Below are 72,089 nucleotides of genomic sequence, written 5' to 3' on the forward strand. Positions count from 1 at the left end.
TAGGCTGAAAGTAAAGATAAATCATGCAAAGAGCAGAGAGGGTGGGACAAATTAAGAGAGTAGCATTGATATATATACATTACCATGTGTAAAATAGATAAGTAGTAGGAAGCTGCTATATAACACAGTGAACACAGTTCAGTGCTGTGATGACCTAGAGAGGAGGGATGGGGGTGGGGTGGGAAGGAGGCTCAGCAGGGGTTAATATATGTATACACATGGCTGATTCACATTGTTGTATGGCAAAAACCTACACAACATTGTAAAGCAATTATCCTCCAATTAAAACAACAGAGTATGGGAAAATAGGAGTATTTGTTCCTTGAGAGATCAACTTGTGTCATTAAGTGGTGAGTGGGAACAGACTCAGAGAAAAAAAATTATATCTGTCCATATTGTATGCATTAATTTGTATGATAAACTAATAAAGATGTATTTTTAAAATATGCAGAAAAAAGAATAAAGTCAAACACTTTCCTTACAATATACATGTAAATCAACTGAAAATTGACTATATATGATTGCATTTACATCAAATGTTCAGCATCAGTTCAGTTCAGTCCCTCAGTCATGTCCGACTCTTTGCGACCCCATGAATCACAGCACACCAGGCCTCCCATCACCAACTCCCGGAGTTCACCCAAACTCGTGTTCATCGAGTCGGTGATCCCATCCAGCCATCTCATCCTCTGTCGTCCCCTTCTCCTCCTGCCCCCAATCCCTCCCAGAATCAGGGTCTTTTCCAATGAGTCAACTCTTCGCATCAGGTGGCCAAAGTATTGGAGTTTCAGCTTTAGCATCAGTCCTTCCAGTGAACACCCAGGACTGATCTCCTTTAGAATGGACTGGTTGGATCTCCTTGCAGTCCAAGGGACTCTCAAGAGTCTTCTCCAACACCACAGTTCAAAAGCATCAATTCTTCAGCACTCAGCTTTCTTCACAGTCCAACTTTCACATCCATACATGACCACTGGAAAAATCATAGCCTTGACTAGACGGACCTTTGTTGGCCAAGTAATGTCTCTGCTTTTCAATATGCTATCTAGGTTGGTCATAACTTTGCTTCTAAGGAGTAGGCGTCTTTTAATTTCATGGCTGAAATGTTCAGCATAGGCCAATCCAAAAAAGTGAGAAGTAGTTTAGTGGTTTCTAAGGACTGGTGGAAAGAAAATAGAGTGACTACTAATAAACACAGGATTTCATATTAGGTTGATGAAAATGTTCTGGCATTACATTGTGGTGGTTGCTCAATTTTATGAATATACAAAAAACCATTGAATTGAATGTTCTAAGGTTTATTTCACTGTATGTGAATTATTTCTCAATAAAAAGTTGGCAGAAGACAAAGGCATGAAATCTTACGTACATTTATGAATGTGTGCTCATGTGCCAACATGAAGGCAACCAAAGAATTGCTCCCCGCTAGACTCCTCTACTTTTGTAGGGAATCTATGGACGTAAGAGTAGGGAGGATACTGTATAACTATACAGCCCTTCCCCACATCACTTCAACTTTCCTTTTTCCTACTTGATCCAGTGATTCCAGGACCAGGACTACAATAGTACTTGCCAGAACCATGATGATCCCTAAGCAAAAAACTCTGTTTATACCTTCAAAACTTTATGCCAGAATTTATCAGGTCCTTTTGGGATGGATTATACTTTTGAGAGAGTCAATTCCTGGGCAGGTTGATAAGAAGTCTGAAGGTCCCCACGGAGAGAGGGGTCTGGAATTCTCAAGGAGGAGGAAAGGACAAACTTTTTTCTTTTCTCACTCTACATTCCTTAGTCTTAGTCACATAAAATGGTTTTTTTCTTTAAGCCTGGAACTGATGATTACGCAACAACTCAGTTTAAACTCTGTACTAGGGATTAGATAACAACAATGTATCCTACTTGAGGACAGTTTCCTTTCTGAAAACCTTCTGACTAATCCTATCTTAGAATGTGTATTACCTTGGGTCTGAGAATGGGTCTGGTAGGATCTTTCTATTGTTAAATTCTAATCCTATTATCCTAAAATGTAAATTGTGGGAGTGGGTCTGGTAAAATTTTTAAAACCTTGAGACATTCTTTTGATTAATTGTAATAACCAATTTTAAAAAGTATATAACCCCCTTGCCAACACTAGCAAAGGAGGCACTCTCCATCCCCCTTGTGATGTCTATGTCAGAAGCTTTCTCTGTCCCTTTTCTTACTTTAATAAAACTCTGCTACACAAAAGCTCTTAAGTGATCAAGCCTGGTCTCTGGTCTGGAAGCTAAATCTTCTTCAGAGATCACAAATCCAACACCATTCACCTTAAGCTATCACTTTCAATCCCCTACTGCAAAACTGGAATTGACAATGACTGGAGCCGTATTGCCTAGTGGCCAAGATAGCCCACTAGTTCTTTATCTGTGTAACCCTACTCTGTATGAATGGAAATGGACTGAAAGGAAAGCATTTGCTAGACTTACTGTTGTTACTAGCAATTTGAACCAACACTATCACTGAATCTAACCTTCCTTCCAAAGATGGGAAGGTTTGGGTTAAAATCAATAACAAATACAACGAAGGAAAAATAGCAACTGAAGGTAAAAGAATGAATAAATGGCTTAATGGAACAAGAGGGGTCCAACATTACACTGGTTCTTCAAGAGAGTTTCAGAGGAAGAGAAAAATATTTATGCACACAGACTGGTATAATTATACAGATGCCCGACACACGGTGAAGCTGTATGTGTGCCCAGACCAGTTCCATTTTGGACCTTAACAAAGTTAAATAGAAACCTGCAAGTCTGAATGGTATTACTCTGAGAGACATTCTGGTCGTGTGCTATGATGATGAACAGGATCAACTGCTAATGGCTGAATGGAACTCTATTAATGTACCAGTATCTTTTGATTTATAAACAATATCATTTTAGAAGAAACTTCTAATAATTATGCTCTACTAAACTATCAAATCATGCACCATACAGCTACTGGAAAACTGATCACTGTGTTGACTGTAAGCTTTGGTCATGTAATACTTATGTTCCTGGCTATTATGGACAGAATATAGCAGCTGCAAGCCTATGATGCTAAAATGTGCTGTGCATATCCTAGTTTCTGTGGGCGTAAAGTGATTAAATAAAATAGAAACAATGGGTTTCTGATAGGAATAAGGTAGTAGGAATCACAGGGTTAGCTTGTGTCCCCACAGGAAATGACCCTACCTTGAGGCAAGGAGGGCTTGGGGAAGCCTTTATGGCATACTTGGAGAAGGAAATGGCAACCCACTCCAGTACTCTTGCCAAGAAATTCCCTTAAATGGAGGAGCCTGGTAGGCTACAGTCCACGGGGTTGCGAAGAATCAGACACTACTGAGCGACTTCACTTTCACTTTTCACTTTCATGCATTGGAGAAGGAAATGGCAACCCACTCCAGTATTCTTGCCTGGAGAATCCCAGGGATGGAGGAGCTGGTAGGCTGCTGTCTATGGGGTCACACAGAGTCAGACATGACTGAAGTGACTTAGCAGCAGCAAAGCAAATTACATCTAGGTGTAACTACTATCCATATAACCTTAGAAAGAAGGACTCAACACTTCTGGGTACAAAATATGTATCCTAGTCACACTCAGGCAATTAGTATACAATGGCAACAATATGCCTGGTAGACTGTTCCATAAGATAGAAGACATTGGTCGTGATATAGAAGAGAGTTGTAGGAGAGACAAGTGCCAGTTTAAGCATCAAAAGACAAACTCATTTCACTTTTAATGAGTGGCACACAGAAGAAAAGTTGTATTAATGAGAACAGACCAATCAGCAGGGATACTCTTTCAGAAGAAAAGAATGGGAATCAGCCTGGGGAGATGATGGAGCTTTAGTGAACTAGAGCAGGCAGGTTCAATGAATAATGCAGAGCAATGCTAGGCCTCAAGGCTGGGAAAAGCCTTGCACTCTAATCCTCAACAGGGTCTCTTGACAATTTTAAAACAGACTGAGCCTGAATTAGCAATGGATCATTGACTCCAGCTAGGGCACATTTCTGGAAACATTATAGACCTTCAGACTTATGGAAGTTCTCTGGGGGCAAAGAGTTATTTGCACTGATGTAACTCTGCTACCCTTCATCCCAAGAATGGATCAAAATAAGATACACCCTGTAGTGTAGTTAGCAGGAATCAGAACCATACTGAATCACACTCTTCTACTTGCTGTAAGAAAGAGATAGGCCCTGCTACACAACAGCACACAATGGAAACAGTCTCAGTAAAATCATGGGAACTACAAAGAGATGACTAGCTTTGTTTCCATATTAGGGACAAAATCCATATGTTGATCCTAACCTCCAGTAACTCAGAATGTGACTGTTATAGGAGACAGGGCCTCTAAAGAGGTGATTAAGTTAAAATGAGGCCATTAGTGTAGCCCTTCCTAAGCGGTGTTAGTGGTAAAGATGTAAGAGATGCAAGTTCGATCCCTGGGTCAGGAAGGTCCTCTGGAGGTGGGCATGGCAACCCACTCCAGTATTCTTGCCTGGAGAATCCTATAAACAGAGGAGTCTGGTGGGCTACAGTCCATAGGGTCACAAAGTGTCAGACATGACTGAAGCAACTTAGCACATATATATGTATTATGACTGGCATCCTTATAAGAAAGGGGGCACACAAGTGGAGACATGGGATGTGTACACACAAAGATCATGTGAGGACAGAGGAGGCAGCTATCTGCAAGCCAAGAAGAGTCCTCAGAAGGAACTAAACCTGCCAACACCTTTATCTTGGACTTCTAGACTACAGAACTAAGAAAATAAATTTCTACTGTTTAAGTCACTCAGTCTATGGTATTTTGTTATGGAAACACTAGCAAATTAATACACATGTAACTTAGAATCTGGAAATTACCAAAATCCTGGCCAGTTGCAACAATAGCCACCCATAATAACATCTTGTAAATGGATAAAGGCCAGTTATGCTGGAAAGTATAATAGATATCCCTCTGATTTTTACTGGCATGTGGAAAGAAACAAAACTGGACTATAACTGTGAAAGAGTTTAATATTGGCATTGCTGGTAAGATTCTATTACCTCATATAAATATTGATAAGTTTATATATTGGGAAATTAAATTAAAGACTCCTTAGAATGTGGTATCAATGGAAACTGGTTGGCATTAAAAGGAACTAGATGTAGTTAACATCAGTTAATTAATGTGATTCAATGAAGTTAATTAATGTGACTCTATACAAGTTTATCATAAGGTATAAATAACTATCAGCCAAAGACAAAGTAATACAAAAAAAATGGAGATTTATATAATGGTTTTATCAGTTCAGTTCAGTTCAGTTGCTCAGTCGTGTCTGACTCTTTGTGACCCCATGAATTGCAGCACGCCAGGCCTCCCTGTCCATCACCATCTCCTGGAGTTCACTCAGACTCACGTCCATCGAGTCAGTGATGCCATCCAGCCATCTCATCCTCGGTCGTCCCCTTCTCCTCCTGCCCCCAATCCCTCCCAGCATCAGAGTCTTTTCCAATGAGTCAACTCTTCGCATGAGGTGGCCAAAGTACTGGAGCTTCAGCTTTAGCATCATTCCTTCCAAAGAAATCCCAGGGTTGATCTCCTTCAGAATGGACTGGTTGGATCTCCTTGCAGTCCAAGGGACTCTCAAGAGTCTTCTCCAACACCACACTTCAAAAGCATCAATTCTGGACTAATTGTTTCTTCATGTCTATCAGTACCTCCATGCTGGGCATATTCATGTTAATATATTACTGTATATTTTATATAAATGCTATACTAAATACAGGTACTAAGAAAAATACCATCATTTTCCTGTAAGTGAGCCAAAGATCAAGAGTGCAAATTTTGCAGGAGAGTTAACTTAGCAGGTCTTAGCTGCTCAAAATTTGCACACTCCCTAAAGGGAATTGAGTTCTTAGAATGTTTTAACTCATAGAACTGTTTCTGTACACTCAGAGCTTTGAAACACACTGTACCAATTCGTCTAGGTGGTCTGTGTAAGTAATGTGATTTTTGATGAACATTTGCTTTCCTTAGGTGATCTGTTTTGCAAACTGATCAATTATGCAGGCACTGGGTACCTATGTGACCAGATCCCAATAAAAACTCTAGAGTCTTAAGCAAATGAACTTCCCTGGTAGACTACACTTTGCACACATTATTCCATCTATAGATAGAGGAATTAAGTGTATCCTGTGCAGTTCTACCAGAAGAGGACTCTTGGAAGCCTGTACCTGATTTTCTTCAGACTTTATCCTATCACCTTGCTGATTGTGCTTCATATTCTTTTGCTATAATAACATAATGAATTCTGATTCCTAATGAGTTCTGTGAGTGGTCTGCGGGATCCTTGACATAAGCACACATCAGTTCAGTTCAACATAGAAATACCCAATTAACATAAAAGAAAGCAGTAATGGAGGAATAGAGAAACAAAATAAGATAATATAAGATATATAGAAAACAAGTAGCAAAATGGCAGATGTAAACCCTACTCTATTACTAATTACATTAAATATAAATGGAAGAATAACAACAGATATATCAATAACATGCAAGAAAGATGGTGAAGCAACATCTTTATGCTACTGAAAGAAAAAAAAAACTGCCAACCTAAAATTCCACACTGGCAAAATATCTTTCAAAGCAGAGGTGAAGGAACTTCCCTTGGCCATCCAATGGTTAAAATGCCACACTTCCACTGCAGCAGGGCATAGATTAGATCCCTAGTTGGGGAAGTAAGATCCTGCATCCTGCATGGCACAACCAAAGAGTGGGGAAAAAAAGGCAGAGGTGAAATGAAGACTTTCTCAAACACACAAAAGCTGAAAGACTCTCTTACTAGGAGACCTGCACTATAAGAAATATTAAAGGAAGTCTTTTGTGTAGAAAGAAAAATAATATGTGAAACCTGAATCTACACAAATAAATGGAAAGCACCCAATATGGATAAATTAAAATGACTTTTCCCCTTATTTCTTCTTACATAGTTTTAAAAGGTAACTGTTGAGAGCAAAAAATAATAATAACACATTGCAGAGTTGAACATGTGTAGAAGCAAAATGTATGACAATAACAGCACAAAGGCTGGGGAAGGGGGAATGGAAGCATTTTAAGTTCTGAAATGTGAAATAGATTATGATAAGTTAAAGGTGTATATAGTATAAACCCTAAAGAAACCACTAAAAAAGCATTATATCTAATAAACCATTAAAAAGACAAAATAGAATCATAAATATTCAATTAATCCAAAGAAGGTCAAAAAGAAGACAAAGAAAATAAAGAACAAATGAGACTTAACAGAAGGCAAATAGCCAAATGGCAGATTAAAACCAAGTATATCAATAATCATGTTAATTAAAATGATCTAAACACACCAATTTAAAAAGAGATTGTTGAACTGGATTACAAAAAGAAAGATCTAACTCCAGGCTTCCTGAGGCTCCAACTCTCCTGGGTTAAATATAAAAACACAATAAGTTAAAAGTAAAAGAATGAGAAAAAATATACCATATACTATCAAAAGAAAGCTGGAATGTTTATATTAGTAACAGCCAAAGTAGATTTCAGAACAAAGAATATTACCATGGATAAAAGGAGACATTTCATAATGACAAAATGTCAACCCATCAAGAGGACATAACAATCTCAAAAGTTCATGCACTTAACAACATAGCTTCAAAACGTATGAAGGAAAAACTGATAGAATTGAAAAGAGAAACAGATGAATCCAAAATTTGTCAGAGATTTCAACACCACCTCTCAATAACTGATGGAAAGAATAGACAGAAAATTTGTAAATAAATCAAAGACCTGAGCAACACTATCAATCAACATAACCTAATTGACATTTATAGAACACTCCATGCGACAAAAGTAGTTATACACATACTTCTAAAGCACACAGGGAAGATTTACCAAGAGAGACTATATTATGAGCCATAAAACAAATAATTTAAAATTGAAAAGGGTTAAAATCATATGAAATGTATTCTCTGAATTAAATTAGGAGTCAATATTGAAAAGGAATCTAGAAAATCCAATAAATATTTGAAAATTATATAGCACATTTCAAAACAGCCTTAGGTCAAAGAAGAAATCAAAAGGGAAATGAAAACGTATTTTGACTCAAATGAAATGAAAACACATTTCAAAATTTGTTGGGTATAACTAAACCAGTATGTATAGGGAAATTTGTACCATTAACTGCTTACATAAGAAGAAATGTCTGAAAAAAAAAGAATGTCTGAAATCAAGTTGTGGCCACCAGACCAGCAACATGGGTATCACCAAGGAATTCACATATGCAAGTCCTTGGGCCCTACTTCAGACCTACTGAACCAGAAACTCCAGGTGTGAGGCCCAGCCATCTGTGGCCCTCCAAGTGATTCTGTAATACGTTCAACTTTTGAGAAACACTGATGTATACTGTTTCTTGTTTTTATTGTGTTAGGATTTCTTCAACACGGAGTCTACAGTTTATACTGTGGTGAAGTTCATTTCATTATAAACAATATAGTTTTGGATAGTCTGCTAATTTTTTGTCATTTAGAAAACTTCCTGGGCTCAAAGAGTCCTGGCAAGTGATTGTGCTGTGCTTAGTCATTCAGTTGTGTCCAACTCTTTGTAACCCCAGGACTTCTCTATCATGGGGATTCTGCAGGCAAGAATACTGGGGTGGGTTGCCATGCCTTCTCAACCCAGGGATTGAACCCGGGTCTCCCACATTGCAGGTGGATTCTTTACCATCAAGCCACCAGGGAAGCCACCAGGCAAGTGATTAATCCTACAAATAATGCTTCATTTGTTAAAAAGATCCAAACTTCAGAAAACATAGTTAAAACTGTTTTTGAAATCTCCAGGGGAAATGTAGCACCACTGAATAATTCCTACTGCCTATAGTAGGAATTCTCTTCATGTGGGAACCAAATATAATCAAAAGGAACAGAGACATATTAAATTTAAATAGCTGATAATATAAAATTAATTTGCTTGAAATATGGTTTTATAACTATACTCAAAAACGAACTTGTCTCATGTTCTAGAAAGTCACTTCTAACAAAATATTGAAACCCTAATATAAGCACTAACTCAGAAGCAATGATGCCTACAGTGGTAGACATCATCTTTCCAACTAATTCAATGCATCAACCTAAAGAAGATCTGGTCTCTATCTAAATTTGCTGATTCACATCTTTCCTGGGATAAGGAGAGAAAGATTTTGGTTTTAACGCGCTTCAGTTACAGCTTCTGCTAATCAGGAAAAAAGGAAATCCACATTGTATCAAAATACTTAACTGACAAGTATAGATGATAAGAATATGAAGGCAACATTTGCCTTGGAAGAATTGTAATACGGGTAATCTATTAATCTTGGTTTGTTATGACAGTATTCAAAAATAAAGGAAAAATATAGTGAAGTGCTTCTAGACTCCAAAGGGAAACTGTAATCCATTCTATAACAGTTTTTCTTCCTTTTCCCAAATCTTTGCTGACTTCTATCAGCTTTGGTTCTTTCTAAGAAACTGCCTGCTGCTCTTTTCCATTTTTATTTGTTTGTTTGTTTTAAACAGAAGCCACAACAGCTGTCTATGGGGCTATGGGAGTATAAATAATCAAGTAATCAACCAGCCACCACTGTTAAAATGTTTTAATATCAATGTAAAATGAGATCAGGGTTTTACAAGCAAGTTTCAGAATGTGAACGTCGACTTCTAAGATGATTTCTCTTCTTTTCAGGAACCTGAATATGAACACACATAAATCTTAGGTTTTTTTTAATATCAAGGTATTTTTCCCATTTTAATACAACTGCAATTGACAAACATGCAAAATAACTAAGCTCCAAATCAAAGACTTTTAGTAGAAACATCCAAGTGAAAAATGAAGCATTTTAATTTACTTATTGGCCATAAACTCAGCAAGAAACCATCTTTTCTCCCATATCTCAGAAAAACCACCACCAACTAATTTATTTCTAGTGCATCAATACCATTAACACTATTTAGCCCTCCTTTGTCAGCATCCAGATATCCCTGGTTCAAACTAAGTAAATTAATGTCACAGTTCCAGTGCTGGAAATGCCCCACCATCCTCCTCACTGCATTACACTAACAAGGCACCTACCAACAATGCACAGGGTAGGAAACGAGCCACGAAGAACATAATGGCTTGACTGAAGAGTGCCAATTGAGTGGCAATTGAGTGAGGATATTAGTGGAAATGCAAAATTCTAGGAGGTATTCTTTTTTCATTCTCTCCAAGTTACCAACATGTATAGTACCACAAAGTAAAGAGTAGGGGAAGGTAACAACAGTCACATACATGAAATCTCCCTAGAACTAAAAGCAAACTAAACAAAATCCAAACTATAGTGGGCCAATGAACTGACTTCCATTTGGGTTTTGTTTGTGGCTGCAAGCAATCTCTAACCTGAGATTCATAAATTAGGGAACAGTTTCAATGCACTGAGGGATCAGCAATTTGTATAAGAGCATTATTAAATCATTTTCAGAGTTGTATGTGCTTCATTGTTGAATTTGGTACCAACAGTCAAGAAACAACTAAATAATAATAATAAAAAAAAAAACTCAAGTATTTCCTTTTTACTATACCTGCTTCCAAACATTACAAAGTATCTTTAACACAATTTTCTATGTTATCCCTTAAGTGAATTAGCCAAACATAACTGTAATATTACACATAACTCAAAACATAACTGTAATATTACATATAAGAATAATTTTCCTTCAATAACTTAGTCTGTTCCAAAGTATTTCTGTCCAAAATGTGTAGGTGCAACAGGATGAACTTCAGTAGTTAAAATTGTGATCTCTGGAAACTCTTGAATGATTGATTTGGCACCTTCAAAAATAAAAGAAAAATTGTCATTATGGTGGGATTTTTTTTTATAACATTACCTGGAATTCAGTAATTTTATGGTCAGTCAGCAGGTCTACTACTGACAGAAGACAGAGAACAATTACCTTTGGACAAATAGACTTGGTTAATCTCTTATTTATATAATTTCTGATACCTGAAAAGTTTTTATAGTAGTCAGACTATGTTTCCACCCATTCACTAATAAATTCTAAGAATCAAACTATTTTGTATTCAATACATGAAAAATATATTCAGTTATAGCAACTTTTCCCCTAATGAGTCTTATTTGTTTTATTTTAAAGGCAGCTGATAGAGAGAATATAGTCCTTCTGGAAACAGGATCATACATTAGATGATGGTTTCTCAATTGGAACACTGTTGAAACAAGTGCAAATACTTTTTTGTTATATCACAGAAAGCTACTTTTTGAGAATTTATAACTCTAGCCTGGGCAGGGAGGAGGTGGAGGAGGAAAGGACAGGGACTAGCTTGGATCACAGTCAAACTAAAAAGCCATAACAAGGATGCTACAGAATAAGATTTTTTCATCTATAATGTCAAAGAATGAATATCCTATTCTACTAACACATATATATATAAATATATGAATATATATATATGTGTTAGTTTGGAATTTAGAAAAATGGTAACAATAATCCTGTATGCGAGACAGCAAAAGAGACACAGATGTATAAAACAGTCTTTTGGACTCTGTGGGAGAGGGCGAGGGTGGGATGATTTGGGAGAGTGGCATTGAAACATATAAATTATCATATGTGAAATGAATCGCCAGTCCAGGTTCGTTGCATGATACAGGGTGCTCGGGGCTGGTGTACTGGGATGACCCAGAGGGATGGGACGGAGAGGGAGGTGGGAGGGGGTTCAGGATGAGGAACACATGTACACCCATGGTGGATTCATGTCAGTGGATTCATGTCAATGTAGGGCAAAACCAATACAATATTGTAAAGTAAAAAATAAAAATAAATAAAAAATAAAAGAACTAACACAGTTACTTTTCTACTCCCAAAGACAGAAAACCCAATAATTATTTGGTGATCTCAAAATTTACAATGCTACCTCTGTTATATAGACAGATGACCAAGCAAAACAGCCTTTGTAACCATCAACATTTGAACTATAGGTAATTTTTCATTATGAAACAGCAAAATAATCAATGGCCTACTAAGTGTGACTCTCTCAAGTGGTTTCTCTGTAGCCTCTTCATGGCTGACTGAGATACGGAACCTTTGGAAATGAGGAAATGCTCTAACTAGAAGCAACACATTTCTCTTTCTTATGAAACAAATACAAATTCATTGTAGAACATTTGGAAAATACAAAAAAAAAAAGTTTAAAAACTAACATAAGTCACTTAGAATTCCATCACCCTAAGATAACCACTATTAATTTAAAACAAAAATTGAATTAATATTGTGCATCTGTCTAGCCTCTCATGTTGAGGAAAGACTTATTAGGTTAAACCCAAGTCTGATTTTGGTAGTCATAATAATTTGTATTCAGTTCAGTTCAGTCGCCCAGTCATGTCCGACTCTTTGCGACCCCATGAATCAGAGCACGCCAGGCCTCCCTGTCCGTCACCAACTCCCAGAGTTCACTCAGACTCACATCCATCGAGTCCGTGATGCCATCCAGCCATCTCATCCTCTGTCGTCCCCTTCTTCTCCTGCCCCCAATCCCTCCCAGCATTAGAGTCTTTTCCAATGAGTCAACTTTTCGCATGAGGTGGCCAAAGTACTGGATTAGTCATCTCTAAAATTGGTGATGACATTTTATCCTATTCTAATGCTGTTGTGTTTCTGTTATTTTGATTGACCAAAATTTTTATTGTTGCAATGATGTCAAAACATATCAAATTTTACATTTTAAATATGTGATATATTGTATGTCTATTATATCTCAATAAAGTTGCTAAAAATAGATTGATCAAACGTGACAAAAACTGTAAGCAGGTCCTGGATATGATCTTCCTATATATATATAAAGCTAAAGTCAGTCTTTTTCTGACTCTTAAAAAAGTCTGCAGCCTAACTCATAGTTCTGAAAGTCAAAAGAAAACTGTGGTGATGCCTGAGTGGTCAGTCTCACTAAAGCTATTGTTCATTCTGCTCTTACATTTAGATTTTCTGACATCATTAAATATTTTTTTCAAAAACATGACTTAACAGTTTTTAATATTACATACAGTTGATCCTTGAACAACATTGGAGGCTAATCCACATATAACTTATAGTCAGCCTTCTGTATCTGTAGTTCCTCTACATACATGAATTCAACCAACCATGGATTATGTTGTACTATAGTATTTACTACTGAAAAATATCCACATATAAGTTGATCCACACAGTTCAAACTCACATTGTTCAAGGGTCAACTGTATATTTAACTATTTCTAAGTAAGTCACTTATATACTTTCAAATTTTTTCTTACATGAAAATGATAGTCTCTCCAACGACTATCCTAAACACTAAATTTCTACATGCCTTTATGATTATTTTTTTAGGATACTTTCATAATTGTCTTAGTTTATATGGCAAAGAAACCCAGTGTCTTAAATTAGGCTTACCTCTCTCAGGAAATGGAGAACACAAATTCTTTCATCATGCCCTTTGAGCAGAAGTCTAAGTTTAAAAACTTCTGCTCTTTGCTTCATACTACAAAGCTTACTTCAGAAAGACCACAGGGCTAGCTAGAACCTTGATTTTCTTGTTGTTTGAGAGCATTTCTCAGGCTCAGGTGGGGAGCCAGGAGAAATAGGGACCTTTCAGCCACCGGCAAGCTCTACTCAAACAGGGTAACTATGAAAACAATTGCAAATCCCTTCAGTGTGGTTAATTCATACTTTTCCATTTGAATTTGAACATTAGAATGGTTGAATGGTGTAAAGTATTACAACTAAGCTTAGAGATGACAAACACAGGTTATAATTATCAAAATTCAGTTAGGAATTAATGTGAAAGCAAATGAACTTTTCTTCAGGATGAATGGTTGGACAGATGCACACTTAACCACTCCATGACTATCCAGAGCCCCAGTTGCTGCCTCTTGTTAAACTCACCATGAGGAGTGGAGAACAGACTGAGTAGGATAATAACACTAGGTTGAACTCCATGTTCTATGAGAACTTTTACAGCTTCAATTACAGTATTTCCAGTACCTGAAATCAAATGAAAATCAAATGCATTGGCAACTTTAACAATCATCTCAAAATATCTTTGAAGTTGTTTCAAAGAAAAAGCAGTTTAGTAATCTAACATAAGATACTCCTAGATAAAGCTTCATTTGAAGATGCCCGTTTTTTATAAATGATGTTATTTTCAACAACAGACATAACCCATGTACTTTTCAGCTTTCAAATGCACAAGCCCTAAATTCATTCAGTATTTGAGATATCAAATGTAATACCCACCTGCTACCCCCAACTCTAGGATCTGAGCAAGCATAGGAAAAGACTAGAATAGGAGAAAAAAATATTACCTCCAAAGAGAATAAATCCTTGAGAAAATCATTGCTATACTCTGAGCTAGCAAAGGGACATATTTCAATATATATTCTGTGTTCTATATATTTTGCCTCATTAAATCTTTTGCTTCAATCTGTTATCTTAAAATAGAAGCTTTTTGGAGCTAATAAAGTTTGACTAATGCATATTTTCTTATTACACAATAAAAATTCCCCAGAGAACTGCCCAGGGCAACTCCAAATCCAACTGAGAAAAACAAAAAAAGAACACATTTAGAAACAGTTTCATTTTTAAAGAAGGGTACCTAGGAGGTAGGCACTAAACTGAATTTTAACCCTAATCAAAGGTTACAAATTAAATGCAAGCAACTCACTGAGAATTGGATACATCAGAAGGACTTTTCTTCTGTAAATGTCTGGGGGGAACTTGGCATAATATACTTTGGCTCTTTGTGTCTCCTCATCACTCTGAATCAGGATCTTTCCAATTCGTATGGATCGACAGCAGTCTCGTAAACCTTGTTCCATCGCCTCACCTTGAAGTAGGAAATAAAAAAGAAACAGTGATTAATAGTAGATAGAGTGAAAGTCTGAGAATAAGCCAAAGTAGAGCTTGTGATTATTATTAACACAATAAAGACACTATCAAAATGGAAGCAATTCTTCTTAAGCTAACAGCTTTCACTTCTGATAAAATATGATTTTATACTTAGTTCAGGTCAATGAAACTAGATTAAGGGCTGGTCAATGAAACTAGGATAAGCTAATTTTACTGCTGGCTTACAAGTTTTAGAGTTGTCATGCTTCCATGATTACAGGTAATAAAGCATTTAAGCTGTTCTCTGAACTTTTCTATATCAGGAACATTTTAATTCTATTATTTTAAGGACACTGTATTAATAAAATACAATAAAATAAAATATTTTAATATCCATAAAATATTATGGAAGAATGAGGGCTGTAGACCAAAGGCTCTCCATTTAGATCAAGCTGACATCAAGAGATATCATGTAGCCCCAGCAATGACTTCAGTGGCAGAGGCTTGGCTAGCAAACAGTGAAAAAGTAATATGCTGTTCCCTCTTCCCCCTAGATCCAGACCAAAACCACCATCATCCCCTTGGTTTCTGAAGGTAAAGGTAATTTTTGAGTCTGAATTCATTTAAGGAAGTGTTTGCTAAAAGTCAATCATTCTCACATCATCTTCAAGATTTTAGGCCACATCAAAATTCTTCTTATACAGTTATTTACTTAATATTTTTCTTTAAAATTATTTTTGTTTATATTTAAGAGGAAACTGTACATCACTAGTGAAAATATAGAAAGTTTCTTTCTAATAGATATGGAAATAAACCAAGAGCTACTAAAGTTAAAAACATCCTCTCTATGCATCACTCCGAGGTCATCTGGTATACACTAGCGGTGCGAGGACCATGCTGTTGCCTTTAGGGCAGAAGCTGGACTAAAACAGAAGAAATTGTGCCTTAAAAGTCCATCTCCATTGTCTTTACCAGTTTTAAAAGGTTGAAGAGCATTGTTCTGAAAATCCTATCATTACTTAAGAGCTACTTTCTATTTTTTAAAAAAAAAAGGAGCATAAAGCTCCTATTTTATTTGAAATACCCAGTTGTTCACAAACAGAACTTCATAGCCAGAGGAGCAATGGAAATGTTTATATGTGAAAAAAAAATCCAGGGACTTTCTTGGTGGTCCAGAGATTAAGACTCCACACTCCCAGTGCAGGGGGCATGGGTTCAGTCCCTGGCAGGGCAACTAAGATCCCACATGCACAAGGTTCAGCCAAAGGGAAAAAAATCCATCTGTTTCCAATGCAAGCAAGTGGGGATTCTACCATACCCTGGATCTTGTACAAAGAATAATTAATGAATTAACTTGCTGAATGGAAATAATCATCCCCATGTAACAGGTAGTTACAGGCATGTGATTTTGCTGCACAAAGGTTAATTTACAAGGGCAATTGGTTGGACTCAAACACAAACACATTAGACTAGCAATTGGAAATACCTAGAGTTAATCACAGTTAAGTTCTTTTGCCTACATAATCACATACTCATCAAACATAAAACTAAAAATATTAAACAAGCCATTCAGTCCAGCTCCTGACAGGGTACGACTGTTCCTCACAAAAGAAATTTAAAAATCAGAACAAAGATTTTCTCTAGTTGAGTGCTCAAAGTTCTACAGGTCTGAATTTGTGCTATTACATACTCCATCCATCTTCAAGCTTCCCTATTCTCTCCAAGATAGTATCATTACATCCTCCTATTCTTCCACTCTCCTCTGAATTTTTCAAAGCTGGCTTGCCCATAGGGACACACCACTAGGGAAGATAAAACTCAGCAACACATGGGCCATGATTCAAAGGCACTATGAGGATAGACAACACAGGTTGTGAGACGTAAGCTCAGGAGACAAGCCTGCCTCTCAGAAAACAGCAACTGTATCTAAGTATGCAAAGAGACAAAGTCACACATACACAAACCTACCGCTTCTCATTATGCTGACCCCACAATTTCCCTTTTCAAATTTCACTCCTTCATACTTGTACCCTGTTGGGGAATAAAACCAAATAATTTATCTTTCATCATTGGAGCAACTATTTATTTAATAAAGTATCTATGGTTTAAAGCAGATGGGCACAGAATAACTCTCGTCCAAACATACTGTATAACATCTTAGGTTCCCTGTGAAAGCAATAGGAAGGGTCATGATTTTTCATAGTTAATTCTTCATAAGAAGCCTGTGGGAATAATTGGGTGAGGTAGACTTCATCGAGCAGGAATAAGCCTTATGATAGCATGATATTCACATACACGTTTCTTAAATTGAATTCAGAGGAGAATTGTTGCATTCCAAGAATGCTAGAAACCCCATAAATTCAAACTAAGAGCCCACTGCGAGCCACAGCAGAGAGCCTCCTTATTCCTGTCCACTTTTATTAACCTGCATTCTGTGTTTAAAAGCAGAAGAGAAAGACCTAAGTAATTATCAAGACACATTCATGCCTTGGTCTCAGACCGAATTTGTATCAATTTTGATGCAGCAAGATTAGTCCCTGATTTTCACAAAATCAACCTTTGGATATAACAGTTTCCATTATTTAATAAAGAACCATATCAGAATTTTAAATCCCTAAAATAGGGATCCTTGACTGCTCTCTGTTAGAGCAGAACAAATCTAAATCCTCTTCTCCAATCCTCATCGTTTTTCTTTTTTACTTTTCTTTCTTTTACCTGGAGTTTCTATTGCTAAACCACCCCACTCATTTGTTAACACATGCATCTTCCTCACAAAGGTGAAGTTAAGTTGACAGCAATTCTTAGCTCTGGTCCCAATGTGCCATCATCAAAGGTAACATCCGAATGCTGAAGAATATTTATTAACCTTTAACTTAAACTGACAAGCAAACTATTAACAAAAGTCATTCACATAAATTTCTTTACTAAATGTCCCCAAATTTAATAAGTTGTTTAGAAGAACAGCTCCCTGCAGATGCCTCATTTTGCATACTGATTTACTCAGACTGCTTTCTTCTCATTTTCCCCCAATTCCACCCCAGAATTTTTATGAGAATATGTGAGTAACAGCCCTGATTACCTGTTGGAGTGGTCACCATGCATTCTTTATACGGCAGCTGATTCAATCCCTCTTCCACAACAAGTCTGATCTAGAGAGTCAAAGGAAGAATAATTTGAAAACTTGTTAAGAATCTCCTATTATCTGTTAGCCTCAGGAGTTAAACACCAGGCAAAAAGTCAGCAACATACTAGGCAAGGATTTAACTTATAGTAGTAGGAAGGGAGACCCTATCATGTGTTAGATTCAGTTCAGTTCAGTTCAGTCTCTCAGTCGTGTCCTACTCTTCATGACCCCATGGACTGCAGCACACCAGTCCTCTCTGTCTATCACCAACTCCCGGAGTTTACTCAAACTCATGTCCATTGAGTTGGTGATGCCATCCAACCATCTCATCCTCTGTTCCCTTCTTCAATCTTTCCCAGCATCAGGGTCTTTTCAAATGAGTCAGCTCTTCGCATCAGGTGGCCAAAGTATTAGAATTTTTGCTTCAGCATCAGTCCTTCCAATGAATATTCAGGACTGATTTCCTGTAGGATGGACTGGTTAGATCTCCTTGCCGTCCAGGGGACTCTCAAGAGTCTTCTCCAACACCACAGTTCAAAAGCATCAATTCTTCGGCACTCAGCCTTCTTTATAGTCCAACTCTTACATCCACACATGACTACTAGAAAAACCATAGCTTTGACTAGACGGAGCTTTGTTGGCAAAGTAATGTCTCTGCTTTCTAATATGCTGTCTAGGTTGGTCATAACTTTCCTTTCAAGGAGTAAGCGTCTCTTAATTTCATGGCTGCAGTCGCCATCTGCAGTGATTTTGGAGCCCAAAAAATTAAAGTCTGTCACTGTTTCCAGTTTCCCTATCTATTTGCCATGAAGTGATGGGACCGGATGCCATGATCTTAGCTTTCTGAATGCTATTTTAAGTCAACTTTTTCACTCTCCTCTTTCACTTTCATCAAGAGGCTCTTTAGTTTCTCTTTGCTTTCTACCATAAAGGCGGTGTCATCTGCATATCTGAGGTTATTGATATTTCTCCCAGCAATCTTGATTCCCGCTTATGCTTCATCCAGCACAGAATTTTGCATGATGTACTCTGCATATAAGTTAAATAAGCAGGGTGACAATATATAGCCCTGACATATTCCTTTCTCAATTTGGAACCAGTCTGTTGTTCCATGTCCAGTTCTAATTGTTGCTTCTTGATTTGGATACAGATTTCTCAGGAAGCAGGTCAAGTGGTCTGGTATTCCCATCTCTTGAAGAATTTTTCACATTTTTTTGTGATCCACACAGTCAAAGGCTTTGGCATAGTCAATAAAGCAGAAGTAGATGTTTTCCTGGAACTGTTAGATTTTCTGTTAGATTCAGAGATAGAACCAAATGTCAAGCTGCTTGCTGCTAGGTATCTAACCTTGGTGAGGCATGTGATTGTCACTAAAAGGCTCAAGTATGCCTTTTGATTCTCATTCAGTTAGTCCAGGCTATATTGTGAGAAATGCAAAACCACAGCAAGTGCAAGAATCATGGCAGGAACACTTGGACATAATACACTTCTGGTAACTCTGGAAATAGTGCCCACCGGGAACTGCTTTGCCTTGTTTAGTACTTTGAAATTATTAAGTTGGATGCTTTTTAGCAAAGGCCCACCATGATGCAAAATAAATCCTGAATTTCTTAGGAGGAAATAAATGAGTGGATGGAACTGAACCAATTTACTGAGCTTGAAGTAGGATACAGTTGAATGTATTAGGACTTCCCAGCTTAAAAAAAAATAAGCTCCTAATGATCTTAATGTGCACAGAGCAAAGAATCCATCAGAACTACAAGGAATATCCTCCAAAACCCATCAGATATTCCTATGAACATCCAGAGGCCACTACAAAAAGGCAGTGCTGAGTCTGTAGAGCACATTTTCTCCAATCAGTATTACATTACTGATTAAGAACAGCAGGGAGAAATGTCATGCCCTATGCTCTGTTTTCACAACAAAACACCCTGCTGCCATTAAAATGATAAATGTTAAATGGGCTGCATTGTGTCAACCTGGAGTACCAGAGGGTCCAGGAACCTCATGAATACTGTGTGTGTGTGTGTGTGCATACTCACCTCTAGCCACCATCATCTGTGGAGATTAATGTTTCTTATGAGCAAAGTACAAAGAAAGAAGAAGATCATTTTATTTGAAGAGCCTTGTTTTCCTTCTAGTAATACTCCTCTAAAGAGTCTTACCACCTGCCCATCTCCTTCAACTTTGGGACAAGAATTAGTGTGTCCAAGTTTTACAGGAGAACATAAACCCGAAGAAGGGTATAACCTCTTATCAAGAGTTAAAATTCAAAACCTGAGTGCCAGGAAGCCAATCCTGACAAATTCAGGACAGAATCAATGTCAACTATAACAGGACCCCTGTGCTAGAAGAGACAGTATACTAGAAATTCCCATCATCAGAAACCTCAACAGCTCCAGTCCCTACTACAACCACAACTGACCTTCCACACTTCGCACCCCCAATATCAGGACCTTCAAACCAACTGCAGAGAACAGAGAGGTCCAAAATTACCATCCACTCAGGTGAATTTTGCCCTGGGTCTTTATTATCTCATTTGACTAAGACATAATGCCTGCCCTTTCAAGCAAGCATTTTATAATAACCATGATCTTAATTCCTATGTTCTATAGGAAAATGGCACATGGAGAGCAAAAGAAAGAAAGAGAGAGAAATCATTTTCTACAGTGAACACCAAGATCTCTGTTTTCCCCACAGCAGCCACTGACACAACTGTCTTGAACCCTTTGGTTTGATAAAAGCAAAAAGAATAACCTATCACTCCAAGAATGTCAACTACATTTATCTTGATGCAATCCAAGGATTTTTACTGCCCCTGGAAGCTCAAATAGAAGTGGCCTTTGAACCAAGAATACATAAAAGTCAAAAGTAGAATATGTGCTGTCTACACTCTTTTGGAATAAAGATTTCCCTAGGAAAAATGCAAATGAAGAGTTTCATACCTCCCCCCACCCAACATCATCACATTTCTTTTAATAATCTATCTTCTACTATCTGGTTATAACTATAAGCTTAATAAGTCACTTTTCTTTCTTTCCCAGACTAAACAATGAGAACAGTATTTATACTGTAAACTACACAAGATCAGGGACCATGTCTTTATGCTTTACCACTGAATCTCCTCCCACCTACAACACAGTCTGACACAGTGTCTGACTCACATGAGTTCAATGTATATTTCACAAAGTGATGAATACTAGGAACCACAGTAGAACATGTGTCAACCTCATTCCAAGCACTAAACAAACTTAGATACACACACAAGAAATAAACAGGGCTTACCTAAGACAGCCCAATTTGGCCTGAGATCCTCTCAGATGACACTAGCTAAACAGAATTGGGCTTGGTCAATTGTTAACAGGAATTTCCTAAGTGTAGACAGTATCCACAGGTGAAGGTACTACAGAAAATAAGAGGCAAAATAGATATCCATCCCCATGTAAACTATAAGATAGCTATTAGCTTTTGTGCATTCTATGGACACTACAAGGGTAACTACTAGCTCTCTTTACATCTTTGGTTTCCTTTTAATTTACATCACTTCACTGACCTAAGAAGAGGTATTTAAGACTCAGGATCAAGTTACCAAGATCCACTTGAAAAGCAGTGGTACATCAGAACTATAGACAGTGAGTTTGTAGACAATGATTTGAGGTGAATGGGATTGAGGCAGAGTTTTAATGCACAAGTAGAAACAACACTTGCAAAGTCTAGCAAGATGTTACTTGGTACCATCTCTCTCAACCCCAGAATGTTCTCAAACAAAAAGCCCCTTGGGCTACTATGATTATAACACTAGGAACAACAATGAAATGAAGATTGAAAGCTTCCATCCACCTACCAAACGATCCGCAGAAAACATGAAGTCCCCTCTACTGGCTGTCCTAAAAAAAAAAAGTACAAGTTTTAGTCTAGATTAGAGCTTTAAAGTGAAATATTACTTAACATATATACAGTAACATGGATATTAAAATCTATTACATGATAAAAGCTTACCTGTAACAGACTATTATTGAGACATTATATTTTTCACTAGGATACAGGAACTTAAATGGAATGACTTCATAAATATTATTGAAAATGCTCATATGATATCATTAGAGACAGAAATTGAAAAGATCATGTAGTCTCCCACTGAACTGCTCAAGTATATACTTTTCAACCAGGAGATGAACAAGTTTCTCCTGGAAAATGGCAGCATATCCAGAGCTCAAGTTAAGAAAAAACAAATTGCAGTAAGAAAACCAGGTTCTCCCCATTCTCATGCACCACTCACCCCAATTTAAAATCCTTATTACCAACATAAGTAACTGTCTACTTTGCCTCCAATTCTTTTTGGAATGAGAACTGTACAAACAAGTTAATCCTCTATTTTTGTTATTGCTTCCAAGAACACATAACCTAATTAACAAGACCTCTTTCTCAAACTACTGATAAATTGTTCCATTTTTCAATCAAATAGCTTATTCCATAGATCTTTCTACCAATTTCCTGTACAATTCCTTCTGGTCAGTATTTTCAGATCCTGAGGTACCCAAGTAATAATAATCCAGGGTTGCACCTACCCACAAACTGTTAAACAGCCTAAAGGGAAATGTTATAAGGCTGACATTTTTTTCTTTTGTAAAAATCTGTTATTGTTCCTCCTCCTTCTCTCATGTAACTTAAATGATCTGACTGATTTACAGTTTCTATACTTAAAAATCCCCATCTGCCTGCCCATTGCATACCTAAAATATTCCCCAACATAGCATCAAAATGGCATATGTGAGCATATATTATCTCAGTATACCATTAATCACAGCTCTTTTTCAAGCTGCATTTACTTTCTCCGACAGGAGAAAGCAATGAAATATCCCTTACACAAATGAAGTTAGGTTTCTTATAGGAACCACAGTTCTTTCATTATTACAGATACTAACTCTCTAAAATAATTGCAAGAATATAGGTCTAGGTCTGTATTCTTTATATATAAATACTCCCTAAACTCAGAAAACTCTATCCACATGACTACACACAGAGAGCTCATTTAAAACAGGCTTTAGGGGCTCCCCTGGTGGCCCAGTGGTAAAGAACTGCCTGCCAGTGCAGAAAACACCAGTTCAATCCTGATCCGGGAAGATCCCACATGCAGCGGAGCAACTAAGCCCATGTGCCACAACTATTGAGCCTGTGCTCCCGGGCCTAGCAGCCACAACTACTGAGCCAGTGTGACACAACTACTGAAGCCCACACACCCTAAAGCTCATGCTCCACAACAAGAGAAGCCACTGTAATGAGAAACCCCTGCACGGCAGCTACAGAGTAGCCTCCACTCACTGCAACTAGAAAAAAGCCTACACAGCAATGAAGACCCAGCACAACCAAAATAAATAAATAAATAAAACAGGCTTTATTTTATGTATTGTGGTTTTCAAATGAAAATATACTATTATATCAGCACCTTTCATTTCTATAAGTCTTCACAACATGCTTGTCAAAGAAGTAAAAGTCAGTGAACTACAAAAAAAATACTGAAGACTACTACCCTGTTTGGTAGACCTACACAAACTTGTCTAAGCAGCCAGAACACAGTTTTTCAATAGGGTAGAAAAGTCTGGATTCTTTAAGAAAAGTCTTAAAAAAATATCCAGTAATATATTTTGAGAACACACCTGAAATACTTGTCTTTAATTTCTGATCAGTTACACATAAATATATTACAAAGAAAAGTTATATTAGGTTAAGTGATTGGAGTTACTCAAATTCATTATTTTACTTTAGAATGAAACATTTTAACATCTTCACACTCTCCTTAAAAATATCAGCTTCAGTTGACAACTTTTGCATGATAAACATTTCTCTACATTCCAAAAAAAGTACACAATGTGAGAACCTAATAAGAACTATCATCTCCTGATAGTTATTTAACTTCCAGTAAAACTCAAAGTCATCCCACTATAAACAGTAATTGCTAACCTATACTCTGCTGTTTTTGACAGACTTCAGACTCATTCCATTTACTTTGAATCAATTTAAAAGTTAAAGTGAAGCTAGAATACAGTAAGTTGGTTGCATTTTGAACAAAACCCACAGTGGTCTTCAATATCCACATCTAAATCCTTTACATTCTTAACACCAGAGTTTCATTAAGCAGATATTTCCTGTTAAATCAATCAAGTTGCATATAATCTCTAGGCCCCTATTTTAGACCCAACACTGGACATGTGTTAATAAAGATGTTTTAATGTAAACCAGATCCCAGGTCTTATTCACTCCATATACTTGGTTTCAAATCACAACTCTATTCACCTCTGTCTCAAAACCATTCTTTTAAAAAAATCTATTATACTGTAAACAAAGTTTTGAGAGACATTTTAATAATTTTGTATCTGATAACTTTCCCAAATAAAATCTAATACAAGATCATCACAAAACAACAAACACACTGACACACACCCCTGGATTATTGTATAACATATTCAAATATTTAAACAGTGCTATCCAGGTGCTCATAATTCAAAGCACAGAAATCTAATTAATGTTGAGAACCTTTTAAGTTCTGTGAACTCCAAATAGGATTAATAATGCAGACCTAACCATATCTGAGAAAAGTGTCAGCTTATCTTGACACTTTGCCAACAAATGTGCCACACACCTGTAGTAACAAAATGAAAGCCAAAGATACCATTAAAAAAAAAAAATAGTTCATAGTGAAACAACAAAAGAATGAGAATCACGCCAGAAACCATATCCTCACTTCAATGTGGATTTAGTAAATCGGACTCTTCCCTACTTAAGACAGTGTATAAAGCACTTGAAAGTTTCCAGAGAAGCTACAGCAATTGTACATAGTTTAAAACATGGACATCTCAAAGCAGACCCAAACCAAGATGAATCAGGAGAAATCTCTGACCTTTCTTTCAAAATGGGCCAATAGGTATGTACTTATCATCCACAACATATGGAACTATGAGACGAATGTTTTATAATATGAAAAAACTAAGACTTCAAGTAGAGATCTCTTCTCTTCTTACTAGACCTCACTACTACTACTAACTACTTTGCTGTTGCTGCTACTACTACTACTACCACCACTAGAGGAATTCTCTAGCATTTTGAAGACATCCTTTCCTGAGGCAATTACAACTTCAATTTCTACAGCAGAAACTGCCATTTGATCACTATCTGCTACTTTTTTCTTTTTTTTTTAATTTATTTATTTTAATTGGAGGTTAATTTACAATATTTTATTGGTTTTGCCATACATCAACCTGCTACTTATCTATTCAAAATAAACTTGAAAACCTCGCCTCTTTATAAGAAAAATCATTTTAATAACTGTACACACACACACAAGCATTCAGATTTATTTAGAAGGATTTACTTAAATGGTCCAAAAGTAACAACAGGTAACAGTTCAAAAGCATCAATTCTTCCACACTCAACTTTCTTTATAGTCCAACTCTCACATCCCTACATGACTAATGGGAAAACCATAGCCTTAACTAGATGGACCTTTGTTGGCAGAGTAATGTCTCTGCTTTTGAATATGCTGTCTAGGTTGGTCAGAACTTTTCTTCCAAGGAGCAAGCGTCTTTTAATTTCATAGCTGCAATCACCATCTGCAGTAATACTGGAACTCAAAAAAATAGTCTGCCACAGTTTCCACTGTTTCTCCATCTATTTGCCATGAAGTGATGGGACCAGATGCCATGATCTTTGTTTTCAGAAAGTTGAGCTTTAACCCAACTTTTTCACTCTCCTCTTTCACTTTCATCAAGAGGCTTTTTAGTTCTTACTTTCTGCCATAAGGGTGGTGTCATCTGAATATCTGAGGTTATTGATATTTCTCCTGGAAATCTTAATATCAGCTTGTGCTTCATCCAGCCCAGTATTTCGTGTGATATACTCTGTATGTAAGTTAAATAAGCACAGTGACAATATACAGCTTTGACGTACTCTTTTATTTGGAACCAGTCTGTTGTTTCATGTTCAGTTCTAACTGTTGCTTCCTTACCTGCACACAGATTCCTCAAGAGGCAGGTCAGATGGTCTGGTATTCCCATCTCTCTCAGAATTTTCCACAGTTTATTGTGATCCACACAGTCAAAGGCTTTGGCATAGTCAATAAAGCAGAAATAGATGTTTTTCTGGAACTCTCTTGCTTTTTCAATGATCCAGCGGATGTTGGCAATTTGATCTCTGGTTCCTCTGCCTTTTCTAAAACCAGCTTGAACATCAGGAAGTTCATGGTTCATGCACTGTTGAAGCCTGGCTTGGAGAATTTTGAGCATTACTTTACTAGTGTGTGAGATGAGTGCAATTGTGCAGTAGTGTGAGCATTCTTTGGCATTGCCTTTCTTAGGGAATGGAATGAAAACTGACCTTTTCCAGTCCTGTGGCCACTGCTGAGTTTTCCAAATTTGCTGGCATATTGAGTGCAGCACTTTCACAGCATCATCTTTAGGATTTGAAATAACTCAATTGAGATTCCATCACCTCCACTAGCTTTGTTCATAGTGATGCTTTCTAAGGCCCACTTGACTTTGCATCCCAGGATATCTGGCTCTAGGTGAGTGATCACACCATCGTGATTATCTGGGCCATGAAGACCTTTTTTGTACAGTTCTTCTGTGTATTCTTGCCACCTCTTCTTAATATCTTCTGTTTCTGTTAGGTCCATACCATTTCTGTCCTTTATTGAGCCCATATAACCCATCAACCCACTCCTAGGCATATACTCTGAGGAAACCAAAATTGAAAAAGACACATGTACCTCAATGTTCACTGCAGCACTATTTATAATACCTAGAACATGGAAGCAACCTAGATGTCCATTGACAGATGAATGGATAAAGAAGCTGTGGTACATATATACAATGAAATATTACTCAGCCATAAAAAGGTATGCATTTGAGTCAGTTCTAATGAGGTAGATGAACCTATAGCCTATTATACAGAGTGAAGTAAGTCAGAAAGAAAAAGATAAATATCATATTAATGTATATATATGGAATGTAGAAAGATGATACTAATGAAAGTATTTGCAGGGCAGCAGTAGAAACACAGACATAGTGGGGTTTTTTAAATTCTTCTAACTGAAGGAAAATTGCTTTACAGATGTGTAAAGCTTTCAAATTCAATTAAGTCTCATTTATTTTTGTTTTTTATTTTCATTACTTGAGGAGATGGGTCAAAAAAGATCTTGCTACGTAACTTAGAGTGTTCTGCCTATAGTTTCCTATAACAGTTTCATGGTGTCCAGCCTTACATTTAGGTCTTTAATCTATTTTTGTGCATGGTGTTATGGAGTATTCTAATTTCATTCTTTTACATGGAGCAGTAGAGTTTTCCTAGCATCACTTACTGAAAAAACTGTCTTTTCTCCACTGTATAATCTTGCCTCCTTTGTCATAGGTTACTTGACCATTGGTGCATGAGTTTATCTCTGTACTTTCTATTCTGTTCCATTGATCTATATTTCTGTTTTTCTACCAGTACCACAGTGCCTTGATTATTGCAGCTTTGATTATGCAAAGCAGAAATAGAAACATAGATGTAGAGAACAAACTTATCAATACCAAGTGGGGAAGGGAGGGTGGTAGAAAGTGGGAGACTGGGATTGACATTTATACACTACTATGTACAAAACAGATAATTAATAAGAACCTAATATATAGCACAGGGAACTCTACTCAATGCTCTGTGGTAACCTAAATAGGAAGAAAAACTAAAAAAGGGGGACATAAGTATATGTATAACTGACTCATTTTGTGGTACAGTAGAAACTAGCACAACATTATAAGGCAATTATACTCCAACAAAATGTTTTTTAAAAGAATGTGAATTCTACATACAGTTAAATTCCCTTTACTGTCTCCCAATAGCTGAAAAAACCAGCACTTATGCAATCTGAACCATGCACAAATCTAAACATGAAAGCTTAAAATGCCTCAAATGCACATAGCTCTTCAGAATTTATAACAAATATTCATAGACAGTATCTTGCTCTAGCCTCCTTGGAGTTTCATGAGATATTATGAACTTACTCATTTTACAAATAATAAAGCTGAAGCACAGAGATGCTAAGCATCTTTCCCTAAGATCACTCTGGACCCTGCTGTCTCCTTCTAAATTTTAGAAGAAGAAAAAAAAGATTTTGCTTAGGCCCAGGTTTACTATACCACCCAGGCTTTTCTGAGTAATGAAGTAAAATCAGGTATTGATACTGTCATATAGTCATATATGAATACTGAATGCCATTCCCTCTCCAAGTTTTATAAAAATTGTGAAATCTGATGAGAGCAAAGGAATCCTCATCCCATAAAAAGACATGTGCAAATGTTCATAGTAGCATTATTGATATTAGCCAAAAAATGGAAACCAAACCACCCAAATGTCCATCACCTGATGAATGGATAAACAAAATGTGGTATATCCATAACAGTGAAATATTACTTAGCCAAAAAAGAAATAGTGTACTGATAGAAGATGGGTAAAGCTTGAAAACACCAGGCTAAATAAAAGAAACTAGTCACAAAAGGCCACATGTTGTATGATTCCATTTACATGAAATGTCCAGAATAGGCACACCAATAGAGACAGAAAGTAGTTTAGTGATTGTCTAGGGCTCTTGGTAGGTTGGAGGGAAATGGGGAGTGACTGCTCATGGGTATGGGCTTTCTTACTGAGGTGATAAAAACAATCTAAAATTTAATGTGGTGATGGTTACAAAGTAATGAACATATTTTAAACCCATTGGATTGTACACTTTAAAAGGTGTACTGTAAGTACATAAATATAGCTCAATAAAGATGTTATTTTAAAAAAAATTACAAACAGACATACAAATAACATTTGCCAGATAATTTCTGAAGGTTTGCTAAAGCCCTGAGGCTCATCTACAGGTGCAACACAAGGTCCAAGACAGCACAGTTCCAAGACACAAGCTCAGTAACTCTTGCTGTATAGAAACAAGAATCGTCCTATTTTCTCTTTTACAGATAAGTTTTATTTCAGTTCCCACTACCACAACTGCCAAATCTATGCCTCCTACTTTTTAAGATCACTGCTTTATTAGTTCACAAGACCACAGTTTTCAACACTGATTAATTAAAAACCCTTAAATAGTACTTTCACAAATATAACTTTAAGAGCTACAAAGAACTTTTAGTAATTGAGTGACAATTGCTTGAAAGACATAGCTGGAATTCAAACATGTAAAAGATAAAATTTCTACCCTCAAGGAGCTTAAAATTGAATAAGTGAGATAAAAGTAAAACAACATACAAAACAGACGGTGAATCTTTCATTAAAAAGGCCAGGAAAGATTAGCAAGGAAGAATGGTTGAAGGAAAACTTCTTGGCAGAGGTAGACATTTAATGTTGAAGAATAGGTAGGATTTGAACACACAGAGGAATAGTAAAGAAAATTCCAGGTGCGAGCAGAAGTTGGGATGTTTCAGAACTGTTCCTAGGAACCATGAAGTAGGGCCTTAATGTCCATCTAAGTATCCTGACTTTATTTGGTAGGCTCGGAGAAACCAAAGAAGGCTGCTGAGTAGGGCAGTTAGCTAATCAAAGCAGTATATTAAGAAGATTAATTGTTCAGTAATTCGGGGGAACATGTAGAAGAAAGAAAAACTGGAGACAAGGAAACAATTTGGGAGTCTGTTAAACGTTATGAAGTGAAAGAGCTACGCTATCTGCCCTGTATCTGTTCAACGTGGTTAAACCCATAACCCAGAAATTGTTGCTGCCCACGTGAAGAGGCACAGAGCAGACAGCACGTTTACCTGATTCGAATGACTGAGGAATTAGTCATTTAGTCATTCGAACGAATGAATGAGGAATCAGTCATTCGAATGACTGAGGAATGACTCGAGATAAAGAGGAAACCGGAGGTTACCTAAAATGCTTCCTCCCTACACAAAGCGACGTTAAGCACCGGTACTGGGAAAGAGAGTAGAAGGCCTGTGTCATGTGACACCGCCCCCCAAAGAAAAGGCCCTGCCCAAATCCCAACAGACTAGCTTCCCAACGCCAAGAACCTTAGCCAATTTCACTTCCAATCCCTGCCCACCCCCGCGAGACCCTCCACCTCCCCTACCCCTTCCGCTCTGGCTTACTTGTCCCTGATGATAGTCTGCAGCTCCCGGATCTGATCATTCATTGGCAGGAGCTTAAGCTGCGCCCCGATCTGCCGGGAGACTTCGCAGTCCCCTAGGAGGGAATCGCTGGGTGGAGCGTCATAGTTGCCAGCGCCACCGATGTTTTCTGAGTTGAAGGTGGCGCCACCGGAGGCCTGAGGGTCCCGCTCAGCCGGTACGCTAGAATGGGCGTGCCCGCTGAGAAGAGTCAGCTTGGCCGCGGAATCGCTGTTTCCCCCAGCGTGGGCCGGGATTAGGTCTCCAGCTTGCTGCGGCTCAGGGTTTTGGGTCGAGGCAGAGTTTACTTGCTGATTGTGACAGGGCATGGAGTCCAGACACCGTAACTCCGTGGCCATACACCAGGCCCCGGGCTGTCCCCGCAGCTACCGATCCCTACGGATAAAGAGCAGGGAGAAAAGGCCAAAGCTCCTGTGCTCTCCCAGCCGTCCCGCCTCCTCGCAACCTCTACCCCCTCTGCCCTCTCACCGCCTGGCTTCCACCTCTTCCCTTTTGCACTCTACGTCCAGGCCCTGCCACACCAGACGTACGGGCCCGCTTAAACACATGATTGGCTTTGCTCCCTGCCGCTCTGCAGCTCACCGCTCGTTAACCCTTTTCGTCACCGTGGCTGCTTGACCGAACCTGACAGACGGGTGAGGCTAGGGATGTTTGGTTCTCGCGTCTTCCGGGAGCCCATAGGGATTCCATGCAGAATTTGAGTGAGTGATAGAACCAGGAAAAAACTAGGAGTGGAGGATGATAAAATGGTGATACACAGAGGCCCACGTTTTCAGAATTTGTGTCTTGCCAGAAAAGTTAAACTTAAGGAACTACTGTAATCTACTGGGCTTCCCTGGTGGCTCAGACGGTAAAGCGTCTGCCTGCAATGCGGGACACCCGGGTTCGATTCATGGGTCGGGAAGATTCCCCTGGAGAAGGAAATGGCAATCCACTCCAGCACTCTTGCCTGGAAAATCCCATAGACGGAGGAGCCTGATAGGCTACAGTCCATGGGGTCCCAAAGAGTCGGACACGACTGACCGACTTCACTTTCACTTTCAATCTACTGTAAGCTTGCCTGCGTAACACAAAAAGGACATTAGAAGCCTAGCAGCCAGCTGAAGTGCCGGCCCTGTACTAGACTGTTCTACCAGCTGCAGCTTCCCAAGCGTGCTTGGCTGCTGGAGCTTTCCTTATCTCTATTGGTTGAGCCCTACACTGTACAGTTACCATGGGAATTCTAACAGCATTTCAGGTCCACTACCGCTTTGTTTCTTTTAAATATCTGGAAAGACTTTTTTTAGTGTGCAGTCTCAGTATAAAGGCTTGAGGTAACGTCTAGGGCAGTACTTTTCAACACCTTTGTGTATTAGAGCAATTGTAAAGTTTGTTCAAATGCAGGTTGTTATGACTTACCTTTAAAATTCTGATTCAGTAGATCTGAGGTGGGACCCAAGAATCTTTATTTTTCACAGGTAACCCAGAAATTCTGATTTTTTTTAAAGCAGTACTTTTTGAGAGCAAGTGACTTAATGGCTCCCTTTTTGAGGAGCTACAACCTGAAAGTCAGTAACCTACTAATTCTACTAAAAAATTACTGAGAAGTATTTAACAAGTTCCCTTCGGTCTCTGGAGTTGACTTTGCCCATCTATAAGTGAGATGCATTAACTATTTGATCCCTAAATGTTCTTCCAATTTTGACATTCTATAATTCTATTTTGCTCTCCAAAAACCAATTCTTAAAATTCATTGTTCCACACAGTAGCATAACCAACATGTACAGAGATTCAAACAAATATGATTAATGGTTAACAGGAATATCGAGGCCTTTGATGAGACCTGAGTCTTGATCTGGCTCTCTTTTCCATTTTTTCTTTGTTTGGTTGTTCTTTCCCTATTGGTATTAATGGTATTTTTCACCTTTTTTGTCTCCCATTTTCTCTGCTTTGTGTCTGACCCTCTAAGTCAGTACACTATTGGTTGTAATTATAGACAGCTTAAGTTTGATTGGATGAAAAAAAATTGCAGCCCTGTACTATAATCCCATTCCTTTTTGAAAGTCTGTGCATCTTTTTTCCTAGCACAGAGTATGACTCAAAGGATCTCTGGGTTTAAAAACTGAATTGGCTAACTTGAAGTGGGTAGGAGCAATTAAATGGCTACTTTGCCAATGAGTACTCTAAAGGGAAACATGGAAATATACTGTTTTTTATTACTGATAATTTAAACAGAGTACAGTGAGACATCGACCAAAACTGTACTGAAGTCATTTTGTTTAGTGTCGCATTAGGCAAATGACTTCATTCTCAGTGACACAGAATATGAATTAGAGCAATACAACCACCAGTGTTCTTGTGCTTTCACTCTTAAGAGATGGCCATTCGTATACTTAACTGTACTAAGCAATAATCATTAGCAAATCTATTTACCTAGTCAGTTTAATTATTCAAGATGCTATTGAAGTAAAATTCACTAATGATTTATGAGAACACTTTAAATTTGGTGGTTTATAATCAATAAAGAGCTTCTATACATTCTCTGTGATATTAAATGGTTTGCCTTAGAGACAAACACAGATCATTCTGTCGTTTTTGAGATTGCATCCAAGTACTGCATTTCGGACTCTTTTGTTGACCATGATGGCTATTCCATTTCTTCTGAGGGATTCCTGCCCGCAGTAGTAGGTGTAATGGTCATCTGAGTTAAATTCACCCATTCCAGTCCATTTTAGTTTGCTGATTCCTAGAATGTCTATGTTCACTCTTGTCATCTCTTGTTTGACCACTTCCAATTTGCCTTGATTCATGGACCTGACATTCCAGGTTCCTATGCAATATTGCTCTTTACAGCATCAAATCTTGCTTCTATCACCAGTCACATCCACAACTGGGTATTGTTTTTGCTTTGGCTCCATCCCTTCATTCTTTCTGGAGTTATGTCTCCACTGATCTCCAGTAGCATATTGGGCACCTAATGACCCAGGGAGTTCTTCTTTTGGAATCCTATCATTTTGCCTTTTTCTACTGTTCATGGGGTTCTCAAGGCAAGAATAGTGAAGTGGCTTGCCATTCCCTTCTCCAGTGGACCACATTCTGTCAGGCTTCTCCACCATGACCCGCCGATCTTGGGTTTCCCCGCAGGCATGGCTTGGTTTCATTGAGTTAGACAAGGCTGTGGTCCTAGTGTGATTAGATTGACTAGTTTTCTGTGAGTATGGTTTCAGTGTGTCTGCCCTCTGATGCCCTCTTGCAGCACCTACCATCTTACTAGGGTTTCTCTTACCTTGGGCGTGGGGTATCTCTTCACGGCTGCTCCAGCAAAGCACAGCTGCTGCTCCTTACCTTGGACGAGGAGTATCTCCTTACCACCACCGTTCCTGACCTTCAACTTGGCATAGCTCCTCTAGGCCCTCCTGTGCCTACTCAGCCATTGCTCCTCGGGTTACTCCTCCCAGCTGCTGGCCCTGGCCTCGGGCGTGGGTGGCTCCTCAAGGTCACTGCCCCTGGCCTTGGGCACGAGGTGGCTTCTCCTGACTGCCCCTGACCTCGGACGCGGGGTGTCTCCTCCCGGCCGCCACTGACCTGGGACACGGGGTTTTAGAAAGGCAAAGGAACCAGAGATCAAATTGCCAACATCCATTGGATCATGGAAAAAGCAAGAGAGTTCCAGCAAAACATCTATTTCTCCTTTATTGACTATGCCAAAGCCTTTGACTATGTGGATCACAATAAACTGTGGAAAATTCTGAAAGAGATGGGAATACCAGACCACCTAACCTGCCTCTTGAGGAATCTGTATGCAGGTCAGGAAGCAACAGTTAGAACTGTACATGGAACAACAGATTGGTTCCAAATAGGAAAAGGAGTACGTCAAGGTTGTATATTGTCACCCTGCTTATTTAACTTCTATGCAGAGTACATCATGAGAAACGCTGGGCTGGAAGAAACACAAGCTGGAATCAAGATTGCTGGGAGAAATATCAATAACCTCAGATATGCAGATGACACCAACCTTATGGCAGAAAGTGAAGAGGAACTACAAAGCCTCTTGATGATAGTGAAAGAGGAAAGTGAAAAAGTTGGCTTAAAGCTTAACATTCAGAAAATGAAGATCATGGCATCCGGTCCCATCACTTCATGGGAAATAGATGGGGAAACAGTAGAAACAGTGTCAGACTTTATTTTTTTGGGCTCCAAGATCACGGCAGATGGTGATTGCAGCCATGAAATTAAAAGACGCTTGCTCCTTGGAAGAAAAGTTATGACCAACCTAGATAGCATATTCAAAAGCAGAGACATTACTTTGCTGACTAAGGTCCGTCTAGTCAAGGCTATGGTTTTTCCTGTGGTCATGTATGGATGTGAGAGTTGGACTGTGAAGAAGGCTGAGCGCCGAAGAATTGATGCTTTTGAAGTGTGGTGTTGGAGAAGACTCTTGAGGGTCCCTTGGACTGCAAGGAGATCCAACCAGTCAATACTGAAGGAGATCAACCCTGGGATTTCTTTGGAAGGAATGATGCTAAAGCTGAAGCTCCGGTACTTTGGACACCTCATGTGAAGAATTGACTCATTGGAAAAGACTCTGATGCTGGGAGAGATTGGGGGCAGGAGGAGATGGGGACAACCGAGGATGAGATGGCTGGATGGCATCATGGACTCGATGAACATGAGTCTGAGTGAACTCCGGGAGATGGTGATGGACAGGGAGGCCTGGCGTGCTGCGATTCATGGGGTCACAAAGAGTAGGACACGACTGAGCGACTGAACTGAACTGAACTGATACATTCTCTTTTAATTCTCAAAAAAAAGGTTTGAGGATTATCAAGCCTCATTTATAGATGATATCTATGTAATTCTCTTTCCTAAAGTAATTTCTCCAAAGTCACACAAAACAGAGTAGAGCCAAGACAGGAACCCCAGTCTTTTCAACTGAAATCCAGTCTTTTTTTAATACACACCTACAGATTCATGAAATCATTCCGTTAACAAATAGTGGTTGAGTCCTTACTATTTTCCAGGAATCTTTCTAGGTGCTGGACCAGATACAAAGAAAAATGGATGAAGATCTTACAATTCTCTGTGGTTGTAGAGGTCATAGATGTAGTGGGTAGTATGGATCTTTGAAAACCAAAGGATCATAATAAGCAGCAAAGAAGCCACACCAAAGATACTAACAGCAAAATTGACAGATGTGAATACAGTGCTTTTGTTTCCCACTTTTTGATGGAAATACAAAGCCAGATAAAGAAAAAGTCGGGAAAGTCTCCTGTAATAATTGAGATGACTGTAAACTTCATTTTAGGTTTTGAGTTACAAATTTGAGATGAGCCCTAAAAAGTTGCTTATTTGGAAGCAATAAACCAACTGCATGTATCAGTAGACATCCTTCACATGCATATACATAGTGTTGTTCAGTCACCCAATTATGTCCGACTCTTTGAAACTGCATGGACTGCAGCATACCAGGCCTCCCTGTTCCTCACCATCTCCTGAAGTTTGCCCAAGGTCATGTCCAATGCATCAGTGATGCCATCCAACCATCTCATCCTCTGATGGCCTCTTCTCCTTCTGCCCTCAATCCTTCCCAGCATCAGGGATTTTTCCAACGTGTCTGCTGTTCACATCAGATGACCAAAACACTGGAGTTTCAGCTTCAGCATCAGTCCTTCCAACAAGTATTCAGGGTTGATTTCACTTAAGATTGACTCATTTGATCTCCTTGCTGTCCAAGGGACTTTCAGGAGTCTTCTCCAGCACCACAGTTCAAAGGCATCAATTCTTCTGGCACTCCACTTAACGGTCCAGCTCTCACAACCATACATGACCACTGGGAAGACCATAGCCTTGACTATATGCACCTTTGTCAGCAGAGAAATGTCTCTGTTCTGTCTAGGTTTGTCATAGCTTTCCTGCCAAGAAACAAATATCTTCTGATTTCACAGCTGCAGTCACCATCTGCAGTGATTTTAGAGCCCAAGAGGAAATCTGTCACTATTTCACCTTGTTCCCCCTCTATTTGCCATGAAGTAATGGAGCAGGATGCCATGATCTCAGTTTTTTTTAATATTTAATTTTAAGACAGCTTTTTCACTCTCCTCCTTCACCCTCATCAAGAAGTTCTTTAGTTCCTTCTGCCATTAGAGTGGTATCATCCACATATCTGTGATTGTTGATGTTTCTACCACCTATCTTGATCCCAGCTTGTAGCATCCAGCCCAGCATTTCTCATGATTCTCAGCATATAGATTAAACACAGTGACAGCAGACAGCCCAGTCATACTCCTTTCTCAATCTTGAACCAATCAGTTGTTCCATACAGGGTTCTTACTGTTCCTTCTTGACTGGTTTCTCAGGAGACAGGTAAGATGGTCTGATATTCCCATCTCTTTAAGAGCTTTCCACAGTTTATTATGATCCACAGTCAAAGGCTTTGGCATAGTCAATGAAACAGAGGTAGATATTTTTTTCTAGAATTCCCTAACTTTCTCTATAATCCAGCAAATGTTGGCAATTTGATCTCTGGTTCTTCTTCCTTTTCTAAACTCACCTTTGACATCTGGATGTTCTTGGTTCACATAATGCTGAAGCCTAGCATGCAAGATTTTAAACATGACCTCACTAACATGGGAGATGAATGCAATTGGCCCAATGGTTAGCACATTCTTTAGTACTACCTCTCTTGGCAATTGGGATGAGGATTGACCTTTTCCAGTCCTGTGGCTACTGTTGGGTCTTCCGTATTTGCTGACATATTGAATGCAACACCTTGATGGCATTATCCTTTAGGATTTTGAATAGTTCTACTGGAATCCCATTGCATCCACTAGCTTTAATAACAGCAGTGCTCCCTAATGCCCAGTTGACTTCTCTCTCCAGAATGTCCGGCTCTGGGTGGCTGACCACACCATTGTAGTAATCTAGTTCATTTAGATCTTTTTTGTACAGTTCTTTCGTGTGTTCTTTCCATCTCTTCTTGATCTCTTCAGCGTTGACTAGTCTCTACCATACTTGTCCTTTATTGTGCCCATCTTTAAGCAAAATATTCCCTTGATATTTCCAATTTCCTGAAGAGATCTCTAGTCTTTCCCCTTCTGTTGTTTTCTTCTAGTTTTATACACTGTTCTTTGTAGAAGTCCTTCTTGTCTCTCTATGCTGTTCTTTGGCAATCTGCATTTAGTTGAGCATACCTTTTCCTTTCTCCCTTGCTTTTTGCTTTTCTTCTTTCTTTAGCTATTTGTAAGGCTTCTTCAGGTAACCACTTTGTCTTCTTGTTCTTCATTTTCTTTGGGATGGTTTTGTTCGCAGCCTCCTGTACAAAATTATGAACCTCAGTTCATAGTTCTTTGGGCACACTGTTTACAACTTCTAGTCCTGTGAATCTATTCATTACCTCTACTGCATATTCATAGGGGATTTGATTAAAGTCATACCTGGCTGGCCTAGTGGTTTCCATGTTTTCTTTAGTTTAAGCGTGAATTTTGCAATGAGAAGCTGATGATCTGAGCCACAGTCAACTCCAGGTCTTGTTTTTTTGCTTACTGTATACAACTTCTCCATCTTCAGCTACAAAGAAGGTAATCAATTTGATTTTGGTATTGACTGTTTGGTGATGTCCATGTATAAAGTCATCTCTTGTGTTGCTGGAAAAGGGTATTTGATATGACCAGTGCATTCTCTTGGCGGAATTCAGTTAGCCATTGCCCTGCTTCATTTTGTTCTCCAAGGCCAAACTTACCTGTTATTCCAAGTATCTCTTGACTTCCTATTTTTGCAGTCCAATTCTCAATGATAAATAGAACATCTCTTTTTGATGTTAGTTCTAGAAGGTCTTCTAGGTCTTTATAAAACTGATCAACTTCTGCTTCTTTGGCATTGATGGTAGGATCATAGGCTTGGATTACTATGATGTTGAATGGCTTTCCTTGGAAATGAACCGAGATCATTCTGACATTTTTGAGGTTGCACCCAAGTACTGCATTTCAGACTCTTGCTGATTATGAGGGCTACTCCATTTCTTCTATGGGATTCTTGCCCACAGTAGTAGATATAATGGTCATCCAGATTAAATTCGCCCATTCCCGTCCATTTTAGTTCACTAATTCCTAAGATATTGATGTTTATTCTTTTGAATTATAAATTTGAGATGAGCCCTAAGTGTGCTTCTCTTGTGGCTCAGCTGGTAAAGAATCTGCCTGCAATGCGGGAGAACTGGGTTCAATCCCTGGGTTGGGACGATCCCCTGGAGAAGGGAAAGGCCACCCACTCCAGTATTCTGGCCTGGAGAATTCCATGGACGGCATAGTCCATGGGGTTGCAAAGAGTCAGACATGTCTGAGCGACTTTCACTTTCACTAAAAAGTACAGGAAGCAGTTAACCAATTGCATGTATCAGTGAATATCCTTCACATGCATATACATAATACCTATTCAGAACACTTTTATATAGGTTATCTCATTCAGCATTGTGAAGCAGTTAGACTCCGTATTATAATTCCTGTTTTACAGGTGAGAAAATTGAAACTTAGGAACCTAATTTATAGCCACATGAAAGTAGTAGAGTTGAGAGAAGGCAGAAGAGTTAATTTATTATTAAATTATTAACTCTACTTTCCATGCAATATGCTTCAGTTATCTCATTTAAGCCTTTCAACAACCTTAGGAAGCAGACTCTATTTTGTTAACCCCACTTTATAGATAGAAAAACAGATGTAATGAAATTAACTTGATAATGTCACACAGGTGATGGATAAAGTGCAGGAGCCAAGATTGGAACCTAAGTGAGATCAAGTCAATTTTTTCTATAGCCCAGGTCCTTAGATTAATCCAGATTGTAGTCATCTCTTATAGTAGAGACTCATCCAGATTATATTCCTCTGTCTCACCTGCAATACCAGATTTAACCTGTGGACCAAAAATCATACTTTATGACTGAGCTGGGTAACTCTGATACAATTTTCTATTAATGCTTAATACTCTGATGAACTCTTTGACAATCCTTTTGTGCCATGAACTCAACAGTTCTTTAATTCAAGTTGAAATGATTATGCTTATTAACATTGCATTGTAATTTTAAATTTCTTATGAAAAAAATCTATTAATTAAAAGGATAACCAATGTTCTAAACAAATAGTGTGATTCACTTTTCTTTCCAACTGAATAGCTGTATCACCTTTCAGATGTATACCTTGACTTCATTCTGTTGTTTCCAATGACCTCAAAATGTCTACTTGGATATTTTTCAGATCTATATCTTATCATATTTACTATTTACTCCCCATTCTTCCAATATTTTTGAATGGCTTTTCAAATACATATTGCCAGCCTTATGAAGTTAGTTTACTTCTGAGTATAAAACCTCTCCTGTAAATCTTAAACAATTCCTGGTAGATGTGTGGGTCAGGAAAGGCAGGCCTTGCATTAAAAAATTATACCATCTTGTATAAAAAAGTATACCTTGTATAGAAAGTGTAAAAGAGAACCTATAAAAATGATATATTAAGAACTGTGATGTCTCCTTTAGTGTTTTGCTGATTTTTTTTATTGGCATGCTTTGATTCAATTCTATTTTTCTTTCATGTAAATTCTAGAGATATTTATGTTTTGTGGTTACCTTGGGAGTTACATAAGATATAGCAGCCTAACTTATTAATAACAAGTTCAATCATAGACAAAAACCATTTGCTTTAACTTCTCTCCCACTTTATTGTTGTCACAATTTACATTCGTTCCTATGTGTATCTTTAAACATATTTTATAGCTATTTTAAATAATTTTTTAGATTCCACTTTTAACTGACAACATACAGTATTTGTTTTTCTCTGTCTGACTTACTTCACTAAGCATAATACCCTCCAGGTCCATCCATGTTGTTACAAATGGCAAAATTTCATTCTCTGTTATGGCTGAGTAACATTCCATTGTATGTATACCACATCTTTACACATTCCTCTCTTTTGATGGATACTTAGGTTGGTTCTATATCTTGTCAATAGCATTTTTTTATAAGGTAGGTTGAGTGGTGATGAATTTCCTCAGATTAGGTTTGGGAAAATATCTCTCCTTTATTTTGAGGAACAGTTTTACTGGGAATAGTATTCTTGGCATTTTTTTTTTTCTTTCAGTACTTAGAACGGGTCATCCTTCTCCATTCTTGTCTTCCTGGTTTCTGCTGAAAAAATCCACTAATTGTTTCATGGAGATTCCATTGTAGGTTGCCAGTGACTTTGCTCTTGATACTTCCAAAAAATTCTCTTTTTTTCCTTCTTTTTTAAATATAAATTTATTTATTTTAATTGGAGGCTAATTACTTTACATTATTCTAATGGTTTTGCCATATATTGACATGAATCTGCCACAAGTGTACATGTGTTCTTCATGCTGAACCCCCTCCCCACCTTTCTCCCCATCCTATCCTTCTGGGTCAACCCAGTGCACCAGCCCAAAGCACCCTGTCTCATGCCTTGAACCTGGACTGGCAATCTGTTTCACATATGATAATATACATGTTTCAATGCCATTCTCTCAAATCATCCCACACTCGCCCTCTCCCACAGAGTTCAAAAGATTGTTCTATACATCTGTGACTCTTTTGCTGTCTCTCATATAGGGTTATCATTACCATCTTTATAAATTCCATATATATGCGTTAGTATACTGTATTGGTGTTTTTCTTTCTGGCTGACTTCACTCTGTATAATAGGCTCCAGTTTCATCCACCTCATTAGAACTGATTCAAATGCATTCTTTTTAATACCTGAGTAATTCCATTGTGTATCTGTACCACAGCTTTCTTATCCATTCGTCTGCCGATGGTCATCTAGGTTGCTTCCATGTCCTGGCTATTATAAACAGTGCTGCGATGAACATTGGGGTACACATGTCTCTTTCAATTCTGGTTTCCTCAGTGTGTATGTCCAGCAGTGGGATTGCTGGATCATATGGCAGTTCTATTTCCACTTTTTTAAGGAATCTCCACACTGTTCTCCATAGTGGCTATACTAGTTCGCATTCCCACCAACAGTGTAAGAGGGTTGCTTTTTCTCCACATCCTCTAGCAGCCATTCTGACTGGCATGAAATGGTACCTCATTGTGGTTTTGATTTCCATTTCTCTGATAATGAGTGATGTTGAGCATCTTTTCATGTTTTTGTGAGCCATCTGTATGTCTTCTTTGGAGAAATGTCTGTTTAAGTCTTTGGCCCATTTTTTGATTGGGTCTTTTATTTTCCTGGAATTGAGGTGCAGGAGTTGCTTGTATATTTTTGAGATTAATTCTTTGTCAGTTGCTTCATTTGCTATTATTTCCTCCCATTCTGAAGGCTGTCTTTTCACTTTGCTTATAGTTTCCTTCGTTGTGCAAAAGCTTTTAAGTTTAATTAGATCCCATTTGTTTATTTTTGCTTTTATTTCCAGAATTCTGGGAGGTGGATCATAGAGGATCCTGCTGTGATTTAGGTCGGAGAGTGTTTGCCTAAGTTTTCCTCTAGGAGTTTTATAGTTTCTGGTCTTATGTTTAGATCTTCAATCCATTTTGAGTTTATTTTTGTGTATGGTGTTAGAAAGTGACCTAGTTTCATTCTTTTACAAGTGGTTGACCAGTTTTCCCAGCACCACTTGTTAAAGAGATGGTCTTTTCTCCATTGTATATTCTTGCCTCCTTTGTTGAAGATAAGGTGTCCATAGGTGTGTGGATTTATCTCTGGGCTTTCTATTTTGTTCTATTGATCTATATTTCTGTCTTTGTGCCAGTACCATACTATCTTGATGACTATTGCTCTGTAGTAGAGCCTGAAGTCAGGCAGGTTCATTCCTCTAGTTCCATTCTTCTTTCTCAAGATTGCTTGGGCTATTCGAGGTTTTTTGTATGTCCATAAAAATTGTGAAATTATTTGTTCTAGTTCTCTGAAAAATCCTGTGTGTAGCTTGATAGGGATTGCATTGAATCTATAGATTGCTTTGGGTAGTATACTCTTTTTCACTATATTTATTCTTCCAATCCATGAACATGGTATATTTCTCCATCTATTGGTGTCCTCTTTGATTTCTTTCACCAGTGTTTTATAGTTTTCTATATATAGGTCTTTTGTTTCTTTAGGTAGTTATATTCCAAAATATTTTATTCTTTTCACTGCAATGGAGAATGGAATTGTTTCATTAATTTCTCTTTCTGTTTTCTCATTGTTAGTTTATAGGAATGCAAGGGATTTCTGCGTGTTGATTTTATATACTACAACCTTACCATATTCAATGATTGGCTCTAGTATTTTTCTGGTGGCATCTTTAGGGTTTTCTATGTAGAGGATCATGTCATCTGCAAACAGTGAGAGTTTTACTTCTTCTTTTCCAATATGGATTCCTTTTATTTCTTTTTCTGCTCTGATTGCTGTGGCCAAAACTTCCAAAACTATGTTGAATAGTAGTCTTGAGAGTGGGCACCCTTGTCTTGTTCCTGTTAGGGGAAATGCTTTCAATTTTTCACCATTGAGGATAATGTTTCCTCTTGGTTTGTCATATATAGCTTTTATTATGTTAAGGTATGTTCCTTATTTTCTGGCTTTCTGGAGGACTTTTTATCATAAATAAATGTTGAATTTTGTCAAAGGCTTTCTCTGCATCTATTGAGATAATCATATGGTTTTTATCTTTCAATGTGTTCATGTTGATTGACTTGCAGATATTGAAGAATCCTGCATACCTGGGATAAAGCCCACTTGGTCATGATGTATGATCTTTTTAATGTGTTGTTGGATTCTGATTGCTAGAATTTTGTTAAGGATTTTTGCATCTATGTTCATCAGTGATATTGGCCTATAGTTTTCTTTGTTGTGCCATTTTTGTCTGTTTTGGGTATTAGGGTGATGGTGGCCGCTTAGAATGAGTTTGGAAGTTTACCTTCCTCTGCCATTTTCTGGAAGAGTTTGTGTAGGATAGGTGTTAGCTCGTCTCTAAATTTTTGGTAGAATTCAGCTGTGAAGCCGTCTGGTCCTGGGTTTTGTTTGTTGGAAGATTTCTGATTACTGTTTCAATTTCCTTGCTTGTGATGGGTCTGTTAAGATTTTCTATTTCTTCCTGATTCAGTTTTGGAAACTTGTACTTTTCTAAGAATTTGTCCATTTCTTCCATGTTGTCCATTTTATTGGCATATAGTTGCTCTTATGATCCTTTGTATTTCTGTGTTGTCTGTTATGATCTCTCCATTTTCATTTCTAATTTTGTTGATTTTATTCTTCTCCCTTTGTTTCTTGATGAGGCTGGCTAATGGTTTGTCAATTTTATTTATCTTCTCAAAGAACCAGCTTTTAGCTTTGTTGATTTTTGCTATGGTCTGTTTTGTTTCTTTTGCATTTATTTCTGCCCAAATTTTTATTTCTTTCCTTCTACTAACCCTGGGGTTCTTTATTTCTTCCTTTTCTAGTTGCTTTAGGTGTAGAGTTAGGTTATTTATTTGACTTCTTTCTTGTTTTGTGAGGTAAGTCTGTATTGCTATGAACCTTCCCCTTAGCACTGCTTTTACAGTGTGCCATAGGTTTTGGGTTGTTGTGTTTTCATTTTCATTCATTTTATGCATATTTTGATTTCTTCCTTTATTTCTTCTGTGGTTTGTTGGTTATTCAGCAGTGTGTTTTTCAGCCCCCATATGTTGGCATTTTTAATAGTTTTTCTCCTGTAATTGAGTTCTAATCTTACTGCATTGTGGTCAGAAAATATGCTTGGAATGATTTCAGGTTTTTTTTAATTTACCAAGGCTAGATTTATGGCCCAGGATGTGATCTATCCTGGAGAAGGTTCCGTGTGCACTTGAGAAAAAGGAAAATTCATTGTTTTGGGGTGAAGTGTCCTATAAATATCAATTAAGTCTAACTGGTCCATTGTATCATTTAAAGTGTGTGTCTCCTTGCTAATTTTCTGTTTGGTTGATCTATCCATAGGCATGAGTGGGGTATTAAAGTCTCCCACTATTACTGTGTTACTGTTATTTCCCCTTTAATGCATGTTAGCATTTGCCTTACATATTGTGGTGCTCCTATGTTGGGTGCATATATAATTGTTATATATTCTTGGATTGATCCTTTGATCATTATGTAGTGTCCTTCTTTGTCTCTTTTCACAGCCTTTATTTCAAAGTCTATATTATCTGATATGAGTATTGCTACTCCTGCTTTCTTTTGGTCTCCATTTGTGTGAAATGTCTTTTCCAACTCTTCATTTTCAGTTTATATGTGTCCCTTGTTTTGAGGTGGGTCTCCTGTAGACAACATATGTAGGGGTCTTGTTTTTGTATCCATTCACCCAGTTTTTTGTTTTTTGGCTAGGGCATTCAACCCATTTATGTTTAAGGTAATTATTGATAAGTATGATCCCATTGTCATTTACTTTATTGTTTTGGGTTCGAGTTTATACACCCTTTCTGTGTTTCCCGTCTAGAGAAGATCCTTTAGCATTTGTTGGAGAGCTGGTTTGGCGGTGCTGAATTCTCTCAGCTTTTGCTTGTCTATAAAGCTTTTGAATTCTCCTTCATATTTGAATGAGATCCTTGCTGGGTACAGTACTCTGGGTTGTAGGTTTTTCTCTTTCATCACTTTAAGTATGTGCTGCCATTCCCTCCTGGCCTGAAGAGTTTCCCTTGTGTATTATTTGTTGTTTTTCCCTTGCTGCTTTTAATATTTGTTCTATGTGTTTGATCTTTGTTAATTTGATTAATATGTGTCTTGGGGTGTTTCACCTTGGGTTTATCCTGATTGGGACTCTCTGAGTTTCTTGGACTTGGGTGTCTATTTCCTTCCCCATTTTAGGGAAGTTTTCAACTATTATCTCCTCAAGTATTTTCTCATGGTCTTTCTTTTTGTCTTCTTCTGAGAGTCCTATGATTCGAATGTTGGGGCTATTAACATTGGCCCAGATGTCTCTGAGGTTGTCCTCATGTCTTTTAATTCTTTTTTTTTTTTCTTTTTTCCTCTCTGCTTCATTTGTTTCTACCATTCTATCTTCTACCTCACTTATCCTATCTTATGCCTCCATTATTCTACTGTTGGTTCCCTCCTGAGTGTTTTTGATCTCATTTATTGCATTACTCATTAGATATTGCCTTTTTTATTTCTTCTAGGTTCTTGTTAAGCCTTTCTTGCATCTTCTCAATCCTTGTCTCCAGGATATTTATCTGTAACTCCATTTTGTTTTCAAGATTTTGGATCATTTTCACTATCATTATTCTGAATTCTTTATCTGGTTGATTCCCTAACTCTTCCTCATTTCTTCGGTTTGGTGGGCATTTGTTCTGTTCACTTACCTGCTGAGTATTTCTCTGCCTTTTTATCTTGTTTGGGGGTGGCCTTTTGGTATTCTGGCATTTTGTGGTTCCTTTTTATTTTGGAGGTTCCTCACTGTGGGTGGGTTTGGATGGGTGGCTCTTCAAGGTTTCCTGGTTAGGGAAGCTTGTGTTGGTGTTTTGAGGGGTGAAGCTGGATTTCTTCTCTCTGGGTGCAATGAAGTGTCCCGTAGTGAGTTTTGAGATGTCAGTGGGTTTGGTGTGACTTTGGGCAGCCTGTACATTAAAGCTCAGGGCTATGTTCCTGTGTTGATGGAGAATTTGCATGGTATGTCTTGCTCTGGAACTTTTTGGCTCTTGGGTGGTGCTTGGTTTCAGTGTAGATATAGAGGCTTTTGATGAGCTCTTATCGACTAATGTTCCCTGGAGTCAGGAGTACTCTGGTGTTCTCAGGTTTGGGACTTAAGCCTCCTGCCTCTGGTTTTCAGTCTTATTCTTACAGTAGTCTCAAGACTTCTCCATCTATACAGCACCAATGATAAAATATCTTGGTTAATGATGAAAAGTTTCTCCACAGTGAGGGACACCCAGAGAGGTTCACAGTGTTACATGGAGAAGAGAAGAGGGAGGACAGAGATAGAAGTGACCAGGATGAGAAGAGAGGGTATCAAACAGGGAGAAAGCCAGCTAGCCAGTAATCACTTCCCTATGTGCTCTCCACAGTCTGGATCGCTCAGAGATGTTCAGAGTTACACAGAGAAGAGAAGAGGGAGGAAGGAGACAGAGGTGGCAAGAAGGGGAAAAGGGGGAATCAAAAGGAGAAAGACAGATCCAGTCAGTAATCAGTTTCCTAAGCATTCTCCACAGCCCAGAACACATAAAGAGATTCACAGAGTTGGGTAGAGAAGAGAAGGGGGAGGGAGGAGATAGAGGCGACCTGGTGGAGAAAAAGGAGAGTCCAAAGGGGGAAGAACAATCAAGCCAGTAATCTCACTCTCAAATAAAAATGGGTACTGAAGATTGGGTTCTTAAAGGTACAAAATTGATAACAAATACCAAAAATCAAAGATTAAAAATCTAGAGTAGAGGTTGCTGCTGCTGCTAAGTCACTTCAGTCATGTCCAACTCTGTGTGACCCCATAGATGGCAGCCCACCAGGCTCTGCCATCCCTAGAATTCTCCAGGCAAGAGTACTGGAGTGGGTTGCCATTGTCTTCTCCAAGAGTGCAGGTTAGAGTCTCAAAAATACAATATTAAAAAAACAAAACAAAGTCACAAAAATTATAATATATATATGAAGTTTGCTTTAAAAATAAGGTTTTTGGGGGGAAGGTAATTGTAGGTTATAAAAATGAAAATTAAAAGAGTAATAGAGGACTTAAAATTTTAAAACAATTTTAATTTAAAAATGATAATAGTAAAAATACATCTAGGACTTTCTCTGGAGCTGTTGTGGACAGTATGGGTTCAGTTCATTTTCAGATAATTCCTTGATCCAGCTTATACTTCTCAAGATCTATAGGCCCCTTCCTATGTAGTCAGTGCTAACTACAGGGTTTTAATGTGTTGCACCTGTCACTTCCAATGTGGTTCCCTCTGTTTATTTTAGCTTCTGTTTGCGGGTCTCTTCAGTGTCTAATTTCCGCCCTGACACAAGGGGGCGATGGTGGTCACTTTTTTAGGCTCACTTGTTCAGTCATGCTGTGAGGAGGGAGGAACACCGCAAACAAGTATCACTGGCGTGTGTGGGGAGTGCTCGCAGTGTTTCAGCTGCACTGGGTTTGCCCCCGCTCGCTCATGGTGTGTGTGCTTTCAAGGTCTACACTTCTCAAGCTCTAGGTTGCTCTGCTGGGAACTGTCTGAGGTGGGCCCTGGGTTTCGTGCACTTCCCAGGTCTAAGCCGCTGAGGTTGAGGTTTTCGGGTACTCTACAAAGGCATATACTCGGTTGGGCCTGCGTTTTGTGCCCTTCCCAAGTCCGAGCAGCTCAGGTGCCCAGGTGTTTGGTGAACACAGTCACCCCAGGTGGGGGAGGCGTCTTATCGCCTCCCCGATCCCAGCCACTTGGTTTTCTGGGTGTACAACTGGTGCACCTTCTTAGGTGTGCCATGTGTCTCTTCTGGGGAGCTGATCTCTGGCTGTGACCCACCCAGAGAATGTCAACCGTCCAGAATTCCAAAAAGTCTTTGTTTGCAATGAAGCCTGCTTGCAGTTTGGTAGAGGTTACCTCTCTGGGACCACAATTGCTGCCTTCTGGCTCTGTCTGCCCTCGCCTGCCTGTCTCCAGTGGGGGATGGGCCAGTCTGCAGCTAGCTAGCTCTGCTGAGTCCTTTGTTCTGTGAGTGGGCCTGGCATTGTCTTAGGGCTTTTCTCAGGATTGTTCTCTCTCTCTCTCTCTCTCTCTTTTTTTTTTTCCTCTCTCTGGCTATCCCATAGTTTGGGTTGCTGTCTCAAGTTAGTTCCCTCAGATTGCCCTCAGGGCATTCAGGCCCAGTCCTTACCCTAAGCAATGCAGCCCGCGCCTCCCCGTCCAGCCTCCTCTTGCAAGTGGTGGATGTGAGCATCTGGGCTGCTTCTCCCCTGGGAGTTGCCAGTAGGCACATAATGTGTGGGGTTTTATTATTTATTTATTTATTTTTCCTCCCAGTTATGTTGCCCTTTGAGATTCCAAGACTCACCACAGACCCACCAGTGAGAGTGTTTTCTGGTGTTTGGAAACTTCTCTTTTTTAAGACTCCCTTCCTGGGATGGATCTCCATCCCTACCTCTTTTGTCTCTTTTTATATTTTACATTTTGTCCTACCTCCATTCGAAGACAATGGGCTGCCTTTTGGGGTGCCTGATGTCTTCTGCCAGCAATCAGGAGTTATTTTGTGGAATTGCTCAGCATTTAAATGTTCTTTTGATGAATTTGTGGGGGAGAAAGTGGTCTCCCCGTCCTATTCCTCTGCCATCTTAGGACCGCCCCTTTCTCTTTGTTTTGACTTTTGACAACTTGATTATTAAGTGTCTCGTTGTGGATTTTAGGGGATTCATCTTATTTGATGATTTGGCTACTTTTACATCTGGATATCTGTTTCCTTCTCAAGATATGGGGCTTTTTTCACTCATTATTACTTTGAATAAGGTTTCTGGTCCTTTCTCTTTTCTCCTTTTGGAACTTCCATAGTGTTTATATTGGATGTCTTAATGGTTTTCCATAAGTCCCTTTACTTTTTTCATTTTTATTCTTGTTACTCTGATTGGGTTATTTCTAATGAATTGTCTTGAAGTTTACTGATCCTTTTTTTTGTTTGATCTAGTTTGTTGTTGAACCCCTATTATGATTTTTTTAACCTAATTATTACAATCCTTAGCTCCTTAATTTGTATTTGGCTTTAAAAAAATATTTTCTATCTCTTTGTTGCAATTCTCGCTTACAATTCTCTTGACCTCAGTGAGCATTTTAATGACACCTATTTTGAATTTTCTGTCAGGTAAATCATATCACATCCTTTCATTTGGGTTGATTTTTGTAGATTGATCTTGTTCCTTTGCTTGGAACATCTTTGATTGAGTTTTCATTTTTATTGTCTCTCTCTGCATGTTCATATCTTTGCATTGGACAAAGTAGACACCTCTCCTGGTCTTCACACTAACTTGTACAGGATACAACTCCTACCAATCAACCCAGCCAGATTCTGGGATTGTCTATCAACCCTATGACTCCCCAAGGAGAAGGTGGCACCTGTGGTTTTGTCAGGTCAATTTGTGATGAGCCAGCAGAGTGACCTATGGTGTCTGCCAGCCCAAGCTTCCATTTCCATTCTCCCCCAGGCTGCTTACTGTGGTGGACCCAGCTGAGACTGGCAGGACAGAGGTAAGTACTCTGGATGGGGGTCTTGGAGAAGTTGGGGGCATTGTACATACAGCTTGACTGTTTCCCTATCCAGGAGGAAGCAGAGAGTTTGGCTTTTTTGTCCACATGTTCTATAGTGGATAGGAGTGGTAGCTATGATATCTGCAAACTAAAAGGTTCATATACCATGACCAAGTGGGATTTATCCCTGGAATATGAGGGTGGTTCCATGTAATAAACTCAAATAATACATCAACATCCAAAGAACAGAAGATAACACCACAAGACCGTATCAATAGATGGAGAAAAAGCAGTTGTCAAAATTCAACAGTTTCATCTTAAAAACTTCCAGCAAACTAGGAGCAAATGGAAGATACCTCTACATAATAAAGATTACATATGAAAAACCTACAGATAACATCATACACAATGGTAAAAAGCTGAACGTTTTTCCTTTAAAAGCAGGATTAAGACAAGGATGCTCACCTCTCACTATTTCCATTTAACACAGTATTGGAAGTCCTAGCCACAGTAATTAGGCAAAAAAGAAATACAAGTTATCCAAATTGGAAAGTAGGAAGCAAAACTAACTCTTTTTGCAAAATGGCATGATCTTATATATATATATATATATATATATATGTGTGTGTGTGTGTGTGTGTGTGTGTGTGTGTGTGTGTGTATATATATAAAACCCCAAAAACATCATTTAAAAAAATTATTAGAACTAAAAATGAATTAACTAAAGTTATAGGATGCAAAGGGGCTTCCCCAGTGATTCTTTGGTAAAGAATCTGCCTGCAATGTAGGAGATGTGGGTTCAATCCCTGGGTCAGGAAGATGCCCTGAAGGAGGGCGTGGTAGCCCATTCCAGTATTTTTGCCTGGAGAATCCAATGGATAGAGGAGCCTGGTGGGCTGTAGTTCATAGGGTCGCAAAGAGTCAGACATGACTGAACCAACTGAGCTTCCACACAAGCACAGAGTACAAAATCAACAAACAAAAGTCATTTGCATTTATATACATTAGTGAAAAACTATCTGAAAAGGAAATTAGAAAAATAATCATTTTGTGTCATAGTACCACTAAAAAAATTTTTTTTAGAAATAAATTTAACCAAAGAGGTGAAAGACTCATATACTGAAAACAACAAAATATTGCTGAAAGTGATTAAACAGGACTCAAGCAAATGGAAAGATGAATTGTGTTCATGGATTGCAAATTAATATTGTTAAAATGTTAAAATGTTTCTCCCCAAAGAAATCTGCAGACTTGATGCAATATCAAAAATCCAAAGACATTTTATTTATTTATTTTTTGAAAAGGGTGGAATTTAATCTTTATTTACAGGACACTGCAAAATATGAAATTCCACATAGAAATAAGAAACCCATTGAGAGAAGCTTCATACAGTATGTACAATTTGGAACTGTTCAAGTATAGTTTTGTTGTAAAAAGTGCTACAATAACAAACCACATTTAAAAAGAGTCCTTAGTAGAGAAACAGTAAAACAAACTTATACCAAACATAGTACACAACAAACAACTTTAAGCCTCAGATGTACATCTAAAAGTTAAACATCCCAGCAGAGCCATCCTGCACTTGGAATGTATAGCCTTCAGAGGTAGTTTCTGACACAACATTTTGATCTTCCTCTTCCTCTACAGAGAAATACTTCTTGATCAAGTTTAATGAAGCTTTGTACAGACTCATTTTCATGGTTTTGTAGAGCTCCAATTTTGTCCAAACCTCCACATTCTTCAATCATTATACTAAGTTTCTCAGTTTCACCTAGTTTCTCAGCAGCCCAAAAGATATTTGAAATGGCATCCAGAATAACCAGAACAATTTTGGTATCTTTTGCAGTTAGGAGGTTCATCAATGGTTCTATTATGCCACAATGAACAAGGTACACGATCTGCTCAACAGTTCTACCACTTGTATAGTTGTTCACAGCCCATGTGGCTTCCTTTTGTGTCTTAAAGTCTGCCTTTGAGAGAAGGCCAACAAGGAACGGGACTAATCCATGATTCATAACTTGTTGTATCTGGTCCTGGCGGCCAGCTGTGATATTTGACATTATCCATGTAGCTTCCTTCTGAATATTAGTTTTGGAGTTTGTCAGCAGGCTTGGAAACATGGCAAATACTCCTGCATCTATTACAACCTGTGTTTGTTCATCTGTCCCAGTGACAATATTTCCTATGGCTCTGAGCGCAGGAGTCACAGTTGGCAATTCAGTAGCCGAGAAAAGCTTCAGAAGTTGGGGTACAACGCCAGTTTTCACAACCATTTCAATCCACTCATTTGGACCATCAGCAAGGTAGGAAATAGCCCAGCAGGTATCAGCTAATATTTCTGGGTCATCGTGATACAGGAGATGAACTAAAGTAGGAAGAATCTGCTCAATAGCCTTTAAGGGGGGTGCAGGATTCTTATTGCGACAAAGATTTGAAAGCATCCAAGTAAGATTAAGTAAGTAACCACATGCTAGAGATGATATATCAGGGACAGCTAGAAGTGCCAATAGCGGATCTACTGCACCATACTTGATAACCAAGTCTCAGAAAACTGAACCATCACCTGCAATGTTTCTTAGAGCCCATACAGCTTGTTCACTGATGTGAGCATGGGGAGATGCCAACAGCGAAATGAATGATGGGATAGCACCTCCATCTACCACAGCCTTGGTCTGATCTGATGTCCCAGAAGCTATGTTAGTGAGGGCCCAAGCAGATTCGAACTGAATGGGACTACAATCAGTTCTTCCCAAGAAGGACACAAATTTTGGAATCAAAGCAGCCCAGATTATGTTGTCAACAGGGGGCTGTTTTTCCCCAGAAAGCAGTTTCATAGCAGCTTGAGTAGCTTGGAGCTGGCTTTCCAAATTGTTGCTGTTTATGCCTTTGACAATATCATCAACAGACCAATTTACAGTGCCCTGGTTGTTGCAGTTTTCCTGCAGTGGAGAAGTAGCATCATCAGGAAAGGAGCTGACATTTCTCCTTTTCAGCATCTGGTCATCCTTCTTAGCTTTCCTTAGCTCCACATTAACTTCTGTTAGGTGACACCTCATTTCTGTACTGTCTTTCCCTTTGTTCTTGAATCTGTTGAGGCAGGGAGCCGGTGAATTAGCATTCTCATTGTGGACATGATTATGAGACAAAGGGAGAAAGCTACACAGCAGGCTCAAGCATCCACTGGAGGCGGTGCACAAGCTGCAGGGTCTGCTGCCTCTAAACGTCCACCACCCAAAGACATTTTTAGAGAAATAGAAAAAACAATTTTACAATTCATATGGAGTCAAAAAGGAACATAAATAGCCAAGCCAATCCTAGAAAGAAAGAAGCTCTGAAGGCATCACACTTCTTGATTTCAAAATTCATTATGAAGGTACAAAAAAAAAAAAAAAAGTATGGTACTGTCATAAAGACAGAAATATAGACGAGTGGAACAGAAGAGTGAAGAAATAAACCCAAACTTACATGGAGAACAACATATTGAGAAAGATGCCAAGGATATATAATGGAGAAAGGATTGTCTCTTCAGCAGATAGTGCTGGGAAGTCTAGATATTCACATAGAACAGAATTAAATGGGAGCATTATCTTACACCACACACAAAAGTCAACTCAAAATGGATTAAAAACTTAAATATTTTCATTAAAAAAATACAAGGATATATTGTGCAACACAGGGAATATCAGTTCAGTTCAGTTCAGTTCAGTTCAGTTGCTCAGTCGTGTTCAACTCCTTGTGACCCCATGAATCGCAGCATGCCAGGTCTCCTTGTGCATCACCAGCTCCTGGAGTTCACTCAGACTCACGTCCATTGAATCAGGTATGTCATCAAGTCATCTCATCCTCTGTCATCCCCTTCTCCTCCTGCCCTCAATCCCTCCCAGCATCAGTCTTTTCCAATGAGTCAACTCTTCGCATGAGGTAGCCAAAGTACTGGAGTTTCAGCTTTAGCATCAGTCCTTCCAAAGAACACCCAGGACCAATCTCTTTTAGAATGGACTGGTTGGATCTCCTTGCAGTCCAAGGGACTCTCAAGAGTCTTCTCCAACACCACTGTTCTAAAGCATCAATACTTCGGCGCTCAGCTTTCTTCACAGTCCAACTCTCACATCCATACATGACTACTGGAAAAACCATAGCCTTGACTAGATGGACCTTTGTTGGCAAAGTAATGTCTCTGCTTTTGAATATGCTATCTAGGTTGGTCATAACTTTCCTTCCAAGGAGTAAGCGTCTTTTAATTTCATGGCTGCAATCGCCAACTGCAGTGATTTTGGAGCCCCCCGAAATAAAGTGGGACACTATTTCCACTGTTTCTCCATCTATTTCCCATGAAGTGATGGGGCCAGATGCCATGACCTTAGTTTTCTGAATGTTGAGCTTTAAGCCAACTTTTTCACTCTCCTCTTTCACTTTCATCAAGAGACTATTTAGGTCCTCTTCACTTTCTGCCATAAGGTTGGTGTCATCTGCATATCTGAGGTTATTGATATTTCTCCCAGAAATCTTGATTCCAGCTTGTGCTTCCTCCAGCCCAGCCTTTCTCATGATGTACTCTGCATAGAAGTTAAATAAGCAAGGTGATAATATACAGCCTTGACGTACTCCTGTTCCTATTTGGAACCAGTCTATTGTTCCATGTCCAGCTCTAACTGTTGCTTCCTGGCCTGCATACAAATATCTCAAGAGGCAGATCAGGTGGTCTGGTATTCCCATCTCTTTCAGAATTTTCCACAATTTGTTGTGATCCACACAGTCAAAGGCTTTGGCATAGTCAATAAAGCAGAAATAGATGTTTATCTAGAACTCTCTTGCTCTTTTGATGATCCAGCAGATGTTGGCAATTTGATCTCTGGTTCCTCTGCATTTTCTAAATCCAGCTTGAACATTTGAAAGTTCACAGTTCATGTATTGCTGAAGCCTGGCTTGGAGAATTTTGAGCATTACTTTACTAGTGTGTGAGATGAGTGCAGTTGTGCAGTAGTTTGAGCATTCTTTGGCATTGCCTTTCTTTGGGATTGGAATGAAAACTGAACCTTTCCAGTCCTGTGGCCACTGCTGAGTTTCCCAAATTTGCTGGCATATTGAGTGCAGCACTTTCACAGAGTCATTTTTCAGGATTTGAAATATTTCAACTGGAATTCCATCACTTCCACTAGCTTTGTTCATAGTGATGCTTCCTATATTGCATACCTGTAACTTATATAAGGCAAACCAAGCAATATCACAGTAATCCAAGCCTATGTCCCAATCACTAATGCGAAAAAAGCTGAAGTTGAACAGTTCTATGAGGCTCTACAAGACCTTCTAGAACTACCACCAAAAAAAAAGATGTCCTTTTCATTATAGGTGACTGGAATGCAAAAGCAGTAAGTCAAGAGATACCTGGAGTAACAGGAAAGTTTGGCCTTGGAGTACAAAGTGAAGCAGAGCAAAGGCTAACAGAGTTTTTCCAAGAGAACGCACTGGTCATAGAAAACACGCCCTTCCAACAACACAAGAGAAGACTCTACACATAGACATCACTAGATGGTCAACACCAAAAACAGATTGATTATATTCTTTGCAGCCAAAGATGGAGAAGCTCTATACAGTCAGCAAAAACAAGACCAGGAGCTGAGTGTGGCTCAGATCATGAACTCCTTATTGCCAAATTCAGACTTAAATTGAAGAAAGTAGGGAAAACCACTTTACCCTTATACAGGAGGAAGTGGTCAAGATCATCCCCAAAAAAAGAAATAGGAAAGTTCAACATGGTTGTCTGAGGGTCTTACAAATAGCTGAGAAAAGAAGAGAAGTGAAAGGCAAAGTAGAAAAGGAAAGATATAAGCATCTGAATGCAGAGTTCCAAAGAATAGCAAGGAGAGAAAGAAAGCCTTCCTTAGCAATCAATGCAAAGAAATTGAGGAAAAAAACAGAATGGGAAAGACTAGAGATCTCTTCAAGAAAATTAGAGATAACAAGGGAACATTTAATGCAAAGATAGGCTCGGTAAAGGACATAAATGGTATGGACCTAACAGAAGCAGAAGATATTAAGAAGAGGTGGCAAGAATACACAGAAGAACTATACAAAAAAGATCTTATTGACCCAGATAACCACGATGGTATGATCATTCACCTAGAGCTAGATATCTTGGACGGTGAAATCAAGTAGGCCTCAGGAAGCATCACTAGGAACAAAGCTAGTGGAGGTGATGGAATTCCAGCTAAGCTAATTCAAACCCTAAAAGGTGCTGCTGCTAAAGTGCAGTACTCAATATGCCAGCAAATTTGGGAAACTCAGCAGTAGCCACAGGACTGGAAAAGGTCAGTTTTCATTCCAATCTCTAACAAAAGCAATACCAAAGAATGTTCAAACTACCTCACAATTGCCCTCATCTCACACGCTAGGAAAGTAATGGTCAAATTCTCCATGCTAAGCTTCAACAGTCATGAACCAAGAACTTCCAGATGTTCATGCTGCATTTAGAAAAGGCAGAGGAACTAGACACCAAATTGCCAACATCCGTTGCATCATAGAAAAAGCAAGATAATTCCAGAAAAACATCTACTTCTGCTTCATTGACTATGCTAAAACTTTGACTAGTGGATCACAACAAACTGTGGAACATTCTTAAAGAGATGGAAGTACCAGAGCACCTTACCTGCCTCCTGAAAAATCTGTATGCAGGTCAAGAATCAACAGTTAGAACCAGACATGGAAAAATAAACTGGTCCAAAATTGGGAAAGGAGTATATCAAGGCTGTATATTGTTACCCTTCCTATATAACTTCTATACAGAGTACATCATGTGAAATGCCAGGCTGAATGAAGCCCAAGCTGGAAGCAAGATTGTTGGGAGAAATATCAGTAACCTCAGATATACAGATGACACCACCCTTATGGTAGACAAATGAAGAGGAACTCAAGAGCCTCTTGATGAAAGTGAAAGAGAATAATGAAACAGTTGGCTTAAAGCTCAACATTCAGAAAACTAAGATCATGGCATCCAGTCCCATCACCTCATAGCAAATATATGGGGAAACAATAGAAACACTGGCATACTTTATTTTCTTGGGCTCCAAAATAACTGTGGACAGTGACTGCAGCGATGAAATTAAAAGACGCCTGCTCCTTGGAAGGAAAGCTATGACGAACCTAGACAGTATATTGAAAAGCAAAGACATGAATTTGATTACAAAGATCTGTATAGTCAAAGCTATGATTTTTCCAGTAGTCATGTATGGATTTGAGAGTTGGACCATGAATAAGGCTGAGTGCCAAAGAACTGATGCTTTTGAACTGTGCTGTTGGAGAAGACTCTTGAGAGTCCCTTGGACTGCAAGATCAAACCAGTCAATCCTGAAGTAAATCAGTCCTTAATATTCACTGGAAGGACTGATGCTGAAGCTGAAGCTCTATTACTTGGCCCTCCTCATGAGAAGAACTGACTCATTTGAAAAGATCCTGATGATGGGAAAGATTAACGCAGGAGGAGAAGGGGACAACAGAGGATGAGATGGTTGGATGGCATCACCAACTTGGTGGACATGAGTTCGAGCAAGCCCTGGGAGATGTGAAGGACAGGGAACCCTGGCGTGCTAGTCCTCGGGTTAGCAAAGAGTCAGACACGACTGAGCAACTGAACAACAGTTTCCTGGGGATATTCCCAGTCTCTTGGTAGCGATGACATCTCCTGGGTTTCTCCACTGAAAATGTACGAACTTTCACTGTAAAAATAAACACACTTGGTGTGTTTATTATACAGATACCTTGAGACTATGAAAATGTCTTATTTCTCCTCAAACTTTCACCTGCTAATTTTAGCATGCATCAATGTGTCTTGTCTACAACAATTATTACTGTGATATTTGCCTACTTGTGATTTTTATATTTCTCTTATTTCTTCTGCTTTTATTAATTGAAATTATTTTGTAAGGAAGATGTCTCCCCTTCTCCCACTTACTTATTTATTTGAATATTTAATTGTTTATATCAGTATGGACTCATTCATATTATGGATTGATAATTCAGTACTGCCATTATTTATTTTGTTGCTCAAATGGTTCTAGCTTTGGCCTTAAGAACTCCTTTGGGTTGGCTCCCTGTCCCTTCAATAGTGCCCCATTCTATTTCAATATGTCCTTATTTTCTGGGTACCCAGATAAGTACCCTGGTACCCTGGGTACTTATATCTCTGCTGCTCCAGTCCTGAAATCAACCACTTCTTTAAGAAGTTCAGTTCATTTTCTGGGATAGTATTATTTAGAAACCAGTATTTGGGCTCTAGGTATGCTTGCTTCTAATGGAATTTTATTACTCCTGGGCTGTCTCAGTGTACACAGCTAGGAAAGATATGTATGTATACTAATACAAACATCTATATTGAACTATTATCTTTATTATTTTATTTTATTTTATTTTTATTTTTTACAATATTGTATTGGTTTTGCCATACATCAATATGAATCCGCCACGGGTGTATATGTGTTCCCGATCCTGAACCCCCATTCCACCTCCCTCCCCATACCATCCCTCTGGGTCATCCCAGTGCACCAGCCCCAAGCATCCTGTATCCTGCATCAAACCTAGACTGGCGATTCATTTCTTATATGATATACATGTTTCAATGCCATTCTCCCAAATCATCCCACCCTCTCCCTCTCTCACAGAGTCCAAAAGACTGTTCTATACATCGGTGTCTCTTTTGCTGTGTCGCATAAATGGTTATCATTAACATCTTTCTAAATTCCATAATATGTGTTAGTATACTGTATTGGTGTTTTTCTTTCTGGCTGACTTCACTCTGTATAATCGGCTCCAGTTTCATCCACCTCATTAGAACTGATTCAAATATATTCTTTTTAATGGCTGAGTAACACTCCATTGTGTATATGTACCACAGCTTTCTTATCCATTTGTCTGCTGATGGACAACTAGGTTGCTTCCATGTCCTGACTATTATAAACAGTGCTGCAATGAACATTGGGGTACACATGTCTCTTTCAATTCTGGTTTCCTTGGTTTGTATGCCCAACAGTGGGATTGCTGGGTCATATGGCAGTTCTATTTTCAGTTTTTTAAGGAATCTCCACACTGTTCTCCATAGTGGCTATACTAGTTTGCATTCCCACCAACAGTATAAGAGGGTTCCCTTTTCTCCACAGCCTCTCCAGCATTTATTGCTTGTAGACTTTTGGATACTAGCCATTCTGACTGGGGTGAAATGGTACCTCATTGTGGTTTTGATTTGCATTTCTCTGATAATGAGTGATGTTGAGCATCTTTTCATGTGTTTGTTAGCCATCCGTATGTCTTCTTTGGAGAAATCTCTATTTAGTTCTTTGGCCCATTTTTTGATTGGGTCGTTTATTTTTCTGGAATTGAGCTGCATGAGTTGCTTGTATATTTTTGAGATTAGTTGTTTGTCAGTTGCTTCATTTGCTATTATTTTCTCCCATTCCAAAGGCTCTCTTTTCATCTTGTTTATAGTTTCCTTTGTTGTGAAGAAGCTTTTAAGTTTAATTAGATCCCATTTGTTTATTTTTGCTTTTATATCCAGTATTCTGGGAGGTGAGTCATAGAGGATACTGCTGTGATTTATATCGGAAAGTGTTTTGCCTATGTTCTCCTCTAGGAGTTTTATAGTTTCTGACTTACATTTAGATCTTTAATCCATCTTGAGTTTATTTTTGTGTATGGTGTCAGAAAGTGATCTAGTTTCATTCTTTTACAAGTGGTTGACCAGTTTTCCCAGCACCACTTGTTAAAGAGATTGTCTTTAATCCATTGTATATTCTTGCCTCTTTTGTCGAAGATAAGGTGTCCATAGGTGTGTGGATTTATCTCTGGGCTTTCTGTTTTGTTCCATTGATCTATATTTCTGTCTTTGTGCCAGTACCATACTGTCTTGATGACTGTGACTTTGTAGTAGAGCCTGAAGTCAGGCAGGTTGATTCCTCCAGTTCCATTTTTCTTTCTCAAAATTGCTTTGGCTATTCAAGGTTTTTTGTATTTCCATACAAACTGTGAAATTATTTGTTCTAGCTCTGTGAAAAATACCGCTGGTAGCTTGATAGGGATTCCGTTGAATCTGTAGATTGTTTTGGGTAGTATCCTCATTTTCACTATATTGATTCTTCCGATCCATGAATATGGTATATTTCTCCATCTATTGGTGTCCTCTTTGATTTCTTTCACCAGTGTTTTATAGTTTTCTATATATAGGTCTTCAGTTTCTTTAGGTAGATATATTCCTAAGTATTTTATTATTTTTGTTGCAATGGTGAATGGAATTGTTTCCTTAATTTCTCTTTCTGCTTTCTCATTGTTAGTGTATAGGAATGCAAGGGATTTCTGTGTGTTGATTTTATACCCTGCAACTTTACCATATTCATTGATTAGCTCTAGGGTTTTCTATGTAGAGGATCATGTCGTCTGCAAACAGTGAGAGTTTTACTTCTCTTCCAATTTGGATTCCTTTTATTTCTTCTTCTGTTCTGATTGCTGTGGCCAAAACTTCCAGAACTATGTTGAATAGTAGTGATGAAAGTGGGCACCCTTGTCTTGTTCCCGACTTTAGGGGAAATGGCTTCAGTTTTTCACCATTGAGGATAATGTTTGCTGTGGGTTTGTCGTATATAGCTTTTATTATGTTGTGGTATGTTCTTTCTATGCCTGTTTTCTGGAGAGTTTTTGTCATAAACGGATGTTGAATTTCGTCAAAGGCTTTCTCTGCATCTACTGAGATAATCATATGGCTTTTATTTTTCAATTTGTTAATGTAGTGTATTACATTGATTGATTTGCAGATATTCAAGAATCCTTGCATCTCTGGAATAAAAGCCCACGTGGTCATGGTGTATGATCTTTTTAATGTGTTGTTGGATTCCGATTGCTAGAATTTTGTTAAGGATTTTTGCATCTATGTTCATCAGTGGTATTGGCCTGTAGTTTTCTTTTCCTGTGCCATCTTTGTCAGGTTTGGTATTAGGGTGATGGTGGCCTCATAGAATGAGTTTGGAAGTTTACCTTCCTCTGCAATTTTCTGGAAGAGTTTGAGTAGGATAGGTGTTATCTCTTCTCGAAAGTTTTGAATTCAGCTGTGAAGCTGTCTGGACCTGGCTTTTGTTTGCTGGAAGATTTCTGATTACAGTTTAAATTTCTGTGCTTGTGATGGGTCTGTTAAGATTTTGTATTTCTTCCTGGTTCAGTATTGGAAACTTATGCTTTTCTAAGAATTTGTCAATTTCTTCCACGTTGTCCATTTTATTGGCATATAATTGCTGATAGTAGTCTCTTATGATCCCTTGTATTTCTGTGTTGTCTGTTGTGATCTCTCCATTTTCATTTCTAATTTTATTGATTTGATTTTTCTCCCTTTGTTTCTTGATGAGTCTGGCTAATGGTTTGTCAATTTTATTTATCCTTTCAAAGAACCAGCTTTTGGCTTTGTTGATTTTTGCTATGGTCTCTTTTGTTCCTTTTGCATTTATTTCTGCCCTAATTTTTAAGATTTCTTTCCTTCTACTAACCCTGGGGTTCTCCATTTCTTCCTTTTCTAGTTGCTTTAGGTGTAGAGTAGGTTATTTATTTAACTTTTTTCTTGTTTCTTGAGGTATGCCTGTATTGCTATGAACTTTCCCCTTAGCACTGCTTTTACAGTATCCCACAGGTTTTGGGTTGTTGTGTTTTCATTTTCATTCATTTCTATGCATATGTCTATTATCTTTAAAAGCATGAGTTCATACTGACATCTCTGATTCCAGTCCCTCATATTTTGTTCATTCTTACCTCCCCTCTATCTATGTTTGTCGGCAAAGTAATGTCTCTGCTTTTGAATATGCTATCTAGGTTGGTAATAAATGGTTTTTCCAGTAGTCATGTATGGATGTGAGAGTTGGAATGTGAAGAAGGCTGAGTGCCAAAGAATTGAAGCTTTTGAACTGTGGTGTTGGAGAAGACTCTTGACAGTCCCTTGGACTGCAAGGAGATCCAACCATTCCATTCTGAGGGAGATCAGCCCTGGGACGTCTTTGGAAGGACTGATACTAAGCTGAAACTCCAGTACTTTGGCCACCTCATGCGAAGAGTTGACTCATTGGAAAAGACTCTGATGCTGGGAGGGATGGGGGGCAGGAGGAGAAGGGGACGACAAAGGATGAGATGGCTGGATGGCATCACTGACTCGATGGATGTGAATCTGGGTCAACTCCGGGAGTTGGTGATGGACAGGGAGGCCTGGCATGCTGCGATTCATGGGGTTGCAAAGAGTCGGACACGAGTGAGTGACTAAACTGAACTGAACTGAATCTATATTTGTAACTCCTTCTAGCTGTAAGAATTCTAACTATAATTATCTCTTTCTTCTCTGTAAGAAACAAAGTTACAAAGTATATTACAGTATTTGTATATAACTTTTTTTGTATTTAGTCTTACAGTGTCTAATTTCCAAAGTTACTTGCTGTATTAGTTTCTAGGGCTTCTGTAACAATGTACAAAAACTGGCTTAAAATTGAAATTTATTATTTTACAGTTCTACAGTCTAGAGGTCCAAAATAACAGTGTCAACAAAGCTGGTTCCTTCTTAGAGTTGTGAAGTATAATCTTTTCCATAGCTTTCTCCTAGCTTCTGACACTTTCCTAGCAATCTTTGACTTTTAGATGCATTACTCCAATCTCTGTCTTTATCTTCACATAGTACTCTTCCTTTGTCTTTATCTCTTCATATTGTCTTCCTTCTGTGTGTATTTGTCTCTATGTCCAAATTTCCCCTTTTTATAAGTGCATCAGTCATATTGCATTAGAGTTCAAATGAATGACCTCATTTTAATTTGATTACCTGTTTTAAGAAACTGTTTCCAAATAAAGTTATGTTCTAAGATACTGGGGGTTAGTCCTTCAACATAGCTTTTTGGAGAGACATAATTCAATCCATAATACTTATGTTAGTTCTTTTCTTTCCCACCTGTTTCAGTTATATTGCGATTTTATAATGCATTTTAATATAGTCATGTACACTTATTGTTTTTATTCAATTTACTTATTTTTTAGGTATGTGAAACATTACTATAGTACTAAGAGTCAAAGTTACACAAAAAGGCATACTCAGATAAGGATCATTCCTCCCTCAGTCTTACTATTTGATTCCAACTTTCCCATTCTGTCCCCTTTTCACAACCACCCCATGTTGTTAACTCTGTTTAGTTTCTGGTTTATTCTTCCTGCATTTCTTTTTTACAGATGAGCAAATACACATGGATTTTCTTCCATTTCCTTTTTTTCACATAGGGTAATATAGATACTCTTTTATACATTGCTTTATTCACTTAAATCATGCCAAGTCAGTTCATAGATTGGAAATCATGCCAAATCAGCTCATAAATTTCTCATACTTTCTTTTTTTCTCTTTCTTTTTCATTTTTTAAATTATGAAAGTATGATAACACATTTACAGGAGACTTGAAAAATACAGAACAAGGTTACATATAGTTCCACTATAATAGTAGTAGTGCTCAGTCATGTCCAGCTCTTTGTAACCTCAGTGACTGTAGCCCACCAAGCTCTTCAGCCCATGGAATTTTCCAGGCAAGAATACTGGAGTTGGGGCCAATTTCCTACTCTAGGGGATCTACCCAACCCAGCGATTGAAGACATGTCATGTATCTCCTACATTGGCAGATAAATTCTTTACTACTAGCTCCACCTGGTAAGCCCCATAGTTCCACTATATATTCCAATTATATTTTTAAGTAGGTAAATTAAGATTTTCAGTTCGAGTTTCAATACCAAGCTCTCAATAATTAATAGAATGATTACAGAGAAGTAGAAGGATATAGTAGACTGAAAAAGCAAAACGCTGGGCTGGATGAAGCACAAGCTGGAATCAAGATTGCCGAGAGAAATAACAATAACCTCAGATATGCAGATGATACCACCCTTATGGCAGAAAGTGAAGAAGAACTAAAAAGCCTCTTGATGAAAGTGAAAGAGGAGAGTGCAAAAGTTGGCTTAAAACTCAACATTCAGAAAACTAAGATTATGGCATCTGGTCCCATCACTGCATGGCAAATAGATGGAGAAACAGTGGAAACAGTGACAGACTTTATTTGGGGGGCTCCAAAATCACTGGTGACTGCAGATGGTGACTGCAGCCATGAAATTAGAAGACGCTTACTCCTTGGAAGAAAACTTATGATGAATCTAGACAGCACATTTAAAAGCAGAGACATTACTTTGCCAATAAAGGACTCTCTAGTCAAGGCTATGGTTTTTCCAGTAGTCGTGTATGGATGTGAGAGTGGACTATAAAGAAAGCTGAGCACTGAAGAATTGATGCTTTTGAACTGTGATGTTGGAAAAGACTCTTGAGAGTCCCTTGGACTGCAAGGAGATCCAACCAGTCCATCCTAAAGGAAATCAGTCCTGAATATTCATTGGAAGGACTGATGCTAAAGCTGAAGCTCGATATCTTGGCCATCTGATGTCACGAGCCAACTCATTGGAAAAGATCGTGATACTAGGAAAGATTGAAGGCAAAAGGAGAAGGGGGTGGCAGAGAATGAGATTTTTGTATAGCATCACTGACTCAATGACATAAATTTCAGGAAAATCTTGGAGACAGTAAAGGACAGAGGAGCCTGGCATGCTGCAGTCCATTGGGCTGCAAAAGAGTCAGACATGATTTAGCCACTGAACAACAGTTGCAAGCCATAATGGAGACGTGATTAACCTAACAATATAAAATAATTACATACAGTTTGGAGGGTTAAGTAGAGTGATGTGGTAAGTGGAAGTGCATACATGCACGTTTCCATCCATCAAGCCAGTCTATGTCTTTTGGTTGGTGCGTTTCACCCATTTACATATAAGGTAATTACCGATATGTATGATCCTATTACCATATTCTTAATTGTTTTGGGTTTATTTTGTGTAGGTCTTTTCCTTCTATTGTGTTTCCTGCCCAGAGAAATTCCTTTAGCATTTGTCGTTAAACTAGTTTGGTAGATTCTCTCCACATTTACTTGTCTGGAAAGTATTTTATTTTTCTGTCAAATCTGAAGGGGAGTCTTGCTGGGTAGAGTATTCTTGGTTGTAGTTTCTTCTGTTTCAGCACTTTAACTATATCATGTCATTCCCTTCTCTCTTGTAGAGTTTCTGTTGAGAAATCAGCTGATAACCTTATGGGAGTTCCCTTGTATATTATTTGTCCTTTTCTCCTTATTTCTTCAAATATTTTATCTTTGTCTTTTATTTTCATCATTTTGATTACTATGTGTCTCCATGTGTTCCTCCTTGGGTTTATCCTGCCTGGGACTCTGTGCTTCCTGGACTTGGTTGATTATTTCCTTTCCCATGTTTGGGAAGTTTTCAGCTATTATCTCTTCAAGTATTTTCTCAGGTCCTTTCTCTTTCTTTTCCTGCTAAGATCCCTATAATGCAAATGTTGGTGTGTTTAATGTTGTCCCAGAAGTTTCTGAGGCTGTCTTCTGTTATTTTTTTTTCTTTTTCTTTTTTCTGTATTCTGTTCTGCAGCAGTGATTTCCATCATTCTGTCCTCCAGGTCACTTCCATTCTTTGGCCTCAGTTATTCTGCTATTGATTCCTTCTAGTGTGTTATTCATCTCTGTTTGTTCTTTACTTCTTCTTAGTCTTTGGTAGACATTTCTTGCATCTTCTCCATTCTGTTTCTGAGATCCTGGATAATCCTCACAATCATTATTCTGAATTCTTTTCCTGGATGGTTGCCTATCTCCACTTCATTTAGTTGTTTTTCTACAGTTTTATCTTGTCCCTTTATCTGGGACATAACCCCCTGTTGTTTCATTCTGATTAATGTTTTGTAATGTGGTTTTCATTCTAGCCACTGCGAGTTGTTCTTTTTGCTGCTTCTGTCTGCCCTCTGATGGAGGAGGCTAAGAATCTTGTCTAAGCTTCCTGATGGGAGGGACGGGCAGTGGGAAAAATTGGGTCTTTCTCTGGTGGGCAGGGCCATGCTCAATAAAACTTTAATCCAAGTATCTGCTGATGGGGGAGTTGCACTCCCTCCCTGTTAGTTGTTTGACCTGAGACCAACCAGCCCTGGGGTCTTTGAACTCTAAGATAGGGTTAATGTCAACCTCCAAGAGAACTTATGCCAAGGGGCCCCTTCCAGAACTGCTTGTTGTTAGTGCCAATGGTCCCTGCAGTGAGTCACTGATTACTCACACCTCCACAGGAGATTCTCCAACACTAGCAGGTAGATCTGGTTCAGTCTTCCTTGAGGTCACTGCTCCTTTCTCCTGGGCCTTGGTGTGCACAAGAGTTTTTTGTGTCCTCCAAGAATGGAGTCTCTGTTTTCCCCCAGTCCTGTAAAAATCCTGTAATCAAATCCTATTGGCCTTCAACGTCAGATTCGCTGGCGAGTCCCAGTCTCTTTGCCAGATCTCGAAGCTGAGAAGCCTGATGTGAGGCTCAGGATTTTCACAACAGTGAGAGAACTTCTTTGGTATTCTTGTTCTCCAGTTTGTGGGTCACCCACCTGGGTGGTATGGGATTAGATTTTATTGTGTTTGCATGCCTCTTACTGTCTCACTGCAGCTTAATCTTTGTCTTTGGATGTGGGGTATCTATTTTTGGTAGGTTCCAGAATCCTTCTGTTGATGATTGTTCAATAGCTAGTTGCAATTTTGGTGCTCTCACAGGAGATGTGTACACGTCCTTCTACTCTGCCATCTTGAATAAGAAGTGCTCTCATACTTTTTTTTACAACTACATAGTACTTCTGACAAGATAGACTCCGAAGGTACTCAATGATCTCTGTCTCCTAATGCTCATGCCCTTGCATAATTCCCTTCACTCAAATGTGGACATTATTTATGACTTGCCTCTAACCAGTGGAATATGGCAAAAGTGATAGGATGTTACATCTATGATTATGTTGAATAAGATTGTAATGACTATCTTTCAGAAGACTACATTGAGTCTCTACCTTGCTGGCTTTAATGAAGGAAGCCACTGTATGGAGAGGCCCACATAGCAAAAATTTATCATAACCCTATAGTTGCTAAGGACAAATTCCAGTTGACAATTAGCGAAAAGCTGAATCCAGAAGGATCTGAGTCCTTCCAACAATCATATAAGCTTAGAGGTGGATCTTTCCCCAGTTTAGCTTCAAATAAGTCCCAGTCCTGGCCAACACCTTGATTGCATATTATGAGAATCTCTAAAGCAGAAGACTCAGCTAAAACATGCCAAGATTTCTGGCTCAGAGAAAACTTGAAGCAATAAACATGTGGTTTTAAAGCCACAAAAATTGTGGTTATTTATTTCACTGAAATGTATAACTAATGCAGTTCTTCATTGTTTAGGTATACCACAGTTTATTTGACCACTCTCCTATGTGTGAATATTTAGGTTGTTTCCCAGTATTTTGCTATTGCAAAAGGATGTTGGAATAAACAACCTGGCACATACATATTTTTATGTTGTTGGAAGTTTATCTTCAGATTACATTCTTAGGAGTAAGGTTGATCAGTCAAATTAAAAGTCATGTATGGTTTTCTAAGATATTGTCAGATTTCATTCCATAAAAGTTGTACCAATTGGAATTCCCATCAGTGATATATCAGAGTACTTGTTTTCCTACAACCTAAGAAACAGAATCTGTTGTCATACTTTAAAATTTTTGTCAGTCTGAGAGTTGAGAAATAGTATCTCAGTGTGGTTTTAATTTGATTTTATCAAATTATGAGTGATTTTATGTTCCCTCTAGGTTTGAGAGCCATTTGAATTCTCTCTCTCTCTCTCTCTCTCTCTCTCTCTCTCTCTGTTTTTTTGACTGCACTGCATGGCTTGTGGGATTTTAGTTCCCCAGCCAGGAATCAAACATGGGCCCCTGCAGTGGAAGCATGGAGTCCTAACCACTGGACCACCAGGGAATTCTCCATTTTAATTTTTCTTTTGTGATGTATAAGTAATATTGGGAGAACTTGGAGAATGAATCTGTTCTGTATAAAAGGATCTTCAGAGCTCAAGATGAAGTTCAGGTAGTACACTGAAGGTACCAAAGGTTTTGAATACAGCTTATTGAACAAAAGTTCTATGTGAATGAGTCCCTAAACTCTAAAATCTTATCTGAGAATTCTTCTTGTTATTCACATTGAAATAATGTGAGAAGACGGTCTTCAGAAAGCATGCTAACTCGAAGTGGCATAGTAGTAGAAGGAGTAAGGGTTTTGGATTTAATAAGATCTAGGTTTTATTTCTGGATCTGTTTTTATACTACAAAAATGAACTCTGGGAATTGACCAGACTTTTTTTTTAATATGTTAAAAATAGGAGTAATAATACTGACTTACACACTTCTGGTGATTGTTGTGAAGGTTAAATATGATAGTATATATGTGCTTCTTATCATATGGAAGGCTCTTCATAAATGTAAGTTATATTTCTTCCTTTCCCTTTCCCTTATCTCTCTCACCAATCAAGTATAAAAATACCAAGAATAAAAAAAATCACAAAAATAAGTAATACAATTAATGACCCTTCTTTAAGGGCTTTGGGAACCATCTCAAAAATTTATCCCAAAACTCATAGTTGAACACAGAAATTATATTCTTAGTATTCCAACCCTTTACTTTCTGTTTCTGCAAACCTTCTATCTGAATTTCTTCAGCATTTACAGCCTATGCCACAAACTCAAACACTTAATAAATTTTACCTAATGCGTATAAGAGTTTCTTGAGCATCTACTACTTTGATGGGTTCATTACCATTGTCATATCCTACACAATGTCAAAGCATGAAAGGATTTTATACATGACCTGGTCAAACTTCATCTTTTTAGAGATTTTGCATGTTGGCTCCTCTAATCCTGAATGATGCACATGCTAATTTTCCTCAGCTCTTATTCATTTAAAAGGCATGCTTAACTACTGTGGGAGAAAATAAATTTAAAATCTTTAATTAAATCATATTTATCAAAAGTTTTTTCTTGTACTTTAATTTATGCTTTTGGTGTTGTTGATCTTTAAAAATTAAATGGTCTTTCTCTGAATAGCCAAAGGAATCTTGAGGAAAAACCAAAAGCTGGCAGCATCATGTTCTGTGATGGGTTTTTTTCTGGGCTATCTATTCTGCTCTATTTCAAACTGATATACAGTTTGAAATTTCAAATTGACACACAGATCAGTTGAATAGATTAGGTAGCCCAGAAATAAACCCAGGCATATATGGTCAATTAATTTACAACATAGGAGCCAATAATATACAATGGAGGAGGGACAGTCTCTTAAATAAATGATGTTGCAAAAACTGGACAACCACATGCAAAATAATGAAACTGGACCATTATTTTGCACATACACAAAAGTTAACTCAAAATAGATTAAAGACTTGAATGTGAGACCTGAAACCATAAACTCCTAGAAGAAAACAGAGATAGTAAGGTCCTTGACATAGGTCTTGGTGATGAGTTTTTGGATTTGTCACCAAAAACTTCAGTGTTAGCAATAGTTTTGTTTTGTTTTGTTTTGTTTTTCTTTATCTGTGTCCTCAGACAAAGCAACAAAAGCAAAGTAAACAAATGGGACTACATCAAACTAAAAAGCTTCTGCACATCAAAGGAAACCACCAACAAAATGAAAAGCCAGTCTACTGAATGGGAGATATTGCAAATGATATATCTGAAAAATAATTTATATACCTTAATAACAAAACCCCACAAACAATCTGATTAAACAATGGACAGAAACTCTGAATAGACATTTTCTACAGAAGACATACAAATGGCCAAGGGGTACATAAAAAGATGCTCAATATCACTAATAATCAGGGAAATGCAAACAAAACCAACAATAATATCACTTCACACATTTGAGAATGACTATTTTGAAAAATACAAAAAATAACAAGTGTTAGCAAGGATGTGGAGAAAAGGGAACTCTTGTGCCTGTTGGTGGAAATGTAAACTGGTTTAGCCACTATGGAGATTCCTCAAAATATTAAAAATAAAAGTACCATATAATCCAGTAATTCCACTTCTAGGTATTTATCCAAAGGAAATGAAAACACTAACTCAAAATGGATATATGCACCCCTAGGTTCATTGCAGAATTATTTATAATAACCAAAATATAGAAAAAAAAAAACCTAAGTGTTCATCAGCAGATGAATGGATAAAGGAAATACATCTCCAGCATTTATTGCTTGCAGACTTTTTGATGGCAGCCATTCTGACCAGCGTGAGATGGTACTTCATTGTGGTTTTTATTTGCACTGAAACATGTATATTACCATATGTAAAATAGATGACCAGTGCAAGTTTGATGCGTGAAGCAGGACACTCAAAGCTGGTGCTCTGGGACAGCCCAGAGCAATGGGGTGGAGAGGGAGGTGGGAGGGGGAGGTGGGAGGGTGTTTCAGGATGGGGGGGACACATGTACACCCGTGGCTGATTTGTGTCGATGTATGGGGAAAACAACCATAATATTGTAAAGTACTTAGCCTCCAATTAAAATAAATGAATTAATTTTTTTAAAAAAGAAAATACATCTCACATAATGTAATGTTATTCAGTCATAAACAGACTACAGGCATACGATGGAAGGTTATTTAGCCATAAAAAGAATGAAATCTTGCCATTCATGACAACATGGATGGACCTTAAGAGCATTATGCTAAGTGTAGTAAGTCAGACAGGGAAAGACAAATACTTAAGAACTATCTTACTTAACGGAGAAGGCAATGGCACCCCACTCCAGTACTCTTGCCTGGAAAGTCCCATGGATGGAGGAGCCTGGTAGGCTGCAGTCCATGGGGTCGCTAAGAGTCGGCACGACTAAGCGACTTCACTTTCACTTTTCACTTTCATACATTGGAGAAGGAAATGGCAACCCACTCAAGTGTTCTTGCCTGGAGAATTCCAGGGACGGGGGAACCTAGTGGCCTGCTGTCTATGGGATCGCACAGAGTCGGACATGACTGAAGCGACTTAGCAGTAGCATCTTACTTAAACATGGAATCTTAAAAAGATCAAACAAGCTCATAGATACAGAGAACAGATTTGTAGTTGCCAGAGTCAGGGTGTGGAGGTGGGCAAAATGGGTGAAAGCAGTCAAAAAGTACAAACTTCCAGTTATCATGGGACATTATGGACATCATGGTAGCTATGGTAAATAATACTGTTGCATATTTGAAAGTTGTTGAGAGTAAATCTTAAAAGTTTTCATCTCAAGCAAAGAATTCTGTTACTATGTATGGTGAAAGACGTTAACTAGACTTACTGAGTTGATTATTTCACAACATATACAAATACTGAATCATTGTGTTGTACTGCTGCTGCTGCTGCTAAGTCATTTCAGTCGTGTCTGACTCTGTGCTACCGCATAGATGGCAGCCCACCAGGCTCCCCCATCCCTGGGATTCTCCAGGCAAGAACACTGGAGTGGGTTGCCATTTCCTTCTCCAATGCATGAAAGTGAAAAGTGAAAGTGAAGTCCCTCAATCATGTCCAACTCTTAGCGACCCCATGGACTGCAGCCTACCAGGCTTCTCCGTCCATGGGATTTTCCAGGCAAGAGTACTGGAGTGGGTTGCCATTGCCTTCTCCTTATGTTGTACATATGAAGCCAAATTAATGTTGTATCATACCTCAATTAAATGATCTTTGATAATGGATCGATTTTGTACTGCTTTATGAAGACAAAATACTTCTTGTCATCCCATTATTTTTTTAAAATTTTATTTTATATTGGTTTGTAGCTGATTAACAATGTTATGATAGTTTCAGGTGAACAGAGAAGGGATTCAGCCATACATATACATGTATCCATACTCCCCCAAACCCCCTTTCATCCAAGCTGCCACACAACATCGACCAGAGTTCCATGTGCTATACAGTAGGTCTTTATTGGGTTATTCATTTTAAACACAGCAGTGTGTACCTTACCTTCCCAAAGTCCCTAGCTATCCCTTCCCCCAGCAACCATAATGTCATTCTCTTAGTCTGTGAGTATCCTTCTGATTTGTAAGTTTATTTGTATTTATTCCTTTTTAGATTCCACATATAAGGGATAGCTTATGATATTTCTCCTCTGTCTGACTTAGTTCATGCAGTATGACAATCCCTAGGTCCATCCATGTTGCTGCAAACAGTGTTATTTCATTATTAATGGCTGTGTAATATTCCAGTATATATACATATATACTGGAATATTACAATCTTGTTTATCCACTCCTCTGTCGATGGACATTTAGGTTGCTTCCATATCTTGGCTATTTTAAACAGTGCTACAGTGAATATTGGGGTGCATGTATACTTTCAGATCATGTTTTTCTCTGGATATAAGCCCACTAGTGGGATTGTAGGGTTGTATGTTAGCTGTATTTTTAGTTTTTTAAGGAACCTCCATACTGGTCTCCATAGTGATTAGACCAATTTACATTTCTCCAACAGTGTAGGAGGATTCCTGTCTCTCCACACCCTCTCCAGCATTTACTGTTTGTGGATTTTTTTTGATGATGGCAGTTCTGGCTGGTGTAAGTCATCTCATTCTTTATCCTCTCCTTTTATGGAGTTGCTATCTTTACTTAAAACTGTTCTACACATTTTAAAAGGTTGAAAATTAGATTACAGGTTAAAAAGAAAAAGACTTTTTAATGATTGCAGATTAGAGAAACTCAGAGAAAGGAAGTCAGTTACCCAATATTTGATAGCAAGTTAGTAGCAGAATCATGATTAAGATCCAGGTTTTCTGACACAAGTCAATGTTAATCCCACAATTTGTGGTGGTTTTTCTGATTCTTTTTATATAGTCAATAAATTAACCCAAGAACCTTTCGGAGAA

At 38.4% G+C, this 72,089-nt stretch overlaps 1 protein-coding gene and 1 pseudogene across 1 annotated transcript; both read right to left on the minus strand.

Annotated features, from left to right (window-relative positions):
- Positions 1–9,717: 9,717 nt before the first annotated feature.
- On the minus strand, positions 9,718–30,514 carry UPRT (uracil phosphoribosyltransferase homolog). The gene is made up of 7 exons (XM_068962695.1): positions 30,138–30,514; positions 21,869–21,911; positions 17,980–18,049; positions 16,869–16,931; positions 14,737–14,898; positions 13,959–14,057; positions 9,718–10,860 (listed from the first exon to the last, which is right to left on the minus strand). Exons 1-7 carry the CDS (start codon positions 30,512–30,514, stop codon positions 10,754–10,756), a joined length of 921 nt encoding a protein of 306 aa, XP_068818796.1. The 3' UTR covers positions 9,718–10,753.
- A 20,313-nt stretch (positions 30,515–50,827) lies between these two features.
- Positions 50,828–55,697, minus strand: LOC138071765 (importin subunit alpha-1 pseudogene; annotated as a pseudogene).
- Between the last annotated feature and the right edge of the window lie 16,392 nt (positions 55,698–72,089).

This window comes from Capricornis sumatraensis, chromosome X (genome assembly GCF_032405125.1).
Source record: "Capricornis sumatraensis isolate serow.1 chromosome X, serow.2, whole genome shotgun sequence".
NCBI lineage: Eukaryota > Metazoa > Chordata > Mammalia > Artiodactyla > Bovidae > Capricornis > Capricornis sumatraensis.

Bases quoted from the DNA above. Each gene is read 5' to 3' on its own strand.
- UPRT (XM_068962695.1), bottom strand. From the start codon at position 30,514: ATGGCCACGGAGTTACGGTGTCTGGACTCCATGCCCTGTCACAATCAG. The intron at 14,058-14,736 runs GTGAGTTGCTTG...ATTTGATTTCAG, and splicing joins TCTGATGTATCCAATTCTCA to GTACTGGAAATACTGTAATT. The intron at 10,861-13,958 runs GTGAGTTTAACA...TTATTTTTGAAG, and splicing joins TCTGTTCTCCACTCCTCATG to GTGCCAAATCAATCATTCAA.